At 38.8% G+C, this 72,089-nt stretch overlaps 3 long non-coding RNA genes across 7 annotated transcripts; all 3 read left to right on the top strand.

Annotated features, from left to right (window-relative positions):
* Window positions 1–24,363: 24,363 nt before the first annotated feature.
* Window positions 24,364–26,996, top strand: LOC139963032 (uncharacterized). Its single transcript, XR_011791481.1, has 3 exons — window positions 24,364–25,455; window positions 25,871–25,937; window positions 26,327–26,996. It is a non-coding gene; the product is annotated as an uncharacterized lncRNA (long non-coding RNA).
* Window positions 26,997–29,813: 2,817 nt separating this feature from the next.
* On the top strand, window positions 29,814–46,141 carry LOC139963034 (uncharacterized). Of its 5 annotated transcripts, none has more exons than XR_011791486.1 (6): window positions 29,814–30,021; window positions 37,076–37,394; window positions 38,122–38,351; window positions 42,008–42,408; window positions 43,311–43,396; window positions 44,453–44,584. It is a non-coding gene; the product is annotated as an uncharacterized lncRNA (long non-coding RNA). The 5 variants fall into 5 exon arrangements; XR_011791485.1 differs by having other exon boundaries at window positions 43,308–43,396; XR_011791484.1 differs by adding an exon at window positions 46,026–46,141 and having other exon boundaries at window positions 42,008–44,736.
* Window positions 32,578–36,333, top strand: LOC139963033 (uncharacterized). The gene is made up of 2 exons (XR_011791482.1): window positions 32,578–34,647; window positions 35,046–36,333. It is a non-coding gene; the product is annotated as an uncharacterized lncRNA (long non-coding RNA).
* Window positions 46,142–72,089: the final 25,948 nt, after the last annotated feature.

The raw sequence follows: 72,089 nt of genomic DNA, 5'->3' as shown, positions 1-72,089 counted from the left end.
TTTATGGTCACTGTTATATTTAAGAAGGTATCAGAAGATATGTTTATGTGAAAAGAGATAAATTCACATAGGACAACTCGTATATGTGTAATTAATTACTTAGTCAATTAAATTATTTGCTATATTTATTTTACAAAGGGATTACTTTCAATAGTACCCATAATGGAGTCCTAACAGTGGTCCAGTGTGATGATATAACATTAAATTGCCAATGTCGCTCTAAGTGTTGTTTTTATGCTAGGTCGTCCTAAGTGTTGTGAAAAGAGATAAATTCACATAGGATAACTTGTATATGTGTAATTAATTACTTAGTTGATTAAATTATTTGCTATATTTATTTTAAAAAGGGATTACTTTCAATAGTACCCATAATGGAGTCCTAGCAGTGGTCCAGTGTGATGATATAACATTAAATTGCCAATGTCGCTCTAAGTGTTGTTTTTATGCTATGTCGCCCTAAGTGTTGTGAAAAGAGATAAATTCACATAGGACAACTCGTATATGTGTAATTAATTACTTAGTTAATTAAATTATTTGCTATATTTATTTTACAAAGGGATAACTTTCAATAGTACCCATACTGGAGTCCTAACAGTGGTCCAGTGTGATGATATAACATTAAATTGCCAATGTCGCTCTAAGTGTTGTTTTTATGCTATGTCGTCCTAAGTGTTGTGAAAAGAGATAAATTCACATAGGATAACTCGTATATGTGTAATTTATTACTTAGTTAATTAAATTATTTGCTATATTTATTTTAAAAAGGGATTACTTTCAATAGTACCCATAATGGAGTCCTAGCAGTGGTCCAGTGTGATGATATAACATTAAATTGCCAATGTCGCTCTAAGTGTTGTTTTTATGCTATGTCGCCCTAAGTGTTGTGAAAAGAGATAAATTCACATAGGACAACTCGTATATGTGTAATTAATTACTTAGTTAATTAAATTATTTGCTGTATTTATTTTACAAAGGGATAAATTTCAATAGTACCCATACTGGAGTCCTAACAGTGGTCCAGTGTGATGATATAACATTAAATTGCTAATGTTGCTCTAAGTGTTGTTTATATGCTATGTCGCCTTAAGTGTTGTGAAAAGGGATAAATTCACAAAGGACAACTCGTATATGTGTAATTAATTACTTAGTCAATTAAATTATTTGCTATATTTATTTTACAAAGGGATAAATTTCAATAGTACCCATAATGGAGTCCTAACAGTGGTCCAGTGTGATGATATAACATTAAATTGCTAATGTTGCTCTAAGTGTTGTTTATATGCTATGTCGCCTTAAGTGTTGTGAAAAGGGATAAATTCACAAAGGACAACTCGTATATGTGTAATTAATTACTTAGTCAATTAAATTATTTGCTATATTTATTTTACAAAGTGATTACTTTCAATAGTACCCATACTGGAGTCCTAACAGTGGTCCAGTGTGATGATATAACATTAAATTGCCAACGTCGCTCTAAGTGTTGTTTTTATGCTATGTTGCCCTAAGTGTTGTGAAAAGAGATAAATTCACATAGGACAACTCGTATATGTGTAATTAATTACTTAGTTAATTAAATTATTTGCTATATTTATTTTAAAAAGGGATTACTTTCAATAGTACCCATAATGGAGTCCTAGCAGTGGTCCAGTGTGATGATATAACATTAAATTGCCAATGTCGCTCTAAGTGTTGTTTTTATGCTATGTCGCCCTAAGTGTTGTGAAAAGAGATAAATTCACATAGGACAACTCGTATATGTGTAATTAATTACTTAGTTAATTAAATTATTTGCTATATTTATTTTACAAAGGGATAACTTTCAATAGTACCCATACTGGAGTCCTAACAGTGGTCCAGTGTGATGATATAACATTAAATTGCCAATGTCGCTCTACGTGTTGTTTTTATGCTATGTTGCCCTAAGTGTTGTGAAAAGAGATAAATTCACATAGGACAACTCGTATATGTGTAATTAATTACTTAGTTAATTAAATTATTTGCTATATTTATTTTACAAAGGGATAACTTTCAATAGTACCCATACTGGAGTCCTAACAGTGGTCCATAGGGATATAACATTAAATTGCCAATGTCGCTCTAAGTGTTGTTTTTATGCTATGTCGCCCTAAGTGTTGTGAAAAGAGATAAATTCACATAGGACAACTCGTATATGTGTAATTAAATACTTAGTTAATTAAATTATTTGCTATATTTATTTTACAAAGGGATAAATTTCAATAGTACCCATACTGGAGTCCTAACAGTGGTCCAGTGTGATGATATAACATTAAATTGCCAATGTCGCTCTAAGTGTTGTTGTTGTTTTTATGCTATGTCGCCCTAAGTGTTGTGAAAAGAGATAAATTCACATAAGACAACTCGTATATGTGTAATTAATTACTTAGTTAATTAAATTATTTGCTATATTTATTTTTCAAAGGGATTACTTTCAATAGTACCCATACTGAAGTTCTAACAGTGGTCCAGGTTGATGAAATATACATTATATTGCCAATGTCGCCCTATGTGCTGATTTTACGATATGTTGACCAAGTGTTGTGAAAAGAGCTAAATTCACATATGCCAACATGTATATGTGTTAATTAATTAATTAGTTGAATTACTTGCTATATTGTTTTACAAAGGAATTTCTATCAATAGTACCCACACTGGAGTCCTTACAGTGGTCCAGTGAGACAAAATAGCATTGTATTACATGTATATGTGTAATTAATTCATTAATCAATTTAATTCCTTGCTATTTATATACATCAAAGGGATTATTATAAAAAGTACTCATACTGGAGTCCTAACAATCATCCAATGTGATGAAATTACACTAAGTGTTATTTGATGCAATGTCGCCCAAAGTGCTGTTTCACAGTTAAATTCACTGAGATGCACTTAGGGCGACATCTATTTGTCGCCCTAAGTGTGTTTGTGTACAATTAATTGATTATTTAATTAAAATCCTTGGTATTTGTATTTTGCAAAAGGATTATTATTAAAAGCACTCAAACTGGAGTCTTTACAATGGTCCAGTGTGAAACAATAACATTAAATTGCCAATGTTGCCCTAAGTGTTCATTTTATGCTATGTCGCCCAACAGTCTACTTTAGAGTTCTACATATATATATAGGTTCTACATATATATATATGTCTACATAAATATATATATATATATATATATCTTTATCTATATATATATATATATATATCTATATATATATATATATATATATACATATATATATAGATAGTGAGCAGAATTTTCAATAAATAATACATTTATTTCAATTTAAGAAACCTGGATCTCAAACTTATGGGAACTTGCTTTTACCTGGCACCCTGTGTGTTGTTACAGCTGGCATAGAAGTCAACAGTCATTTGAAACTGCAAAAACATAACAGAGAAAAGGGGTCAATTAAACCAATTGTTTTCCTTCAAGATCAAATATGGCTACATAGTTTCATTGCTTTTCCCTGTTTCAGGAGAACCATGGAAAGCAACAAGGTTTCAAATTGCAGGAGAGGGGCAGTTCATCACAACTGTATACAACCCGATAGATGCACTGTGTGTGTGGTTTTGTGCGTTTTATGTATTCAACCTTGAATACACTGCTAACGCATCAGCTACTGCCGAATTTATTCAAAGGTAATGTTGTAGTGTTGCTCAGTAAATACCATAATAAGCTGTTGAACAAGGCTTTTAAATTTCATGGGGGGGGGAGGGGGGCTGGGGCTAAAAATTGTTCACAACAGGAATCTATCCATATCCATACTGATTTGTTAAAGTTGAAATAGCATAGAGAGAAGTTTTTACTGGGAATATTTCTATAAAGATTTGTGCCCTGTGTGTTATCCACAAATTGTTTTGTATTGGCCAGAAATTACACAGGTGAGGATGTAGATGGGCACCATTTCTTAATGAGAGTGCAACACTCCTCCAGGATGTTACATTAGTATTGTAGTGTGGACTGGAGTAGTCATTTCATTCCCACTGAGGTACAAATTGGCAAAGGAACCTGTGCTTTCAGGGCAATGCGCATAAGTGGGTGTGTGTGTGACAGTTAAGTTTGTATGCACAATAAGTCTTCAAGGGAATGATCGATTCTTACCCTACCAAGATTGATTTTGGTGATCATATCATGACTAGTGATGAGTTCCCTGGGTCAAGCTTTAAAATCTTGTTGCAATGACTTTGCAACGTATAAGTTTAAATTTCTTCAAAATTGGTTTGGTGATATAAGTAGATAGCCTACACATGCTGATGTGTGTTACAATTGATATCATGCACATTTATGAGGAGGCATGGCATAGCATTATTTCTGAAAAGAAAGTTTTGAGTGCATGGAATTTGCTTTTGTTACTGTAATACTTTATTCAAAATCTTCCTGTGAATGTAATCAATGAACAGCAGCAAAGAACAAATAAATGTTTTCATTCCTGCTGACAAAGATATTCAATAGGCTTTTGAATACATCCATAAATAGGTTGCTTTGCACAAATGTGCTTAAATCTGGAATGGTCTGCAGATTTAGAACTTTATATTCCCCCATAGTTAGTGTGTTCCCAGACTTGATGCATTGAGCAAATCTGGGAGTATCACAGCATTGTCTTCAAAATATACTACTATATATTTGTAATATACTATGTATGTATGTAAAAATAATGGTTTATCTTTTCTTGATTAGATTAATTGCTGGAATTAATCCACATGAAGGGAAAGTCAGTCCACCCAATAGTGTTTAAAGATCAATAAGTCGTCGAAAGACTTTGAAAGTGAATTGAGCGTTTAAAACTTAGAGGCAGTGATCAGTATGAACAGTGGCGGAGCGTCCATACAGTCAGGGGGCGGATGCCCCCCTGACGGACTCAAATGGACTGCTGGCGCCCTTTTCAGCTCTTTACCACTTTTTACTTATTCGTGATCGACTTTTTTTATTGCTCTCTCATCTACTTATTGACATTTGTCACATTTTGTTGGTGTAATTTGGCGATGACACCTATTTATTCTTCGTTTATCTGCAAATTAGCAAGGCCCGGAAAGGGTCATTTCCGGCGATCTAGGGCGATCTTTACTCCAAAAATTTCTGTACACTATGCGCCAACAAGTGGTGGCGCTCCGCTTAGATAGTGTCCAGAGCCGTATATAGCTCTGATAGTGTCGATGGTGCCCCTACAGACCATTCTCGCCCCTCCTGACCAATACCCCCTACCTCCGCCACTGAGTATGAAGTGTGTTGAGGTCACAGGTAACACTTTTGTTGTCTTTGGTCATTATAGATGTAAGTGAGTGATCACAAAATGTGTTGAGAGACTTGAGGAAAAATTATTCATTAAAGGTCCATGAATTTTTGGTTCTGATGCTGATGCAAATGGCTCATCTTTGTAACAGTTCTGTTGATATTTCTTGAACTTCATATGTTATGATGCTTGATATAGTTAGAAATGAATCCACCTGGCAGAAAAGGCAAATCAGCTATAGGAAAGTCCATCCACCTATTGGTGTTAGAGATAGGTAATAAGTTGAAGAATTCAAATGTAATATGGCACATATAAAATGCTTTTCAAAAGAGGGAGACATAGAACTGTATTCTCCTAACTTCTCTACAGTGGTCATGAGACTAACAGGCAGTGGTCAATTTAAATGTGCTCTTTAGTTTGTGGTCACAGGTAACACTCCATCTGGGGTCATTAAACTGTAGATGTTAGTCAGTCATCACAGTATTTTGTGACTTTGAGTTGTTGAGAGGTTAAGGAAGGAGTTATCATTAAGCATTTATTGCATTTTGGTTCTGATTTAACAGTTTGTTTATGTTTTTCATTAACTTTTGCAAGTATGATGGTTGATACAGTTGATATTTGGTCATGATAATCTGTAGGCATTTTAGTTTAGCATTGTTCTTTGCATGATTGAACTCGAATGCTCAACTTTCAGTGTGTACATATCAGTGGTCGTGAAACTTAGAGGCAGTGATCAATATGAAGTGTGTTGAGGTCGCAGGTAACACTATGTGGTCATTATAGATGTAAGTGAGTGACCACAAAATGTGTTGAGAGTGTTTATGAATTTTTTGGTTCTGATGCTGATGCAAAATGGCTCATCTTTGTTACAGTTTTGTTGACATTTCATGAACTTCACGTTATGATGCTTGATATAGTTACAAATTAATCCACCTGGCAGAAAAGGCAAATCAGCTATAGGAAAGTCAAACATTTGCTGTCTTTTTTGTTGAGATAGTTTAGGAAAAATGTTATCAGGCTTGATATAGTTTAAGCAATTATGGTGTAAGTTGACATCTTCAGAGACATTGTAAGAAGCTCTAGCTGTTTCACCCTTTTTTTTTCTTCTTTTTTCCTGTGTTGGAGCTGTCAGTGGGATAGTTTGTTGAGATAGTTTAGGAAAAATGTTATCAGGCTTGATATAGTTTAAGCAGTTTAAGAGTGATATAGTTTAAGAGTCAGTGGGATAGTTTGTTGAGATAGTTTAGGAAAAATGTTATCAGGCTTGATATAGTTTAAGCAATTATGGTGTAAGTTGACATCTTCAGAGACATTGTAAGAAGCTCTAGCTGTTTCACCTTTTTTTTTTCTTCTTTTTTCCTGTGTTGGAGCTGTCAGTGGTGGTGCACATAATAGAACTTTTACCTTGAGTAACTACTACTTTTGATGAGTAGGTTACTTAATTGAACACAGATAACAGTATGTTAAAGCATTTTTGTTTGCTCCTTCATTTATTTGTTATGATCTTTTGTACTAATAGAGACGTATTTGTAACTGCAAGATTATATTCATTTGCCTGAACAGGATGATTAATATGTAATGAGAAAGTATGGTATTGTCAGATGTTTAGTAGTTACAGTCCAGCAAAATATAACTTGTATCCTTTATTTATTAAAAAAGGTAGCATGACTATCATTAATAAAAGAAAGTTGAAGTAAAACAGTTTCATTCGTGTAGGTGTATTCTACTGTGTGTTGCGGTTATACCTATACTGTTAATTTACATTACGGCGTAATTTTCAAAACGTTAAATAACAGTACGGTATTAACGTTTAATTACACTACGTTCGAAAAATTGTTATTTTACAGAATAGCAACCGCGTCCTGGCTGCCAGTACTTTTAACGTAAAATTACGGATTTTTCTTAACAGTGTATATATATATGAATTATGTATTATGTGTACTTTGACATTAAGTGTACTTGATGTACACAAGACCAACCCATTCACATTAATCTTATATCATGAAACATCAACATAGGTAACATGGAACAACCTACTAAAACAACATGTAAATATAAACTCCAGAAATGAATATACAGGGTAAGGTGAAAACTTAAGTACACCTAATATCTTGTGCAATTTTAGGGAACGATATGTGTATTAAATGTACCCAAAAGATATAAGTACACTCACTGTTGGATGTTCATATTGGGCATTAAGTGTACCATAGCAAAATAAGTAAACATATTGTATGTTCATAATGGGGGTTAAGTGTACCTCAGAGATATACATACACATAACGTTTGGTGTTCATATTGGGCATTAAGTATACCATAGCAATATAAGTGCACATAATATTGTATGTTACTATGTTCATATTGGGCATTAAGTATACCATAGCAATATAAGTGCACATAATATTGTATGTTAAGTGTTCATAATGGGGGTTAAGTGGACCTATAAGTACACATAGTGTACTATTTACGTACAGATAATTATCCATGTGAATGGCCGACTTAAAGTTGCCATGGACTGCACAGCCCATCCCCAGACTTAGGTGTCCCACACAAAAGTAAAAATGGGAAATAATAGCGATTCCTATCCCATCATGTACTTTGCTCTTGTTAACCAGATTTCACTGCTGACAACTCCCATGATTTAAAAATTTTCCTCTGCCTATTTTTGCATAATGCCATAACCATCTTTGAAAAGATAACCATCTTTGAAATATCCATGTTTGAAAAGATACTGACAAAAGTTAGTGTGTCACATGGATTGCTGTACAAAACCGGGCCACAAGTATTTTTTCCTCTGAGAACGCTAGCTCAAATATTGTGCAACATTTGCCGTATTAGGAATCTAGGCTCTGCCCACATTTATTATGTGCCTCAACTCCAACAGAAGAGAGTGTGCATACACTGCATATTTGTATTGCTCTTATTAAAGCCCAAGTAGTGGTTTGAAAAGGACTTCTAAAGGCAAACCGTGCAAGTAAATTTATATTTCCTATTCCAAATATACTGTAGTGGTAGAGTTGGAATAAAACCTGACACATGTGACATTACATTTCTCAATAAAGAAGCTGAAACAGCACATGAGAGGTGCATAGAAAGTTGACCTTTTCAGTTATATATTCAATGTGAGTGAACCATATCAGTTGCTTAGGAAGTTTGTCAACAACAACGTTTGTCAGCAAGATATTTGTCTTATCTGGCCCACAGAAGGGTTCCAAAGGAGTCCCCTTCCCACTTTAGTGCTATCAGTCACTTAAAGCAGGTAGCTGATTCCAAGGTCAGCAATTTGCCCTGGTTAAAATGGGGGGGGGGGCATAGCCTGATGATCGCCAATGCCAAACTGGGTAACCGATGCCAAAACCGGGTAACCAACATCAAAACCAGGTAACTGATGCTAAAACTGGGTAATCGATGCCAAAACCGGTAACTGCCACCAATGCTGGGTAACCAGCGCTAAAACTGGGTGTCCACAAAACCCAGGTAATCGTCTAGTATATAAAATATATTATAGGGTCTGTGTTTTCATATTATTGGTTTGGTAAAAAACACAAATAGCTTGGTTTATAAAGTACATAACTTAATATTCCAGTTATATGTTTATTTTCAATACAACAGTTATACATTGACAAATGATAATTTATATATCATAAAAGTACTTACAGTAAAAAATACATATCATAATTAAAACATGGTGATATACAGTACTACACTTTGAAGAGGTGAGACGTGTGATGTGTTTATCATGACACGTCACGTTTAACAATGAACGCATAGTGTTTCAACCCTAACTGATTAAACCTCATTGGTTATTTTGACAGTGACTCATCATCCCACCTAAATAAACAGTGTTTAAATATGTGACCCTTTAAGCATACATATGGCATGTCATGTGTTAATACATGGCCATTAAGCCTCAAACAATAATTATTGAATATGATGTGCAAATTACCTTGCTTGGAAAAATAAAGTCGCAATTTAAGGACGTTAACATTAGCAATTCTGAGGAAGCAATAAACCTTGCGCAAGATCGTGCTAAGTGGCGGCGGTTAATCACTGAGCAAGTCGGATACACAAGACTCAACTTACTTCTACTACTGCTACTATATGCAAATTAGGTTATACTTATATATATATATATATATCATAGCCAAAAATGCATTTTATCAATTAAGAACCTACCTATGCACCAATATTTCTATCAAGATTATGTAAAATGCAGTGTAAAAATATGTAATTCACACATACTAACAGTTGAAACAAATTTACACTTTATATTAATTATTTTAAATTCATGTTTAATAATAATAATAAATGAGACTTATATAGCGCCAAATCAGTAAACAAAAGCTACTGCTCAAAGCGCTTTACAAAGAAAGTAAATTAATTTACAAAAGAACAAGTGAAAAAATGGGTCTTAAGTAGACTTTTGAAAGTAGAAAGTTTATAGCATGTTCGAATGTGATCTGGTAACTTGTTCCAGAGATAAGACCCAGACTATTGGAAGCTTCTGTAACCATAGTTCTTCAATCTTGGTTGTCGAACAGTTAAATACAGTTTGTTGGAGGAAGGAAGTGTGCGAGTTGGAGTATATGGCAAGAGAAGTTGTGACAGGTACACAGGCCGTTCAAGATGATGAGCACAGAAGGTGAGAAGAAGTATTTTATACTGGATTCTGTAGCTGATAGGGAGTCAATGAAGTTCCTTCAGAAGTGGAGTGGTGCGGCACTTTCTTCCTTTCCTTTTCACAATACGGGCAGCGGTGTTTTGGATCTTTTGGGGTTTCTTGATGGTCGAATCAGGAAGGCCAAATAAAAGTGAATTTAGAAAATCAAGCTTTGATGTCACAAACGCATGGACCAGTATCTCGCAAGTCTTATTATCGAGGTAATTCCTCATCAAACTGATTTTCCTAAGTTGCCAATTTGCAGAACGACAGAGATTAGTAATGTGATTATCAAGTGACATGGTCTGGTCAAAATATGCACCAAGGTTTCTAACAGTTGAGGAGATATTAATAGAGTCTTTACCAACAGTAAGTGGTGGAAAATTAGGTGTAACTTCAGAGAAACGTGATCGAAAAACAATAAACTCTGTTTTATCACAGTTTAGTTTCAACTGATTAGTTGTACGCCAAGTGTTTACAGCACTTATACAGGTTTCCATTTTATGAAAAGCATTTGGCATATCATCCTTATCGAAAGCAAGAAGTAATTGAGTATCATCCGCATAATGATGGAAATGAACACCATGGTGCCGAATAATATCACTCAACTCCGCAAGATATAAAGAAGAAAGAACAGGTCCAAGTACAGAGCCCTGTGGTACACCAGTAACTAATGGACGAGGAGACGAGAGAACATCTTCAATTTTCACCTGTTGATAACGCTCAGTAATATAAGAATTGAACCAGGATAGAACAGTACCACCTAATCGATACTTTGACTGCAGTCTTTCTAACAAAATGGAATGATTAACTGTATCAAAAGCTGATGATAAGTCTAAAAGAACTAGAAGGACAAAGCAGTCTTCATCAAGCTTGGATGTAATAAAATTATGAACTGCATTGAGGGCAGTTTCCGTACTGTGACCAGACTTATAAGCTGACTGGTATGGTTCGAGAAGATTCTCCTGTGTAAGATAATCCATTAAGCGAGATAAAACTGTCTTTTCCAAAACCTTTGAAACGAAACTCAAGTTCGAAATAGGGCGATAATTTTTTAAACAGTTTCTATCTTTTTAAGTACAGGAGTCACATGAGCAACCTTAAAGGAATCAGGTACAGTTCCTGTTGACATAGAAGTATTGACAATATTCGTGATGAGAAGAATGAGTTCTGTTGAACAACCTTTAGCTAACCATGTTGGCAGAGGATCAAGCATACACGATTTTGATGGAGAGTTTTTGATAATTTTAAGTATTTCATCTTCAGTAGCTTCAGAGAAACTGTCAAATGAAGATGCAGGCGATGGCTCAGTTAAAAAATTTGCAGAAAGATGGACGATTTAACATAGTACAAAGTTCCGAGATCTTCTTGGAAAAATAAAGGGAGAATCTCTCAGATAACTCTGTATGGCAGGAATAGTTCGGCAGGATGGCACACTTCTGTTTATTTGAAAGAAAATCAACAGTCTTGAAAAGATCTTTAGGAGATGATGTATCCGCAATAATCGTGGCGTGATAATTTCTCCTTGCAGTATAGATTTTGTTCCGCACAACTGTACAATGTTCCTTAAAAAGTTCTCTATGAACAGATAAACCTGTTTTGCGCCACTGACGCTCGTGCTGTCTCCTAACTTTCTTAGCTTGGACAATATCCAGACTAAACCAAGGTTCAGTTTTCTTTGTCAGGTTTGACGACCTTCCTAATAACAGGGGCATGTTTATCAATAATAATACTCAATGAGTCAAAAGTAGACACAAGTTCAGGGAGTAAACCCTTTTGATCAACACTGCAAATTGGGCTATCATTAATATCAGATCTAAACTGAACCAAGTCAATATCTTGTGTCCTACAATAACATTTGACTGGTTTATTGACAACAGTGGTCTTTGCAGTTAATGTGACCGGTAATAATCATATGATCAGATACATGTGGATCCAATACAGAAATGTCATTAATAACTTGCTCTGTGACACGAGAAATAACTAAGTCAAGAATGTGACCATGTTTGTGTGTTGGTGTAGTAACATGTTGGCACAAGTTTCCTGAGTAAAGAAGGGATGTAAACTTTTTAACATCAAGAGATTCAGAATTATCCATATAAAGTCCATGTAAAGTCACCAACTATGAGTAATTTTCCAGGAGTAGTGTTAAGAAACTGCACATAATCAGTAAACTCTTCCAGAAAGAACTTGACCGTGAATTTATTGGTAGTAGAACGAGGTGGACGGTAGAGAACCACAACTCTCAGATTCGCTAATGCGCTAAAAACTTCGAGACTCTCAAAAGAATGATATGTAACTGAAGAAATCAAATTAAAAGACAACGATTTCTTGGAGAGAAAGCCGACACCACCTCCACGTGATCCACGTGGCAAATGGATAAAGTCAAAGTTAGGTGGTGTAAGGGCACGAATTAACACATCATCACCAGTTGGAGCCAACCAGGTCTCAGTAATGGTAAAAAGGTCCAGCTGGTATTCATGAACAATGTCCAAAATTGCAGATGTCTTTTGGCATACTGACCGAGCATTTAGGACGGAGAAATTAAAATGTTTCAATATAAACACCATCTGGTGTTCAAAAGCACAATGTTTAAGTTGGGCACATTTATACAGACACATATGACACAGTAAACACACATACATAAGGCACATTTAGTGCTGCTCCATCCATATTGCAGCACTTAGAGAACAAAAATACAATACAAGAAATAATAATACACAAATATATACAAAACTACACTGCAAAGCAACGGCCTAAATACTAATGTTTAACATTAATGCAAATGATGTGTTCAAAGGCTGTCACAGCCAGGTGTTTACTTTGGTGTTCAAATCTAAACACTTTCAATTTACAGTGTACTTGTTGACTACCAAACTTTCTGAATAACTTTGCAAAAAGCAAGTGGCACATCATCAGTGTTGTAATGCTTGAAAAGTAGTAGATACTCGAGTACTACTAGAGTACTGATTTGCAAGTTTGTTAGTATTTGTACTCGGATGTTAAAGTACTCCATATCAGATGACAAAGTACCCATACTTGTGCAATGGTTCTCAGTATCAAAATTACTCGGAATATGCCAAATATCCTGGATTTGTACTTATTTCACTTACTTTCTTTCCATTCATTGCATATTTTGGTTTGTCTACAAATTATACTACCCCACTTCACCCATATGACAGTGTACATATAATGTAATCACATAGGGAATGTCTATAGAGCTGCTTTAGTGTTCTAGTATTAGCCTGTGTAGATATTATCAATTATCCAGGGAATGCAGAGTCGCAATGTTGCAGTTTAATTATTCAACAGTATTGGAAAATAATCCACAAGTACTTGAAAGAACTCAGATAAAAAAAGTGTACCCAACTGTATCATACTCGGACAATAGAGCTCATATTCGGATCTTAAAATACTTGGACTCTGATAATGATACTTAGTACTCATAGCCAGTGTTGGCACTATGATTATATTTTAATGGGTGGAATCCCCCCTTCCAAAAATTTTGGGGTATTTTCAAATGGAGGGGGGGGTTAGGGGGATCGGCAAGAAAGTGAACGAATCCCGCCATAGCGATGCTTAGCGCTAACACTGCTCAGAGCCCTAAGAAGTATTCCAGTTGTTGGTACTCTGATACGAGTACTCAACTACAACATCGCAGTGACTTTACTAGAAGTAGCAAGATTACTATTTGGCAAAGTGTTTTGGCTAACAATCTTTGCATTTTGTCAATAAAAAAGATTTAACTGCAATAACTGAGGCGAGTCATTCCATCTAATGACTCAAATTCAAGTCTACACATGGCTTACTGCACTATGTCGCTTTCCTAAGCTACAGTTTTCTTTCAGTAACACAGGTGGCCAATGAATGTGGTGCATGTCCATAGGCGTAGGAGGCGGGGGAGCTGCAGCCCCCCCAACCAAGTTTTTGGGTGAAAATTGGGGCAATATGCTGAGAATTTTTTGGGCACCTACTGGAAGAATAATAATTTGCAATGTGTTTTTCAAATATTTTGGTGAAAATTCGGGCAATATGCTGAGAATTTTTTCGGGCACCTACTGAAAGAATAGTAATTGCATTTTTTTTTCAATTTTTGTGGTGAAAATTTGGGCAATATGCTGAGAATTTTGCGGGCACCTACCAGTGGCGGAGCGTCCATACAGTCAGAGGGGCAGATGCCCCCCTGACGGACTCGATTGGACTGCTGGCGCCATTTTCAGCTTTTTACCACTTTTGACTTATTCGCGATTATTGACTTTTTTATTGCGCTCTCAAACACCTATTGACATTTGTCACATTTTGTTGGTGCAATTTTCTGACAAATGGGGATGACACCTATTCATTCTTTGTTAATCTGCAAATTAGCAAGGTCCAGAAAGGGTAATTTCCGGCGATCTAGGGAGTATCTTTACTCAAAAAAATCCTGTACGCTCCGCGCCAACCTGTGGTGGCGCTCCGCTAAGATATTGTCAAAAGCGCCCCTACAGACCATTCTCTCCCCCCCCCCGACCAATACCCCTAGCTCCGCCACTGGCACCTACTGAAAGAAGAAGAATTTGCAATGTGTTTTTCAATGGTTAAACTTATATTATTATTATCATTATTGTTGTAATGACTTCCTCAATAATTCTAACCAATATGGAAGGGTAGTAACAGGGAAAATTATTTTATGTTATTGGCAGGTGATGTAATAACTGATTGATGCCTATTAGATATGCACATTGACATGTGGAACGCGTGAAAAATTTTGGTTATATTTTTCAGGCAAGTCGTTACAGCCCCCCCAAATCAAATGAGGCTCCTACGCCTATGTGCATGTCTACCCTTAGGGGGAGAAGTGGAGAGAATTTTGGTTTTCTTTCTTATGCTTGCATAACGATGTCTTGTACATGCGATGATTTACTTGACGGCCTCCACCATGAGAAGATCTGCCCTGAATAGGCATCTTTCTTCTTGATAATGCAGTTGGCTGCACACCAATTGTTTTCAAGCGGACTAGATTGCTTTACTTGCATTTTGATTTTAGGCCTGAAAACTTCCCAAAGCAATTCAATGCAGAAAGTAAGGCGGCATCAGTATGAAGCTTCCTACCAGATTTAATGAATGATTCAATAGCAGGAGCATAGCATTCTGGGTTGTCATTTAACTTCTCCAATAACAAGTCAAAGTAGTCTGTGAAGTCATTTTAACTCTGGTTTGTAGGGGTTACTCTGGGAGTCAGCAGTATAATGTGCAGTCCTTGCAAGATATGCATTTTGAAATACTCTTTGATGGTCCAAGCTGCGTAATACAGCAGTAGTGCTTCTATATTCATCTGACGACATCTGAATACTCACAAGTACTTTCCATCATATCAGATGCACTGCTGTTAGTAGTTGTAGTATGCAACTTTTTTTGCTGGCCCAAGCTGCCTAATACAGCCTTAGTGCTTCCATATATTCATCTGACGACACAGCTGAATACTCACTAGTACTTTCCATCATATTGGTGCAACAACTTAAACCAGTCATGGCTCAGTTTTTGCCCTATTGCAATATAACACAATGCATTCCTCTCTTCAGGATCATTCACAGGAATATAGTTTAGTGATGTGAAACTTCTTGAGGACAGCTGCTTGATATTTACACGGTGCTCCGTTTAGACCAAAATAACGTGTACACAAGCCGACTACAGTATTTACAGTATAAACAATGCCATCTTCACTGGAACTGGGTACACTGTACTTTGTTTCAGATATGGAAACAATCTGCTCTTGGTCGATGGAACTTGCAGGTGGCAAGAATTTACTCTTCTTGTAATGATACAATGATACATTGCAATGTGCAACAAGCGTAGCTCATAGAAGTCCATCATTCTTGTTGACACAAAATCAAAAAGCTGGACATCATTAAATGCCTTGCTGCATTGCAGGATACGATCGTTTGAAACAAACATTGCGGCTACACAATAATTGTTTGTGTTATTCCTCTCACCGGAATATCTTTTCTATAGCATAGGGCCCATTGTTCTTTGCAGCTATACAGTTGCTTTAATGGAAGCTTGTATACTTAATTACTGTGTTATTTGTGAGCATGGACGTGTACACATCAAGTTGTTAAGCATCATCAGCATATAGCAGATTTTAACACTGGTTACTAATACCATGTTTTGCATCCCATAGCCACCTCCAGGTAGCCTGCAAAACATGGAAGATTCAAAGAAGCAACGTCGAACACTGCTTGAAGCGCTGTGCGTTCAGCAACACTATCATCAGTCATTATAAGCTTGGGTCCAGTACTTCCTCGCCCATAAAAACCATCCTCTGGAATCAATTGAAGGTATAAGGACAGAGCGGCCTTAATTGTGTTGATGCTTTCATTGGTGACAATAAGACATCCCATAGGAACGCCTCCACCGCATGAATGAGTCATTGGAAGAGATATACGACAGAATTGTCGTTAAACTGTGCTAAGAACTTGTTTCATCAACAGTGTGCAAATACCTACTATTAGCTGGTTTTCTGAAGTGCAGTCCATTTTGACACAGTCACAGGCTATCTGCCGAGGTGGTTGAGTTGAAGAATCAGATTTTCTAGGTGTTGGAGGACACCAGCCTGCTGAGTATCACCATAGGCTTTCTTGAAGCATTTATAGTATAGTCTATAAAATATAGAAATAAAATTAAGTTTGATAGGTAAAATCTAATCAGTAACATCAACAACAATCTGACAGACAGACAGACAGACAGACAGACACTTTTGTCATTGCAATTGTCATTACATGGGATCACATCTGCTCCACAAGTGATCCAAGAGGGTCTCCTCTAATGACACGTATAAATCAGTAACAGAAATTATTCCAATTGGCACAGTTATTTGCTGTCGTTACAAGATTGCAATATGATGTAGTGGTTAATATAATCATGGAGGTACCTCCATGATATAATACCAACTTGTTCTGGAATTATATACACTGGAGAGTAGGTACCACAAGATTTAGGACACGCATCCATTCAATATAACCAAACGCAATAGGTATCAATATTCTGCATATTACAAGGATAAGCCCAATCAAAGTTTGCCTCTAGATTCAGCTATGCTAAATACAAGGTTTTCAAAGTTTGACCTCAGATGACCTTGACCTCCACCAAAACCAATAGGGCTCATAAATTTACTATGAAGGTCATACACACCAAGTTTAGGCTTAATCAAAATTTGCCTCATCAATTATAATGTTTGGTTTTTGCATTTGACCTCAGATGACCTTTGACCTCCACAAAAACAGCATGGATGATCTACTTTCTATGACATTCCTACATATCACCCGATTCTTGTTGTGGTCACGATAACTATCATGGTTTTTGCTAATGTTGATCCACAATAGACGTTGGTGCCCCCACCCCAGATTAAAAGTGCTTCCGCCGCCCTTGGTTCAAATTCATTAAAACTGAAAATAAATCAATAAGTTTGTCATCATTCCTATGATGTTATTTTACTTCATATTTAATACATAGTTCTCACAATGCCTTTTCTAAGCAAATTCTGTACTGTTCATTACACATACATAGAGCATGTTATCCAGGTTGGACATTCTTGTGTACAAGACTTTGTCATGAGGTTGAATCCAAAGCATGATTTTGGAGTGTGGGTTCGAATCCCACCAAAGTCCCCAGATGAATGTCTTTTCTAGTGTATCATGTAACATTTTTGTAATGGAACATGCATTCTGGAATAATTGATGAAGACTTTACATAACAGTGAATTACAATACCTTCTCACAACTACACAGAGTTAACTTTATGCAATGATGATACTGATCAATATTTGCAAGCAATGTACCAGTGAGGAAAAAAGAAGACCCAATATGAGAAATACACAAGTGCTTTCTCATCCAACTTTACCAAAGAGTTCCATAAATCTACAATAGGTGCTGAAAAGATATGATTGAAAAGACGAAGGGTCTTGGGTAAGATTAGCTCTTTAAGCTAACCGAGATTCACCGCTTACCATGGGTCAATAAATGAGTGTAACTCAGAAATTATCCAATTCTACAGTAGTTTTATGATTGTTTAAAATGTATCAAATTTTCCATTCACTGCACTCTACAATACAGTATGTCCAGTCCCAGTTTTCAATGCATTGTCAAACTTCTTGTGTGCCAGAACATACAGTAGGTAGTAGGAATGATGCAATGTGTACTTGGTGTACACTCTGGACATTTAATTGAACCAGAAGGCTTGGTGAGTCCTTGCCTGAAAGATGTCAGTCAGCCTGAATGAGTTTCATTTTTTTATGTAGACAGTTGCTAGAAAGTGTTGTGCATTCTTTTCTGCAATTACCTATTTGTCAAAGTTGAAACCACTTGAGAAAGATGAAGATAGCACTACTTAGATCAAACATAAGGATGATCTTTTCTCAGTTTTTTTAACACAGTATTACACCAACATTTGCTATTGTTACCATACTGTAGAGAATGATCTTATTGCATGACATCTTTTTCAGATTGAAGGAAATACCATGGAATTATATGAATTGGTTTTAGAAGTTAAATTGCTGTAAGGTAGGTGGTCATTTGACATGTGTTGTCAAGTCCACAAATTAAGAATGTTGTGAAGATGCATTTTCTCTTAAAATAATGACATCTGCCCCAGCTAAAAATGAAAGCAGCCATAAACTCACTTTCATTTCCTATAGTAGAGGACTGCAACTTTTGTAAATCGGAAGTGCGCCCTCATTTTCAGAAGATTAATTACGCTCAATCATAACTTCATCAATGTCATGACTCATGCTGGGTCAAGAGACATTGGTTTCAATAAAACAATGGATATTTTTGTTCTTATAAAAGATAAGCCTAATCTTTCACACAATGAAAGATTATAGCTACTTACGACTACGATACAATTGGATTACAAAATTCAACGATATTATATATTTTACGACAAAATTACGCTTGAACGGAAAACCTTTATTGTTTTTCCCTACTTTTATTCCATATCAAATCGAATATGTGTTCTCCCTGCTTCCGGGCGAATTATATTGTTTTTATGGATTAGGATTTTGATATTGGGATTTGTGTTTGGATTTTTCATTGGAGCCTGTCTGTAGGGTTTGTACGAGACAGCAACCTAGCGCAAAAAGGACTAAAGTGTTTGAGATGAGTGACATATATTTATATTTCACTATATAACTTACTGCCTAATAACCCTAGCGTCTAAACTATCCACTTCAGTTGCAATCTTGAGTTATCATGTTTAGAGGCAGGGGCAGGATTTGAGTTGTGAAAGTGAGGGGGGGGGCAAACCTGCCAGCAAGACTATCTAAGCAGAGCACCACCATCGATTGGCGCGGAGCGTTCAAGAAATTTTTGGGCTTTACAAACCCTCCAGATGGCCGGAAACGGCACTTCCCGAGTGCTCTAAGCTGCATGTACCCATCCTTGAAATATGGATCTCATGTCTGCAATTTGTATCTAGATAGCTAATTATTGTTTAAAAATTTGAAGAGGATTGATAGTAGAACATATGGTCAGATGGTGATGTACACCTTTTTTATACGTCACTATCTAAGCGGAGCGCCATCATTGGTTGACAAGGATCACGTCGAAATTTTCGATGAAAGGTACCCTTAGATCTGTAAAATTAACACCCATATAGGCTTTAAATTGCATCCAAACAATTAATGAACGTGTTTAAATTTAGGGAAGACGGATAGAAGAACTTATATGGTGATGTACAACTGAAGCTTATACGTCATTATTTAGGCAGTGCACCACCATCAGTTGGTGCGGCGCATCAAAATTTAAGCAAAAAGGAAATCCTAGATCAGCAAAAATGACACCTCTGGTAACAATAAATCGCATCTAGACAGTTCTTTCCCCCTAAAATTATTAGTATATTGTGCATTTGGACCGATCAAGAATATGTTCAGCACCCACTTCGAAATTCTCCTCGCGGTCCCCACTTCTTGGAGCACTTGGCAAACATTGGGGCTGAACATACCTTTACCCCCCCCCCACTTTTTTCATGGGGGTTAAGCCCCTCAAGTCCACCGGTTCCATCGCCACTGAAGTCGAGGAGGGGTGATTTCGAGCAGTAAAGAAATTACATTGGCATTGCCATTGCATATTGTTGAATGACACGGGGGGGGGGGGTGTCATGTGTCAGTGTATTGAATTTACTTATTGATATACCCAATATGCAAATCTGGCTTTCGTAAATAGTTTCTCTGGATTTAGTTATTCAACGCGTTCAGTAGAGCAGCAATGTTGAAAATCAATTCCTGAAGCTAGCACTGTAAGCACATGCCGCGGATTCATCACATGCAGAATTGAATCGCTAGTGTGTTAGCTCCAGGATTCGTAACCTGTGCTGCGAACCATGTGCTAGCTCCAGCTATTCTGCATGCTACATGTTACGATCTTAAACACAAATTCGACTTAGATTCGAAACAAATAGGCCTATTTGATAGAGCTGTTATGGGGGAATAATTTCGATTAGGGTTGTGCACATTTGTCTGCAAAAATGACAAAAAAGTGAACTAAGATTTGGGGAAAAGTGGGGGGCAAATGCCCCCTCTTGCCCCCCCCCCCCGTAATCCCGCCCATGTTTAGAGGGTTTAAGGATTGCCATTTGAGGGAGCTCAAATGACCAGTGACCTCTACCCAAAATTGTACATGCTTGTTACTGATTGTGAGAATGCTACTCACCATATATGGCACTCATTCTGGAATACCACTTATGGCCTCAACTGACCTTAAATGCCATTTGACCACAGCTTAACAAAAGCAACATCTAAAAACATTGATTCTACCCAAATCTGTAGAAAGTGAGTGGTCACTGTGAAAATCTAAACATTTCATAGTTACCTACCTACACCCATACATACATACATACATACATACATACATACATGCACCCACAAAAACACACATACATACACAAACAAACCCATACCATCATGATCGCAAAGTATATACTGTATAAGCCATTCAGGAGTAAGTCAATTAAGTTTACTTTCCAAAAGTGGGTTCTGATCTTTAAACTTATCCTAAATATTAGTAATGGAAGGTAAAGTCAAGTAATTGTAAGATCTTATTAGCAACCCTTTTATATTACGGTCACCATGGTCGCATTGGCGACGACCATTCTTGGCTGGCGATGAGAATTTCTGGAAAAATTAATGCTAGTCGCCAGCCCTATAATACTGTGGCGATCAGTTTTTGCAACTGAAAATTTCACCAATGCTTTACAAAAATAACGAAGGTACCCGCCCAATGCGGTACTACCCGGTTCCTAATTTATTACCCTAATCCTACGCAAAGTGTGATATTTTTTTTGCAAACCAATGGTTAGGCAGATTTCCCATTGACTTAGTGTGGTGTTAGGGTACCATGTGGTCGATGTGGTAGAAGTTAACAGCAATAATGAAAGTATTCCATGGATATCTTTTAACTGCGTCACAATTTCAGCTAATAAACAGACGGCTAGGCTAGATTACCCCATTGACGTAGTGTGATGTTAGGCAACCATGTGGTCGAGCGTAACAGTATAATTATGAAATCTAACAGTAATTATGATATCTTATAACTGAGTCACAATTTCAGCGAATAAACAGATGGTTAGGCTTAGCTAACATAAAGTAAGATTTTTTTCACCGTACACATTTTGCTAGAAAATAAAATACATTAGCCTATGTCATTATTTTAAAATCAAAATGTACTACTAGCCACTTTCATCAGTACTAACTACTAGCTTTAAAGCTCAACGTTAGTGTAGTCTCAGTACTGACAGTAGTGCTACTCGATGTTGAGCCTAGGCCTAGTGTTTTTTGTACTAATATTTAGCATATCAAAGTGGCTATCACATTTTCATTCTGCCCCTGTCGAAAAAAGGCCCTTGCCGCGACCAGTTGCAGCGACTTCGCAGCAACTAGTTGCAGCGCAGTCGCTGCGACTTCACTTTTCACATGCAAATGAGGCTTGTGGCGACTTCGCCGGAAAGGGGGTTGCGGTGACTTCGCCGGAAAGGGGCCTGCGGCGACTTCGCAGGAAAGGGGCTTGCAGCGACTTCGCAGGAAAGGGGCTTGCGGCGACTTCGCCGGAGAGAGGCTTGCGGCGACCTCGCCGCGACTTCACTTTTCACATGCAAATGAGGCTTGCGGCGACTTCGCCGGAAAGGGGGTTGCGGCGACTTCGCCGGAAAGGGTCCCGGGCGACTTCGCAGGAAAAAGGCTTGCAGCGACTTCGCAGGAAAGGGGCTTGCGGCGACTTCGCAGGAAAGGGGCTTGCAGCGACTTCGCCGGAGAGAGGCTTGCAGCGACCTCGCCGCGACTTCACTTTTCACATGCAAATGAGGCTTGTGGCGACTTTGCCGGAGAGGGGGTTGCGGTGACTTCGCCGGAAAGGGGCCTGCGGCGACTTCGCTGGAGAGGGGCTTGTGGTGACTTCGCAAGAGAGGGGGTTGCGGCTACTTCGCAGGAAAGGAGCTTGCTGCGACTTCGCAAGGAAAGGGGCTTGCGGCGACTTTCCTGGAGAGGTGCTTGCAACAATAATAAGACAGAAGAACTTTGTAGGTCCAAACTACTTTATTTTTAGTTCTATACTCTTAATTGTAAAACTTCTTATATTATTACTGTGTACTCTAATTTACCTCTGCCCCCCCCTCCCATTATCCCCTACATGCCAGCATCACTTCAGTTTCTTCATCAGTCTCCTGGCTCTGCTGCACTTGCTGTTGATTGCCTATGTGACATCAGCATAGATCTTCAGTACACTGCCACCATACACTGGAGAAGAAAGGCAAATTTCCCTCAGGTTAATGACAAATACCAATAAGTATCCTCTTCAATTTATCATTATTCAATACTCATGGAATTGCTGAGTTTTTTCATTGTGGATATGAAATTTGAGAGTAATTATTAGTCTTTTCTCTATGCTTAGCCATTACTCTCCAGATCCTTCCTTATACAAGCAAGGAAACTGAAGTGCCAGTTTCACAGGAAATATTTGCATTATGTATATTTACAGCTGATTTGGGAGGAAGCTGTACAGAATTTATGTCAAATGTTTTTTTTTCAACTACCTAACCTCCTTTAAAATATGTGGGAATTCTGCCAACTTACATCTAATAGCTTCCATCTGCAGGGGAAACAGCTTTACCACAGATGAATTGTTCCCCTTTGACATATCTTGTGGCTCAAAGAAACCATCCATCATTTTCTTTACAAGAAAAGCCTTAGATTTGAGACTTGGAGAGAAGGGTAGTATGCCAAGCAGCTGGTATGGCAACATTGCAGTTGACAAGTCTCTCCAAATGTGGTGACGCATCCTCCCTATCACTCAAAATGACCTAAAAGAAAGAAAAAAAATAACAACAAACTGATTAGAAGCAATCTGGATCTCTGCAAATTAAACATATTATTCATGGCATTTTTGGAATACCACTTCTGGACACTTAAACACGCCTCAACCCTAACACTCATCAACCCAATTTCTGTTAAGAAATATAGCAAGAGAATTCTGAGCAGAATCTGTTGATCTGTTCTCACTGATATCTATGTCAAGACGTTTTTAGCTTGATCAAAACTCAAGTGCCAGCCTTCCCTTAAAAATGGAGTGATCCTGAGGGTGGGTATTCCATGCATACAGCTCAATCTAGTTTCAGATATCAACAATTGGGACTTTCACATTTGGTGCTGTTGACTCATTTATATGCAAGATTAATAAACAAATACGCCAAACTTGTGTTTGGCTTATAACTGGCTATTCAAGGAAGATCGGCGAAGATTGAATGACTATTCAAGGAAGATGTTGAGAGAAAATTTGCGGATATCAGGAAACCACTGAAGAACTTTCTCTTTCTGTAAGATATTTTCATTTACATTTTAAGAAAACTCAAGTGCTCAGTTTGCAAACTTCAATTTAACTAAAAAAAACGTATTGGATCTAGTATCGTGAATCATACTATCTTTATTTAATCACTCTTTAGGGTCCACCACAACAGAAACACAGGCAATATCTTCACATCTTAGAGGAACACACAGTTTCAATATTTGGCATAGCATATTTATCCCATTTCACATCTGTCATATAAAGACAATACAGACTCAATTGGTTTGTGCTATATCTGTGGTTGAACCATGGTTCCAATTAAAAAGTTCACTGGCTGGTTTGTTTGGAACTGGAACTTACTGTAGATTGATAGTGAATTTAATCAACTAGTTACAGTAGCTTAGTTATACCCCTTTAGACATGGGCAAATTACATTCCAAGCAGGCATGCTATAGGCTTCAACATTTAAAGTTAACTTCAGGATTCTTCGCACTGAAATACTGTAAAAGAGTCCCTGAAGTGATAATAGTCATGCATGTCGCCTAGGCCTAGCCTACTAGTGTTCTGCTAAAATACTGTATGCTTAACTATACTGCCTAGGCTTAGCAAGGCTATAGTCGATTTATATCCTTTAGCTTACTGGAACTTACCACCATAGGCAAACGATGCATCATATGTTTCTGAAGCTTTATAAAATGCCCGGAATTTTCCCCCAAAGGCCATTGAGATTTGTCCCTCGTCATCCATTGGCTACTGTACACCAAATTGACTGTTTATCAACCAGAAAAGGCAGATATGCTTGCAATCACCTCCAAGCGAAGATGGCAGCCCAAGATCCCTAGCAATTGTATCCACTTCGTCTTTTGAAAATTGCATTTTTTTCGACGTTAAGAGTTGTGCAAAAGCAAGAAGGCTGGATTAGGTTTGTTTCGTTACACCAATACTAACAGTAACCCACGCACTAAGTTTAAGTTAGGCTACTCAGTCAGGTAACGTGAAAACCTAGCAAAGTAAAAACGTTAACAAAGTCACAGAAAATCTCGATTTCTGTTCAAAAATATAAATATATTCCACAGAACAATGGTCCAAAATATTGAGTATTTCGTAAAGAATTTTAATAAAGAATTCATGTACGAAACCTAAAAGTCGAGAGAGCTAGAGAATCAGAATGTCGATACAGCCGGTATTGTATTTGAAAGATGAATTGTTACGCAATCGAAAGCCTTCGCAGTTTCTGATTGGCCAATCATCTTAATAGACAACATCTGACTCAATTTGTACATTTTTACGTTGTTGGTTATGATGTAAATTCAATCGTGTAGATGAAAAATGAATGAAATGGAGTATAATTTTTTAAAGGAATCACGCATCCAGACATTAAAACCAACTCGATTCAGTATCCCTTTGTCAAACTGTACGAGATGTTGTAAGTATATCACCTTTTATCAGATCCTTTCTAGCAACTTGTTACTGCGTACTTAAACCTGGTTGAAACCAGCCAACCTATATGATTGTATGGACAAAAAAAAACAGTAACCTGTTGTGTAGACTTGTTTACTTCAAATTCACACAACAGTCGTCGTAGAAGTTCCCGTGCTGGTAGTAGTATCATGAGCAGTTGCACGAGACGTGAAAAATAATTTTACACTCACTATACTACAGTAGTAGTACAGTCACTATTCGGTCTATATTTATTTTACTATCATTCCCGGCAGGCTGCAGCATTCGATTGATATACATGATGGAGTAAGTGGTTAATCATTTTTTATTTGGAGATGTCAAGCCAAGTAATAACGATCCCATCGAACTACTTGAATACTAATTCTAGTAACGCTCAATCTAGGCTAGTGTGGTAGTACTACTACTAGTTAGTAGGGGGGGCTTATGAGTAAGGCTACTATATGCCTTTATGCACAGTCAGTGTAGGAGAGTATCGATACAGAAATAGCCTATAGGCTAGGAGGGTCAAGTCTATGTTATGCTACAGTTAGGGCGAGGCCTAGTAGTGGTACTACAATGCTTGTAAGTAGTAGCCTAGGTCTAAGAGTATTTTACTAACTCTGATAATTAAAGATTAAAGTAGTATCCATTGGCTGCATATACTGATTACTTATGTCTGTGCCTACACCTACAGTGTCATTGTACCCTTTCTTCCCTGTAGATCTACTCTCAAAAATCAACGACTCGGAATGAACTTACAGCAAACTATTTCCAGCAAACAAATATTGGTGAGTACAATTCCTATACAAAGCCTAGTCAGCAATCGAAATTAGCCTGTTGGTGGGTCAATGGCCACAGCAAGTCGGATGATAATCACGCCAGTCAACAGCCCCCCCCCCTGCAGACATGATGTGCTAGATTAAACAGCATGAATTCACAACCTTAGCCCTGGCTTTATGTCTCAGTCAATAAACTCTGCGTTTTAATCATAACATGTGGTGTCTGCTATTAGGCCTAATGCACCTATCAACTGTATGATGCACCTCACACCCCCAGGATAGTTGCGTCATGTCAAAATTAAGCTGAACATTGACACTTCATTGCGCATATAATATGACACCCCATTGCATTATTTAAATTTGACAGGGATTAACTTCATTTCATATATTATTTTCAGAGCCCAGTGTTACTCCTGATTTCAGAGTGAACTCATGAGGCCTACTTGGTACAACCAACCACGTAGAAGAGAAATACCAGCTTCATCCAATGTTCAGTCAGTAGCTTTTACTCCAGCCTTACAGTATCTGAATTTTATATGGCTGGCAAAACTGAAGGTGGCTCATCATCCTTTGTAGAGAGCTTGAAGCCAGATTATCAGTGCACTGATGAAAGTCCCACAACAATTATCCACCCATCATCTATACCTTTAGCAATGGAAGTAAGTGAACATTACAAACTGACGGGCAACTCTTGACCAAGATGGTCACATTTCTGATAAGTGGGAGGATACGTTGGGTGAGCCCGATGATACCTGTGATGCTTCACCTTTGGAAGATGATGAAGAGTCAGAGACAGAGTCCAGGAGTGGTTCATACAACTATAGAGGACATTGGATGACAGTAGAAACAAGTCTTCTTCTGATACTCACATTTGCAACTATGCATTCCATCACTGATGTCCAGCTGTCTGATATGCTAGCACTAATTAGTCTCCATTGTATGGAAACTCACTCTGCCCTTGGTAGTCTTTATAAGTTTAAGAACTATTTTGAAAAGGCAGATTCACCAGTGCAAAAGTATTATTACTGTGGGTCCTGTTTTAGCTCTGTTGAAGATGGCCAGACCAACGTACTGTAATATATACAGGATGACAATTGACTTTGAGAAGAACAAATTCATCAATGTAACACTAGAGCCTCAAATTCAAAACTTGTTTCAGCATCTTGGTTTTGTAGATAAAATTCAGCATAGATTTAAGGTAAGTATGGATTGTTTCTCAATGACTTTCCAAATTTTAAGAACCTGATTAACATTTTAAACCTATTAACTCAAACCTATAAATTGATTAACAGAAACTACAGTGAAGTTTGGTAGAATTATGAATAAGAATCTTCCTGAGTTTTGTTCTCAGAGTTTTGAGATTACTTTTAAGATTCTAAAGATTTAATAATTTGCATTGCTTAGTGTTATTTGTGGGTTTCCTGTACGAATTAAAAGAAATGAAAAGATCAGTAATTTTTTAATTGCTGATCTATAAGCCTTGATGTTACAGTAACCTATTTGAATTAAAGTACAGAAATCATAATCTCTAATGTGCCAGCTCTCCTCATGTTGTAACCATTACAGTTTGTTCAGTGGTACCACATATTTTCTATTCCTACAGGAAAAGTTAAAACATTTAAAAGATGATGGCTCTTTAATTGAAACCAATAAAAAGAAATCCTAAAAAATGTATGATATCTGTTTGGTTTGTGTAGAGTTTGAGTCTGTAAGATTGTATGTAAGTTTCTCCTTGTTGTAAAGATAAGTTAACTGCAGAACCGTTGCACTATGAGCTTCATTATGCTGCACTATGAAAGCTGTCTCACTGTGTGGTAAATACAGCTAATTACAGAAGGGAAACCTGCCCATGAATCATGATCATGCAGTAATAACTTGAGTTCCCACAACTAGTTGCAGGAATGGTACCTTTCTGTAAAGTGATTATTTCTTGACACAAAGTATCTGCGACTGGTTGCAACAAGAAGGCCTGCATATGTCCTGCAAAGTAACTTTCCTTGCCGCGAAGTAGCTGCGACTGGTTGCAACAAGGCCTTTCCTGCAAAGTAACTTTCCTTGCCGCGAAGTAGCTGCGACTGGTTGCAACAAGAGGGCCTTTCCTGCGAAGTAATTTTCCTTGCCGCGAAGTAGCTGCGACTGGTTGCAACAAGAAGGCCTTTCCTGCGAAGTAACTTTCCTTGCCGCGAAGTAGCTGCGACTGGTTGCAACAAGAAGGCCTTTCCTGCGAAGTAACTTTCCTTGCCGCGAAGTAGCTGCGACTGGTTGCAACAAGAAGGCCTTTCCTGCGAAGTAACTTTCCTTGCCGCGAAGTAGCTGCAACCAGTTACAACAAGATGCGCCTCCTGCGAAGTCATATTCCTTTGCTGCGATGTTGCTGCGACTAGTCGCAGGAGCAAAACCCTGCGGCGAAGTAATATTTCTGCTGTCGCGAAGTTACGGCAAAGTCACAGTAAAAGTGAAGTACTGCGAAGTCTTGTAGCGAAGGAATTCCTTCGCAGCGAAGTCGCAGCGACTGCGCAGCGAAGTAACCCTTTTGGTAGGGGTGGGCAACCAGAATTTGGGAAAAATAAAGATCTAGTCGCCACAGGATTTTCCCCTGGCGACCTCATTCACTGGGGAATGAAAAAGGGTTGCTTATTAGTGCATTTTGATGAGTGGTTGATCACTAGTTTTCAATAAAACAACAAACTAGTCTTCCATTTTGAATGTGAACAACCAGTCAACCACAATACAGTAGCTTCTGTATGAATGCCCATTGACCACTTTCATTTGAAAGTGAAAACAGTGTGTTGTCACTGATCCATGAGACAAAGATACTGTATGTTTATGTTTGTATATGTTGAATTGTAGATAGAGTTGCTAGCTTGTCCAGTGATGCATTTTGGACTCAAATTAATAAAAAATAAAAACATATTCATGTGATTCTGCAGCGAAGGAACCACTTGTGTGTGCCATACAATAACTTCACTTTTGGTGCACATGATAGCTTCAATTGATAGAATCCTGATTTCAAACAAAACAGAAATTTCACTACAACCCTGGGATATATACATGTAACATATTACTGGAATGGTCTACATTTTTTGGTGCATGTTTGTGTATCTGTATATTGCTATTTTGATCTCATTCAACCAAATAGTCTGTTGAAGGATAAATAATCTGTTGGCATGTGCTTTACCTGTACATTGCTATTTGTTCGATATTGGTGGACTTTAACACAGTTGTATAAAGACAAAGCATTTACAGTAACTGAAAACTTTGTGCACACCAAATTTCATTGTTAAAGGTCAAGTGACACGTAACAGATTTTCCTTCAAACTTGCACAAATTGAGAAACTACATATCAAAACCCTATACTCCAAATTTGGAGTTCCACGATTGTTTCTTTGCTGTTTTAATTAAGTTAATAACCAAGCTAATCCCGTAAGAGAATGGCGTCACGGGGGGAACCGCCAATGTTACCAAAACTAGATGAGCCTAATATGCTAACCGAGATCAAAGCAGTAAACAATACGTCACGGACAGTAAACAAAATATCATATGAGAATGGGTGCACAACAGTACAAGAAAGTTTCGTGTTCGTCAAACACTGTATACAGCGATAGCTTAGTACCAGTGCACTCAGCCAGCCTAGCTGCCTAAGTAAAGATTGGCTTGGACCTTCAACCGAATCTTATGTGTGCAGTACGCACTTCACTAGTTAAAGTTTCGTTTCCTATTGCCTATCCACGCAACTTGGACTTGAAACACCAACAGCTTGCCGTCTACAAGACAATGCCGTTCCTTCTCTATTTGGAGAAAGTATCTTCAAATCTCGAGGAGATATAGAAACAAGCAGGCTACAGTATAAGTTGCGAAGCTGGATCAGAAAAGAGTAAGTGTATTTTCTGGCCTAGGCCTACTACAAGGACTAACTTAGTATTATTACTAACTTCCAGTACTGTATGGTAACTGTATGCTAATTCTTATTATTTCGTTCAGTTAGTTAGGCTCTAAAATAGGTATGGCGACGATAAAGTTAGGCGTAGGCTAGGGCAAACTAAACTTTAATCAGTGGTACATCATGAAAAATCCAGAATAACAAGCATCAGATGTTTACCCCTGTCGAAAAAAGGCCCTTGCCGCGACCAGTTGCAGCGACTTCGCAGCAACTAGTTGCAGCGCAGTCGCTGCGACTTCACTTTTCACATGCAAATGAGGCTTGTGGCGACTTCGCCGGAAAGGGGGTTGCGGTGACTTCGCCGGAAAGGGGCCTGCGGCGACTTCGCAGGAAAGGGGCTTGCAGCGACTTCGCAGGAAAGGGGCTTGCGGCGACTTCGCCGGAGAGAGGCTTGCAGCGACCTCGCCGCGACTTCACTTTTCACATGCAAATGAGGCTTGCGGCGACTTCGCAGGAAAGGGGCTTGCGGCGACTTCGCAGGAAAGGGGCTTGCGGTGACTTCGCAGGAAAGGGGCTTGCGGCGACTTCGCCGGAGAGAGGCTTGCAGCGACCTCGCCGCGACTTCACTTTTCACATGCAAATGAGGCTTGTGGCGACTTCGCCGGAGACAGGGTTGCGGTGACTTCGCCGGAAAGGGGCCTGCGGCGACTTCGCAGGAGAGGGACTTGTGGCCACTTCGCAGGAGAGGGGGTTGCCGCTACTTCGCAGGAAAGGAGCTTGCTGCGACTTCGCAAGGAAAGGGCTTGCGGCGACTTTCCTGGAGAGGTGCTTGCAACAATAATAAGACAGAAGAACTTTGTAGGTCTAAACTACTTTATTTTTAGTTCTATACTCTTAATTGTAAAGCTTCTTATATTATTACTGTCTACTCTAATTTACCTCTGCCCCCCCTCCCATTATCCCCAACATGTCAGCATCACTTCAGTTTCTTCATCAGTCTCCTGGCTCTGCTGCACTTGCTGTTGATTGCCTTTGTGACATCAGCATACAGTAGATCTTCAGTACACTGCCACCATACACTGGAGAAGAAAGGCAAATTTCCCTCAGGTTAATGACAAATACCAATAAGTATCCTTTGCAATTTATCATTATTCAATACTCATGGAATTGCTGAATTTTTTCATTGTGGATATGACATTTGAGAGTAATTATAAGTCTATTCTCTATGCTTATAGCCATTACTCTCCAGATCCTTCCTTATACTATGCAAGCAAGGAAACTGAAGTGCCAGTTTCACAGGAAATATTTGCATTATGTATATTTACAGCTGATTTTGGAGGAAGCTGTACAGAATTTATGTCAAATGTTTTTTTTTTTGCAACTACCTAACCTCCTTTAAAATATGTGGGAACTCTGCTAACTTACATCTAATAGCTTCCATCTGCAGGATGAGTTGTTCCCCTTTGACATATCTTGTGGCTCAAAGAAACCATCCATCATTTTCTTTACAAGGAGAGCCTTAGATTTGAGACTTGGAGAGAAGGGTACTGTACTATGCCAAGCAGCTGGTATGGCAACATTGCAGTTGACAAGTCCCTCCAAATGTGGTGACGCATCCTCCCTATCACTCAAAATGACCTAAAAGAAAGAAAAAAAAATAACAACAAACTGATTAGAAGCAATCTGGATCTCTGCAAATTAAACATATTATTCATGGCATTTTTGGAATACCACTTCTGGACACTTAAACACGCCTCAACCCTAACACTCATCAACCCAAGTTCTGTTAAGAAATATACTGTAGCAAGCGAATTCTGAGCAGAATCTGTTGATCTGTACTCACTGATATCTATGTCAAGACGTTTTTAGCTTGATCAAAACTCAAGTGCCAGCCTTCCCTTAAAAATGGAGTTATCCCGAGGGTGGGTACTCCATGCATACAGGTCAATCTAGTTTTAGATATCAACAATTGGGACTTTCACATTTGGTGCTGTTGACTCATTTATATGCAAGATAATAAATAAATACGCCAAACTTGTGTTTGGCTTATAACTGGCTATTCAATGAAGATCGGCGAAGATTGAATGGCTATTCAAAGCAGATGTTGAGAGAAAATTTGCGGATATCAGGAAACCACTGAAGAACTTTCTCTTTCTGTGAGATATTTAAAATATCATATTTTCATTTACATTTTAAGAAAACTCAAGTGCTCAGTTTGCAAACTTCAATTTAACTAAAAAAAAAACGTATTGGATCTAGTATCGTGAATCATACTAGGCCTATCTTTATTTAATCACCACCACAACAGAAACACAGGCAATATCTTCACATCTTAGAGGAACACAGTTTCAATATTTAGCATAGCATATTTATCCCATTTCACATCTGTCATATAAAGACAGTACAGACTCAATTGTTTTGTGCTATATCTGTGGTTGAACCATGGTTCCAATTAAAAAGTTCACTGGCTGGTTTGTTTGGAACTGGAACTTAGATTGATAGTGAATTTAATCAACTAGTTACAGTAGCTTAGTTATACCCCTTGAGACATGGGCAAATTACATTCCAAGCAGGCATGCTATAGGCTTTAACATTTAAAGTTAACTTCAGGATTCTTTGCACTGAAATACTGTAAATGAGTCCCTGAAGTGATAATATTGATGCATGCCGCCTAGGCCTACTCTGTGTTCGGCTAAAATCACTACTTTATACTGCCTAGGCTTAGCAAGGCTATAGTCGATTTATATCCTTTAGCTGACTGGAACTTACCACCATAAGCAAACGATGCATCATATGTTTCTGAAGCTGTATAAAATGCCCGGAATTTTCCCCCAAAGGCCATTGAGATTTGTCCCTCGTCATCCATTGGCTACTGTACACCAAATTGACTGTCTATCAACCAGAAAAGGCAGATATGCTAGCAATCACCTCCAAGCGAAGATGGCAGCCCAAAATCCCTAGCAATTGTATCCACTTCGTCTTTTGAAAATTGCATTTTATTCGACGTTAACAGTTATGCAAAAGCAAGAAAGCTGGATTAGGTTTGCTTCGTTACTAACACCAATACTAACAGTAACCTACGCACTAAGTTTAAGTTAGGCTACTCAGTCAGGTAACGTGAAAACCTACTGTAGCAAAGTAAAAACGTTAACAAAGTCACAGAAAATCTTGGTTTCTGTTCAAAAATATAAATATATTCCACAGAACAATGGTCCAAAGTATTGAGTATTTCGTAAAGAATTTTAATAAAGAATTCATGTAAGAAACCTAAAAGTCGAGAGAGCTAGAGAATCTGAATGTCGATACAGTCGGTATTGTATTTGAAAGATGGATTGTTACGCAATCGAAAGCGTTCGCAGTTTCTGATTGGCCAATCATCTTAATAGACAACATCTGACTCAATTTGTACATTTTTACGTTGTTGGTTATGATGTAAATTCAATCGTGTAGATGAAAAATGAATGAAATGGAATGAAAAGGAATCACGCATCCAGACATTAAAACCAACTCGATTCAGTATCCCTTTGTCAAACTGTACGAGATGTTGTAAGTATATCACCTTTTATCAGATCCTTTCTAGCAACTTGTTACTGCGTACTTAAACCTGGTTGAAACCAGCCAACCTATATGATTGTATGGACAACAAAAAACAGTAACCTGTTGTGTAGACTTGTTTACTTCAAATTTACACAACAGTCGTCGTTCTGTTTTAGAAGTTCCCGTGCTGGTAGTAGTATCATGAGCAGTTGCACGAGACGTGAAAATAATTTTACACTCACTACAGTAGTAGTACAGTCACTATTCGGTCTATATTTATTTAAATACTATCATTCCCGGCAGGCTGCAGCATTCGATTGATATACATGATGGAGTAAGTGGTTAATCATTTTTTATTTGGAGATGCCAAGCCAAGTAATAACGATCCCATCGAACTACTTGAAAACTAATTCTAGTAACGCTCAATCTAGGCTAGTGTGGTAGTAGGATGGTGACTTCGAAGTTCGCCCACTTAAGACTTAAAACACCCCAAAACTAAATCTTCTGGTATAAATCACCAGAAAATATACTTCATATGGTGGGAGAATTGTGTTTTAGTACGATACACGGCCAAACTTTCTTTCCTGCAAACTGTTTTCACGTTGTTTTCCAAGAAAATTCTTCGTGATTGTGGAACTGGTATTTCTTGCTAGAGTATTGCGAATTTCGGCCACGCAACCTACAGTGTGGCGCTGGTAAAAATTGGTGGCGCTGTTGCTTTTTCAGTAATTATAACAGACTTCATAGATCTTTCGTCATTTTATTGACAAATATGTAAGTAATTTCTTGCACACGGGTCATTTTGGAGAGAAAATAACTGTAGCTTCGTAATTTTTCGTGAAATTGGCTGTTGCTATAGGTTGTCATGGTGAAATCGTGTGTTTCTTAAGGGTGGCCGATTTTCGCAGTATGGCGAACTTCGCAATACTGACTATACTACTAGTTAGTAGGGGGGGGGGGGGGCTTATGAGTAAGGCTACTATATGCCTTCATGCACAGTCAGTGTAGGCTACAGAAATAGCCTATAGGCTAGGAGGGTCAAGTCTATGTTATGCTACAGTTAGGGCGAGGCCTAGTAGTGGTACTACAATGCTTGTAAGTAGTAGCCTAGGTCTTAGAGTATTTTACTAACTCTAATAATTAAAGATTAAAGTAGTATCCATTGGCTGCATATGCTGATTACTTATTTCTGTGCCTACACCTACAGTGTCATTGTACCCTTTTTTTCCCTGTAGATCTACTCTCAAAAATCAACGACTCGGAATGAACTTACAGCAAACTATTTCCAGCAAACAAATATTGGTGAGTACAATTCCTATAGAAAGCCTAGTCAGCAATTGAAATTAGCCTGTTGGTGGGTCAATGGCCACAGCAAGTCGGAATGATAATCACGCCAGTCAACAGCCCCCCCCCCCCCCCTCCTGCAGACATGACGTGCTAGATTAAACAGCATGAATTCACAATCTTAGCCCTGGCTTTATGTCTCAGTCAATAAACTCTGCGTTTTAATCATAACATGTGGTGTCTGCTATTAGGCCTAATGCACCTATCAACTGTATGATGCACCTCAGACCCCCAGGATAGTTGCGTCATGTCAAAATTAAGCTGAACATTGACACTTCATTGCGCATATAATATGACACCTCATTGCATTATTTAAATTTGACAGGGATTAACTTCATTTCATATATTATTTTCAGAGCCCAGTGTTACTCCTGATTTCAGAGTGAACTCATGAGGCCAACTTAGGCCTACTTGGTACAACCAACCACGTAGAAGAGAAATACCAGCTTCATCCAATGTTCAGTCAGTAACTTTTACTCCAGCCTTATCTGAATTTTATATGGCTGGCCATACTGAGGGTGGCTCATCGTCCTTTGTAGAGAGCTTGCAGCCAGATTATCAGTGCACTGATGAAAGTCCCACAACACTTATCCACCCATCATCTATACCTTTAGCAATGGAAGTAAGTGAACTGATGAACATTACAAACTGGCAGGCAACTCTTGACCAAGATGGTCACATTTCTGATAAGTGGCAGGATACGTTGGGTGAGCCCGATGATACCTGTGATGCTTCACCTTTGGAAGATGATGAAGAGTCAGAGTCAGAGTCCAGGAGTGGTTCATCATACATCTATAGAGGACATTGGATGACAGTAGAAACAAGTCTTCTCCTGATACTCACATTTGCAACTACGCATTCCATCACTGATGTCCAGCTGTCTGATATGCTAGCACTAATTAGTCTCCATTGTATGGAAACTCACTCTGCCCTTGGTAGTCTTGATAAGTTTAAGAACTATTTTGAAAAGGCAGATTCACCAGTGCAAGAGTATTATTACTGTGGGTCCTGTTTTAGCTCTGTTGAAGATGGCCAAACGTACTGTAATATATGCAGGATGACAATTGACTTTGAGAAGAACAAATTCCTCAATGTAACACTAGAGCCTCTTTCAAAACTTGTTTCAGCATCCTGGTTTTGTAGATAAAATTCAGCATAGATTTAAGGGAAGTATGGATTGTTTCTCAATGACTTTCCAAATTTTAAGAACCTGATTAACATTTTAAACCTATTAACTGAAACCTATTAATTGATTAACAGAAACTACAGTGAAGTTTGGTAGAATTAAGAATAAGAATCTTTCTGAGTTTTGTTCTCAGAGTTTTGAGATTACTTTTAAGATTCTGAAAATTTAATAATTTGCATTGCTTAGTGTTATTTGTGGGTTTCCTGTACGAATTAGAAGAAATGAAAAGATCAGTAATTTTTTAATTGCTGATCTATAAGCCTTGATGTATTGTTACAGTAACCTATTTAAATTAAAGAACAGAAATCATAATCTCTAATGTGCCTCTCCTCATGTTGTAACCATTACAGTTTGTTCAGTGGTACCACATATTTTCTATTCCTACAGGAAAATTTAAAACATTTAAAAGATGATGGCTCTTTAATTGAAACCAATAAAAAGAAATCCTAAAAAATGTATGATATCTGTTTGGTTTGTGTAGAGTTTGAGTCTGTAAGATTGTATGTAAGTTTCTCCTTGTTGTAAAGATAAGTTAACTGCAGAACCGCTGCACTATGTGCTTCATTATGCTGCACTATGAAAGCTTTCTCACTGTGTGGTAAATACAGCTAATTGCAGAAGGGAAACCTGCCCATGAATCATGATCATGCAGTAATAACTTGAGTTCCCACAACTAGTTGCAGGAATGGTACCTTTCTGTAAAGTGATTATTTCTTGACGCAAAGTATCTGCGACTGGTTGCAACAAGAAGGCCTGTCCTGCAAAGTAACTTTCCTTGCCGCGAAGTAGCTGCGACTGGTTGCAACAAGAAGGCCTTTCCTGCAAAGTAACTTTCCTTGCCGCGAAGTAGCTGCGACTGGTTGCAACAAGAAGGCCTTTCCTGCGAAGTAACTTTCCTTGCCGCGAAGTAGCTGCGACTGGTTGCAACAAGAAGGCCTTTCCTGCGAAGTAACTTTCCTTGCCGCGAAGTAGCTGCGACCAGTTACAACAAGATGGGCCTCCTGCGAAGTCATATTCCTTTGCTGCGATGTTGCTGCGACTAGTCGCAAGGAGCAAAACCCTGCGGCGAAGTAATATTTCTGCTGTCGCGAAGTTACGGCAAAGTCACAGTAAAAGTGAAGTACTGCGAAGTCTTGTAGCGAAGGAATTCCTTCGCAGCGAAGTCGCAGCGACTGCGCAGCGAAGTAACCCTTTTGGTAGGGGTACATGTCATTTTGCCCAATAATGTGCTCCCACATATCTTCATACTCAGAGTCATAGCTCATATGTTGCACAGTAAATGACATCCTTATATTTTGCCATTTTTGGTGGTAGGGCTGCAATTTTTGTTACAAGAGAAAATGCTTGTGACAGGTGCTTTCAAATAAATCAAACTGCTTTCTTAAATGAACTTTCATAACTTCCTTGTTATTTTCTTTCCCAATTTTCACTACTTAGATTAATCTAGAAGCTGTTCCCCAACCAACTGCAGTGAAAATACAAAGGCAGGATTCTGCAGAATGTACATCTCCGTCTAAAGGTAGCATGATCTTATGCATGTGCTTGTAATTACCCCAAAACAGTTGGGAAATGGGTGAGGGGAGGGTGGTGACAGGCATTAAAGATTTAAGTAGTCAGTTTTGAACGGGATACAAGGAATCTCCACCAGTAAAACATCGAGGCATGTATGGGGGGCAAGCTACCAGACAAAAAGGAGGCAGCAGTATTACGCCCGAAAGGTCCCCATAAATAGAGTGATGGATGGGGGAGGGGTGGGGGGAGGAAATGTGGTGGAGAAGTATAAGCTAGGGTAATACAAGGAAGAATGGAAAACTTTCATACATCTATAGAGTATTCTATAGCAGAAGTGAGTACAGGGGGCAAAATTTTAGAAACAGTATTCATTGAAAGCAAAATAGCAATTAAAACTGCACATCGGGGCAGGCTGACTAGGGGATAACATACATTGTATTTTATGCATCATATCCGCCTGCCTGACGAGAGTGGTTGAGGAGGCTATACCTGATGGCTTTAGGCTACATCTATAGTTACTGAGAAAAGGGAGATTGTAGTTACACTATATGAAACCAAGCTGAAGTCATTTGCAATGCTCATGGTGTGAGTGGCCCATATTTTTGCAGCCACATAAAGTAGGAGGATATGCTCTCCTTGAGAAAAGACAAGTGAACCATCTAGGCAGCTGACCCCTGTCCAAGAGCAACCTACTGTATGTGTGTGGTATAATAAGCGTTTATTCTAATTTTCAGTGAATGTAACACATGTAGAAATCCAGTGTTCACTGGTCCCCCTACCACCATTGAAGTTGCTGACTGGACCAACAGAGACAAGAACACCATCAAAGCAACCAGGGCCATCTCACAGTGGCGATGATGGTCCGTCTGCTGCTGTGGCATCCTCATCGGGATACACCGAAAAACCGCCAGGTAGTCCGGACTACACTCCATGAATCAGAACATGACAAGGATGACGCTTCAAGGTAATTTTCAAGATTGATAGTAGATTAGTCTGGCAAATCAATTGGTGCTATCACTTTCTGGAAAGAGGATCATTATTAATTTTGACACCAACACTGTGGGACAGTCTGGAATGTGTGGTGAGGCCATCAGTCTTTACTTCAATTAGCGTATACATACTGTATCTGGTAGAGCTGTCACAGCGGTATGTGAACAAGAAATAAAGGCAAAAACAAATAGTTGGATTTAACAGAGTATATTATATCTTCACTTGGCTGGATATCTCCTACTGAATACAAATGGTGAAAGTTGCATCTTATACACTCTTTTACCATGGATTACAAGGGGATGGGACAGGATGTAATACTCTGTCCACATGTTTACTTTAATACATAAACAGTGGTTAAGCTACTGAGACAATGACCACACATCCTGCTGAAGATTACATAATCCATCTTATTAGGTGCACAAACAGGTGTAGGGTTTTTGTTGTAATCAGTAAAAAATATATTGGAATTGTTCAGGTACAAGTTGTCAGGTAAAACCTGACCCATGTATCCACAGGTGCATCAGCTGTCGCTTTAGTTGGGCATCCAAAGACTTGACTGACAACTGTGCATTGTGCCATGACTATTGACCAAAATGGAGTGATTTGAATGCCTCTATCTAAATGGTATGTTTTTATGAACTATTATTATATTATTCTTCATAAACTTGAAAATGCTTCCCAAACTTGAAAATGTAAAATTTTATCCAAGATTGTAGTTAATACCATGAACCAGAAAAATGTATGCTGGAATTCCAAAATGTTCACCATTCAGCCACAAAACAAACAGGACTGAACCCTGTTTCATTAAACTTTGCAGAAATGATAGTTTGACTTGGCATACAAAGTCCACATTCTCACAGTCTTGGTAATTTAAACCCTTCATACTGTTCAGATGGAAAAGCTGCTCGAATCCTCCTTACCGCACAGGATGCAAGAACAACACGAACCTCCTTCCCTAAAAACTGCCAGCACATCCGTACAAGTTGTCTGTATGCTGTGTGCCTGTATTTCCTGTAAAATAATCATATGAAAACCAGCTATGAAAGATGAAGACACACAAAAGCTTGTTAGCCATCTGGGGACGTCAATTTTAAAATAAATCTCCATATGATATCCAGAATTTTGATTGGCCCCTAAATCTGCCTCCCCTAAAGTTTTAGGCCTAGCTATACAATTTACACAAACTGATCATTGAATCTCGGTAACTAAAATTTGTAAATGGATCATGCCCAAGCATGGTGGACATTTTTTTGTGTGGCATTTGGTTCCGTGGCTCAGTGTAAATGACTACTATGTCAGTCAGCATGATAAGGGTTAACCTCAAGGACATTGCAACAGTTTTTGTTTTTGCACAAAATGTCCTAATCAGAAGCAGGTTTTGAACATGGTGCACACATTTTCTTGATCAAATCTATATCTTAATGTAATTCCCTTCACAACAAAATCAAACTATGAATACAAGCACACCCTCTGTATTGTTACATCATTCAACAGCAGGTCAGAGCAATGAATAAGGGTATACAACATATATAATGTATTCTCTACTTACTCATGGATGCTATTTTCCTGTGCATGGCCACCATACTGTTGACGGTTCACGTAGTAGGATGTCTGTAGCACTCATGGGTTCAGGCACACAGCTTCAAAACCTGGGTGTAAGGTGATGCATGCAGCATCTTCTTCATCTATCACATTCCTTACTTTTTCTATTTCCCTGCAGCATCTACACTCCCTTGCTGTAGGCATCACAGCACACTGGCCACAATGACACCTGCAAACAATGAAAACCAGTTCAAATGATAAAGAGCCAATTTTCAATGACTTCATACCGGCCTCAATTATTGGGGCATACTAATATGTCAAAATAGAAAAAAAAAAACCTCTGAAGGGCTGTCTACAATTGAAGCTTATTATAAGTGAAGAAGGGGGTAGCCTCATCTTAGAGTTCTCGCATCTGTTGGGACAATGCTGCAAAGGAAAATAAACAGGCCGATGTTGCCTCGTTTCCAACTCTTTTTCCCACTTCTGAATCCATTCCCTAGATTGAGAAAATCGTGTTATGAAATAAGCGAAATAAGCGTAAGGGGAAATGACGAAAAGCTGGTGTGAGGTGCCACCTTCTCCCTCCCCCCCCCCCACCCTTTCCCTGATTTGTGGTAACTTCACTAATTTGCCACAACAACTGCTAGGAAATTAATAATAGACCACCTCTGAAGTTGTTGTGCACTCTTCCAATTGGCTCCTTCAATCTACTAACTAAATGAAATATGTCTGTGTGACATGTTGCTGGGGCATGTGCTGCCACAACTTTTAAGGAAAATAGTAACTTCCTTAACTTAACTCGACCGCACTCTCATGTTAATTTTGCTGCCCCATTAACAAATTGGCTAGCTAAGAGTATGAGCAAAGTTAGGAAACATTTATCGGTTCTAGGCCTAACTAGTGACACAACTATCCTATATACAGTATAGTACGCTAGGCGCAAGGTTACCATTGTGTTCCGTCAAGACGATCAATTTCGACATCGCTGTCCGATCCCGCTTCCTCTTCGCTGGTCTTCGGTTCGAACATGTAGGGAAAAACTTCCCTACGATCGTCCACCATGTCCTCCATTTCCCTTACTTCTTCGCCGTTGCTATCTAAATACTGTGTGTCAATGCCACCAGCAGCCATTTCGCGATATGTATAAGCTATGCTGTGTATGCTGTGCTGTGTATATAAGCGTACTACAGTGCGTGTATAGAAACTGTATGTGGTAGCAATAAGCAGTTCCATGCGACAATATCATGCACTTTCGACTTGGTAAACAAATGATGTCATTTGTTTTCGACTTTCCCTGAACGAGTCAATCTAGCCGATTTTTGCTGAGTTTATGTTGCTTGATAGGAAGAAAATGCAAGGAATTTATGGAAAAAGAAGTCAATGGATGTTTTGTTCTATGTCTTATGTATCAATTTGTGATTTTTCATCTTAATCCAAATCTTAACTTTCTTGTAACAGACTGCTGAAACAGGTAATATTTTCGAGAAGTTTGAGATTTCTACATACCCAATGCACTGCGCAGGACATGTACAGTTTGCACTCTTCTGCGCTCCCCCCCCCCCCTCCCGGTGACGTCACTGAATCTATTATGTAATAGTACTTTTTACCGATTTCTACCCCTTTGGAGACGGACAAAAATCGCGGTGTTGGGTTTTTCTTAATGTAAGAATTGTTAAGTTTAATATTATGTAAAGGCAAGCCTACGTGTCACTTGACCTTTAAACTAAAAACTGCATCTTTTCTTTTGAAAGTATGTAATTATTGTAGTAAATCTTTACTGGAGTGATTTCTATGCATGGTTGTTGGTAAATGAGAGGGTTACAAATACAGGTTTAGTGAGTATTCATCATCAATTCCAAAAGAAGACTTTTTATACATATGTATGTGTTTTGGGTCAAAATACAAGGGATAGCTGATTGCATGTTCCTTGTCATTCTCTCTCCAATTTCGAAATTGAAGACCCCCTACCCTCCCCCCCCCCTTCCCTTGATTAAGGAAACTTCACCTTCACCTAAGTTCTTCATGTTTTTCATCTTCAAAAGTTTTCCTGCAAATATGCCTCCGAAAGAAGACTTTTTTTTTTACTAGGAGAAGCAAAACAAATACCTATCTGTGACAAGGATAACAGTCAATTTCTCCGTGGTCAACGAGCCAAATGTTTCTACTGAAAATATGTGACGAAGCAGTACCATCAAGCAGTCAAACTCCATCTATGGATCATCTGGCTGATGAGGTCAGCATAGAGAAACTTCCAGCACCAAGAAGGAGGAAGAGGTCAGTGCATGGCAAAATATTAATAGACAAAATGTACAAACAGCATACATTGAATCCTCTGTACCCTCCTGCTTCGGTTGCCATTTTTGTTCCCGACCCTCCATTAAAGTATTGGTCATCTGCTTCGACTGCGACATTCGACCAGTGATGTGCCCTGGATGAGCATTGGGACAGCTAGCACTGAATACAAGTTTCACAACTTGGTGCAGTATAAGGTATGCTACTCTATTTTCCTTACTTCAGAATCTGTACCTGGGTTATACATGCGTTTTTAAATAGGAGCTGTGGGTAAGGAGCTATGATAGGATTGGTGGGATATGAATGTCTCATGATATCAAGTATAAGTTATTATATGTATTTTTGTACTAGCTGCAATATTGCTAGGATATCAATTCATGCTATATTTTAAATATTAATATCATAATGCACTTATTGCATGTGTGTCAATCAAGCACAGGTTCACAGGTAAATGGAGATGGTGAATATTTTGCTAGCAAAACAAAGGGCCATGGGAGCTTGTTTGTCTCTGTGTTTACAAAGTTAACGTTTCTTTGACATGTCCTTCTTTGTGTATTGTGCATGTCATATCTTATCCATCAGCTACGATACCATACGTCTTCTGTTGATGCAGTATGCTTAGTCATCACCATCAGTAGATGTATAATATGTGCTGATGTATATCAGTTTTGATGTTTATTCCCTGTCAAAAGCAAAGGAAGCATATGTGACGGTAATGCTACTGCATATGTTTTTGTCTGTGATGCATTGGCTTGTAGACATGATAGATCAAGAAGTACTTTGTTTATGAACTTCACATGTACATTGAATGTTTGAGTATTAAAAAAACATGTTATTTTCTATGGAGGTCTAAGGCCAGCAGAGGTCAGTAAAGTAAAGGTAAAATAGTTGACAGAGGCCAAGATCTGAAAAACATTAAAGTTTGGATGCAAATTTATACTTGAATTTTGGACTAAAATTTATTGTGCATGACAAATCTTTTAGGAGGGGGTTAATTTCTTTAAGTAGTTGGCTCACAAAAATGATCACCAATCTGTTTGCATATGATTTTAATTTGATTATAAAGGATAGTGTTTGTTCTACTTTTAACTTTAAGAAGGGGCTGAAGGCTACCCACCATGAAGACTGCTAACTTTTTCTAACTTTTTCATGAGGTCAATGGATGTACAGTACTTGACCATAGAGGTACTGTCAATTGTAAAACATGTTTCTTTTTTTCATTAGATTGCGTTGCAAATTAATGTTGTGCAAGTAAATTTCTGAGCATGATGTATCAGATGGGAAAGTTCTCATATTTGAGATATGCTTGCTGATACCCTAGAATAGGTATAACATCCCACTTAATGTAGTTGGTGGATAGTTAGAGACATATTACTTGTTATGCAAATAAACAACAAATTTCAAAAATTTTAGTAAATTGGGTAATCTTAATTTCAATTTGTGATTTCTTTGGATGTCACATGAAAAGTTCTGCAATGTAGTGTTAATGTTACCAACTCACAATTCAATCAGTTTGAAAATGGTTCCTCAGAAAATCTAAATTCCCTTTGATTTAATATGATTTACAAACTGTATTTATTACTGACTATAAACTGATTAATTTTTTTTTATCAATTTAGATGGACAGGCTATTGCACAGCGGTTAGGAAACAAATTAAAAAAATCTTCCTGATCAATAAAGGCTCTCATCAAACCCTACAATCCAATTTTCAGTCAAATAATATGTATCATGTTTTGGATGATGCACATTCAACGGTAGTTATTATTGTATGTTTGACAGTTGACTGACTGATCAATTGTTTTTCTGAGTCATTGCACCTTTAAATGTACAGTCAAATAGACAGTCAAAAACAGTATTATTTGGTTCCTAACAACAGCAGGACTGACATCACTGACCATTACTGTTTTAAACTAGATGGAAACATGTATCATACATAGAATCATAGATCATCCACATATAGAGCGAACAGGGATCATAGATTGTAATCCTGCTGGAGACTGCAAGCCTCTTTGCAAGCTTAAAAGATGAACAATATATATGTACATTTAGTCATTTATTTGTAGAAAATATGTGCACAATTATAATGACTGCATCACTGGAGCAGTCACACCATGTAGCCCATTCAGTTTATCTACTGTATTTTAGTATTTGAACAATGAATGAATGCATTGTTAGTATTTACTTAAAGACAGTTATTGAATTGATCAACAAGGTAACAAACTTTACTTCATAATTTCCAGGACCAGGAAAACTTGAAGAGGAGGGCAGTTTGTGCCCTCAACACGCTAGAGGGAGCAAAGGAAGAGGAACAAATCACCACAAAGGACGTGAAGTACACCATTCAGATTGATGATGTTCAGGCCTCATTACTTCATAACCTCATATCAAACTTAGAGCTGCCCGGGTACTGACGGAAGAAGGCCTGTTAGTTCTTTACAGAGGAAACAAGTCTTCAATAGATTCTTTATCACCTATACTAAAAAGTCAATTTGATATAGCAAGTAGAGCAAGTATTGATATTCCTGTGAGTCAGTTAATCTTAATGATGATGGTGATGGTGGTGGAGGGGTGGTGTAGATGGTGGAGGTGGTGGTAATGGTGGTGGCGGTGGTGGTGGTGGTGATGGTGGTGGTGGTGGTGGTGGAGGTGGTGGAGGTGGTGGTGGTGGTGGTGGTGGTGATGGTGATCTATTAATCTTCATGTTGAGAAATTGTACACATAACAGAGACTTCAAAACATTTCATTTATTTACCACTGCTTTAAAATGCTTTTTTGTCTTATTTTTTATTTCATTTACTATTATGTGTACAATGCAAGGTCCATCAGTAACATCAGTAACAACAATAACCAAACTGTTTCCTAATAAAGATGCCACTGACAAAACAAAAACAAAAATCAGCAAAAGCTATCAGATAGGATCTTCATTAATCCATCTTATAAAAATATTCTTACTGCTTGCAATATGTAATCTCCATTGTCAAATTATGTTTTAAAGATATTTATGGTCAGCGCAAGAAATCTTTAATTATTCTTTTTTGCCAAGTTTATATTCAACAGAAAACTAAATGAAGGAAATTATTGTTGCATTGGTTAGATCAGAACAGATGTAATGGTATGGAACCTATATAAGGTACTCTGATTAGCTGCAGGATTCCCATTTAGCTTCTCTTGAGAAAGTTCAAAGATTTTTGCATGTGTCAAATCTGTTAATGGGAAGTATTTACCAGTCTTGAATTCATGTATGATGAATATTTGAAGAAATTTTAAATGGGATCCTAAATGAACACTTCCAGAATTATAAAATCGTAAATATCAGACGTTCTTTTCTTGCCAAGCCCAATGATAATGGAGATTATACTTCCAAAGTTCTCACCTTCATGAGATTGATTCTTTGGAGTAACTTAACTGTGAGACTATTCCTATGGATTTTGAAACTTCCACAAAAAGAAGCACTTAGAAGAAGCATCCCTTAAAGCAGTTTTGATTTTGTAGCCACTAGAGATTCTGCAATCAGACAAATACCCCCCAGACAAATACCTCGGACGATTACCCCAGGGTCAATAACCCCATGACAATTACCCACTGGACAATTACCCCGGACAAATACCACCCCATACAAATACCCCCCCCCCAGGACAACTACACCCGGACAGATACCACCCAGACATATACCGAGGACAAAATCCCTCGGAAAAAGGAAAAATACCCACCCGGACAACTACCTCCTCGGGCAAATACCCCCCTAGACAATTACCCCCCTGATAAATACCCCTGAATGTTAGTGTTGACTTTGTTTTCTACCTCTTTCTACAGGATCACTGGTGGGCTTTTTGAGAGTTAGTGTTGGACTATATATTTAATCAAGTGAACATTCAAGTGAACATTCAAGTGAACATTCAAGTGAACATTCAAGTGAACTTTCAAGTGAACTTTCAAGTGAATGATATGGTGAACATTGTTAAGTGAGTGAACATACTAGTGTATATACAAATAGTGAGTGAATCATATTAGACTGAAATTCTGAACAATTTTTTCCTACAAATACCTACTTTAACATGGTAGCAGAGCGAGGTTGCTGAAATAAACACAATGGCGAATTATAAGACCCCACCAGTCCTTAGTGAAGCAAAACCATATTCAAGATGGATCGAAGAAGTTAAAGCATGGCAAGAGGTTACCGACCTTAAGAAAGAGAAGCATGGCTTAGCCGTAGCTCTATCATTACTGGAAGAAGGAGCGAAATCTGTTAGAGATAAAGTGTTTCACGAAGTTGATCTGGAGGATTTGAAGAAGGAAACTGGTGTTTCCACTCTTATCAAATTCATGGACAATGTTTTTAAGAAGGATGAGCTATCAGCTGCATATGAGGCTTATACCTCATATGACCATTACAGGAGACAGACAGCGACAACAATGGAGGAATTTGTGACAGAATTTGAGAAGTTATACAATAAAACAAAAAAATACAAGATGGAGCTATCAAAACCAGTCCTCTCATTCAAACTTCTTGAGAGTGCTCAATTAGAGCACAAAGACCGACAATTGGTGCTTACTGCAGTTGACTATAAAGAACCTGATAAGATGTTTGAGCAAATGCAGAACTCCTTGAAGAAATTCTTTGGGCAACAATCAATGCCTCCACACTTCTGGTTACAGACAGTCAGGTGCTCCAAATTATGAGAGACCAAACACTTCTGGAAGAGGTCAAGGCAGTAGAGGAGGTGGACGAAATATGAGGGGCACTGCAAAACACCTAAACCCTAATGGCCCTGATGGTTATCCATTAAAGTGCAGTAGCTGTGAGTCAATCAGACATCTGCTGAAAGATTGTCCTGATTCTTATGAAAATATGCAGAAGAGAGTGTTTAAGGCAGATGTTAAGGAAGAAGAGGCTGTTTTGTTTACGGGTAATAAACAAATAGAGACAGAAGTTCTAATGAATGAGGCTGTGGGTGCTGCCATCCTTGATAGTGCATGTAATTCTACCGTGGCTGGTCAGTCTTGGATGACATGTTATCTGGATATGCTTGATGAAGAGAAACAGGCCAGAGTGATGAGAAGTAAGAGTGACACGGTTTTCAAATTTGGTGGTGGGAAGCGCTTGAAGTCCATAGGAAAAGTCACAATTCCCTGTGAAATTGCAGGAGTTAAATGCCAAATAACCACAGATGTTGTAGACAGTGATATTCCCCTCGATCCTCCTTGGTAAACCAGCAATGAAGAAAGCTAAAGTGAAACTTGATTTGGAGAATGATTGCGCCACAATCTTTGGAGAAACAGTTGAACTACAGTGTACCTCATCTGGGCATTACTGCATCCCCATAGTTGAAACTACCATGCCCATTGGTGATACAGTTGAAGCTTTACTGTCAGTAAATGAGAGGAGTACAGAAGAAAACAGAAAAAGAATTGAAAAGCTGCACAAGCAGTTTGCTCACCCGACTGCACAGAAGCTAAAATACCTGTTGGAAGATGCTGACGTGTCTGACAAGACAACTTTGGATTTAGTTGATGATGTTGTCTCTAAGTGTGAAGTCTGCAAGCAATACAAGAAGACACCTCCAAGGCCTGTAGTTGGTGTACCTTTGGCCAAAGAGTTTAATGAAGTGTCGGCATTAGATCTCAAAGAGTGGAAGAGTGGCATATATACTTTCTACATATTATAGATGTCGCAACGCTTTTTAGTAGTGTTGCTACGATAATCATTTTCAATATCGGTATTGGCCGATATTTGCAATATCGGCAGCATACCGGTATCGGGAAAATTTTGCCTCATAGCTGATAACAGCAAACTGATATTGAACTTTTCTTTTTAACAGCAGAGCTACTTCTTTATAATTGCAATGATTTGTTAATCTGCCCAAGACGATCCATTTCTTTAGCGTCAGTTAAACTCAGATTCATTTTTGATTAATATCCATGGAAACCTGACCCTCCGTAACCTCTAAAAACACGTCTATGGTGCGCGAATATAACCAATGACCTTCATTCATGAACCTTGGCCTACACACAGCATTAGTGCAGCATATATACACTGTACTAACCATTCATTTTCTCAAAGGCCTCCGTGAAAACCTTGAGCATGATGTTTAACTGCACAGTTCAGCAGTGTTGGAAAACCTTGTTCAATTTCCCGCGAACACACTGCCGATTTCCCGCCAGTGTTCGCCCAGCGAACACGCCGAGCACGCGTAGCGTGCGAGCATAAAGGCGTGGTGCACAGGGGCCCGCCTTAGGGCCTTGGTGGGGTCATGGGGTAGAACCCCTCGTGGGTATCCTGGGGACGAAAGCCCCGAAAAAATTGCGTGTCTGGCAATGAAAAAATTCGCAGTTGAGGATGCAAAATACTGACAACTTTTTTATTTAAATTGTCACGAAATAGATGAAAATTTTAAAATGACAAGTTAAGCTGACAAGTTAAAATGACAAGTTAAAATGACAAGAGTAGCTATATTATGTTATAAAATGAAAAGTTAAAATGACAAGTTAAAATGACAAGATAAAATGACAAGAGTAGCTATATTATGTTATAAAATGAAAAGAGATTTAATCTGTCTTTCAATCTTTAAAAAGTGCAACTTACAAAACTTCCGATATTATGAAACAAACAACGTTCAGCAAAGCCCTGTTTCTAAACTGCCTTACAATGAATAGCGTGCACTATGCGTACATTTTTACAACTGCAGTGTTTAACCCTGTACCCAACTACCACGGTACATATGTGCTGCGAATTTTCCCAGGTACCTTCCCAAACAACTGTGAGCTCATCCCCTGTGTAACACCTGTTTGTTAACATTTTTTGGCACGCTGCCAGGGAACTTTTTAGTTACGTGAGATCCGTAACCGCCGAGGTGGTTAGGCTATTTGCTATACACTTAACTATGGTAGGATATTATTTTTTCCGTATTTTTGGAAATTCTAGAAAATACTTTCTTTTCCCCCGCTTAACAACAGATGTGGTCTTACGGTTTATTCATAAATGGATGCACTAGAGCCTTGTTTACATGACATTAGTTGCAATTAGTACAATATGCCAGTTTTGCGTGAATTTTTCGAAAGTGTTTTGCTCGATCTTTCGTAATATTTGAAAAATGTACCACCTTACTATCCGTACACAATTGGTCATTTCTCTACTGATTTTCAGGGTTTTTTTCCTCTATACGGTCAAGTGAATAAGTTGTACATATAATAAGTTGTATAAACTCAATAAATTGTAACTTTTACATTGTGATCGACAGTTCGTAACCTAATTAAGGTGCAATTTTGCAAGCATACGTTAACACTGTAGCTACTTGTAAGTCTTTACGATGTTAAGGCTCACATTTACTGCGTCCATTTTATTATCGTGTGCAGAGCTGCAGTGAAAAAGAATGCTCCTGGATTTCAATTACCATTCTCTTTTTCAAAATCAGGAAAAAAGTCATTCTTTTCAACTTAGGACAAAAGGAAAACAAACCACCATATTTTGTTGTTTACTTGAAGATTTATTTGTGAATGTATGCATGACTAAAAGTACGATTTTGCCTTTATTTTGCTTTTAAAAAATATCGGTATCGGACTGATATTGAGATGATAATATCGGATATCGGCCAAAACCGATATTGATGATATCGGCGCAACACTACTTTTTAGTGTTGCTGGTGTTATTCGTCACAAGACCCCAAAGGTGATTATTGAGAAGGTGATGAAACCATGGATTGGAAGTGGTATGGGTGCACCCAGAAAGTTTCTCTCAGATAATGGTGGAGAATTTGCCAATGAAGAATTCAGAGACATGGCTGAAAACCTAAATATCGAGATTTGGAATACTGCAGGATACAGTCCTTGGTAAAATGGCCTTTGTGAGAGAAATCATGCTGTTGTTGAGAAGATCTTGGAGGAATACCCCAACATGGATATAGAACTTGCTCTTGTGTGGGCTGAAAATGCAAAAAACTCATTGCAGATGGTGTACGGATATAGTCCCTATCAGCTGGTGTTCGGTAGAAATCCCAATCTACCGTTTGTACTCAGTGGCGGAGCTAGAGGTATTGGTCAGGAGGGGCGAGAATGGTCTGTAGGAGCGCTTTCGACACTTTCTAAGCAGAGCGCCACCACAGGTTGGCGCGTAGCGTACAGAATTTTTTTGAGTTAACATACTCCCTAGATCGCCGGAAATGACCCTTTCCGGGCCTGGCTAATTTGCAGATAAACGAAGAATAAATACTGTAGGTGTCACGGCTAAATTACACCAACAAAATGTGAAAAATGTCAATATGTAGATGAGAGCGCAACAAAAAAGTAATAATCGCGAATAAGTAAGAAGTGGTTAAGAGCTGAAAAGGGCGTCAGCAGTCCATTTGGGTCCGTCAGGGGGGACATTTGCCCCCCTGACTGTATGGACGCTCCGCCACTGTCTTTACTGACTGACAAAGCTCCAGCTTTACATGGCACTACAGTGAGTGAAATCTTTGCAAAGCGTTTAAATGTGCTTCATACAAGCCGTAAAGCATTTATTCAAGCTGAAGCCTCAGAGAACATCAGACGGGCACTCCGACATAAGATAAGAAGCTCTGGTGAAGTGTACCAACCTGGTGACAAGGTGTTTACAAGCAAGATGGTAGTACCAAATGGAGAGGACCAGGTAAAGTCTTGGGACAAGATGGTAAGGTGGTATTCGTTCGCCATGGTAGTGTATATGTAAAGGTGCATCCCTGCAGATTAACAAGAGTTGGTGAAGAGTTCAACAAATCATCTGAAAGTGATCTCAGGCATGAGTTACCTAATGAAGGGAATGATGATGGTTCCCAACATGAATCAAAGAGTGAAGTTGAAGACATGCCTGTTCATCCAACAGTGGAGGAAGATGATAATGTTGACATTCCTCGAACTGTTACAGGAGATGATAATGAGGAAAGAGAAGCTACCAGAGGAACAGAATACACTCTGTTCAAACACTACCAAAGGTGAAACAGAATATCACATACTTATCAACAGGTAAAGACACATGTATGGATTGAATGTGAGGTTGTAAGGAGATCAGGAAAGGCCACTGGAAAATACCGTAACTGGTTTTATGTGAAGAATAAAGATGGTTCAGATATTCAAGAACTTGATTTTGAAAATGATGTGGAAGACTGGAAGGTAATAGAAGACAGTACAAATGAAGCAAACATTTCTAGCTCCAGGGAAGAGGCTAATGTAGTTTTCATACCAGTTCACAGGCATGAAGAGGCAGAAGTTAAATTGGCTAAAAATGAGGAGCTATCAAATTGGACGCAATTTCAGGTGTAAAAAGAAATAGAGGACTGTGGACAGCCAGCAATCTCAACTAGATGGGTGATAACAGAGAAGTCAGTTGATGGTAAGAAGATTGCTAAAGCCAGACTTGTGGCACGTGGTTTTGAGGAGCAAAAATGTGTACAAGCTGACTCTCCAACAGTTTCAAAAGAGACTTTAAAGGTTTTCCTTGCACTTGCATCCACACACTCCTGGAGATGTCATTCCATTGATATCAAAGCTGCTTTTCTACAAGTTAATGAGATCAACCGTGAGATGTTTTTAAGACCACCTAAAGAGGCGAATGCTCATGGCAAAGTGTGGAAATTAAGGAAGTGTGTTTATGGTTTAAATGATGCTTCTAGAAACTGGTATTTCAGCGTTCGAGATGAACTTAACAAACTTGGATGTTCCCGTTCAGAAGTAGACTTGGCATTATTTTAGTGGCATCATGGCGACAAACTTAGTGGTATGCTCATAATGCATGTGGATGATTTTCTATGGGCTGGAACAGAAGACTTTAAGAGAATTGTGGTAGATAAGATAAAGTCTGCTTTCAAGATAGGCAAAGAAGCAGAGGGAGCTTTTTGATACATTGGACTAGAGATTGCCCATGATGAAGATGGCATTGTGCTGACACAAAATTCCTACATAGAATCCATAACAGAGATCCCAGTTCCAGCAGCTAGAGTGGCACAAAAGGAATTTCTCAAACACAAAGTGAAGTCACACAATTAAGAGGTGCCATTGGTCAGGTGCAGTGGGCATCTAAATCAAACCAGACCTGATATAAGTTATGATGCTGTAGTGAGGTGAAGTTTTGAATATTCAAGATATAGTTTAAATATAGTTTAAAGAGACTTTCAGTTGTGACATGAGAATGTGATTTTGATGTTCTTGTTGATGTTAGTATTTGATCCTATTCATTTTGCGGTTATTCATTCTTAAATTGTATTTGTGTTATTGTAATTGATATTTCTATAGATCAATGGATATTTTCTAATAGGATGCTGTGTCAGATTGAGTGTTTATAGAAAGTATTAATATCACATAACACTATGGTATCTGTTCTTTAGCCTTTTCTCATGTATATTTATTTTACCTATTATAGAAGCTGTTTTTCCTTCCCTTAAATACAAAGAAGACGTTAACGTTAATACGTGAGTGTCGCCTTTATTGTTGTCACTGATCTTTACCGACGGGCTTACCCATTACCTCCCTCTCCCGTTTGGCCGCATCCCCACAATGCCCTGGAACTTAATACTACAACAAAGGAACCTAAGGTCAAAGACTTATTACAGGCTAACAAGGTGATCAAAAAGATAAAGATGAAGCAAGGTCACATCCTATTCCCTAATCTTGGTGACCAAGAACAACTGAGGTTAGTTGTGCACAGTGATGCATCATATGCAAACTTACAAGATGGAGTGTCCAGTGCTGGTGGTCATATAGTGTTACTAATGGGAAAAGACAACATTTCTTGTCCGTTAGCATGGCGATTTGGAAAGATCTGGAAAGATTAGAAGAGTTGTAAGAAGCACTTTAGCAGCAGAGGCACTATCAATGGCTGATATGGCCTGGATTCAGCAGTTTGCCTTGGTTATCTTTTGTCAGAGGTGACTTTCAACAAACCCAAGAAAAACATGATACCCATTGATGTGTGCACGGACAATAAATCTTTGTTTGAGAACATTCACTCTAACAAAGTTGTGAGTGAAAAGCGTCTGAGGGTAGAGATAGGGAGTATCAAAAAGATGTTGCACAAAGGAGAACTTTCTAGAGTTAGTTGGATTGAGAGCAGTGATCAGATTTCCACTTGTATGACAAAGCATGGTGCGTCTTGCAAGAGTCTCATGGACATTTTACAGATGGGAAACTTACAGTGTCATTGTGATTTACATTAGTGTCTCACCAGTTGATCCTTTTGTTTTCGAAAAGAAGAAAGGGGAGTTTTGTTAGTGTTGACTTTGTTTTCTACCTCTTTCTACAGGATCACTGGTGGGGATTTTGAGAGTTAGTGTTGGACTATATATTTAATCAAGCGAACATTCAAGTGAACATTCAAGTGAACTTTCAAGTAAACGATATGGTGAACATTGTTTAGTGAGTGAACATACTAGTGTATAAACAAATAGTGAGTGAATCATATTAGCGTGAAACTCTGAACAGTTTTTTCCTACAAATACCTACTTTAACACTGAACGAATATACCCCTCGACATAGGCCTATATTCGGTTAACTATAGGGGACGGATGCAGCAACGGATACGCAGGTCTTTTTGTCGAGTTGAGTTTCCCGCAGGCCTCAACATATACCCTGGCCCCTCCGGCAACTGCCACTAGGGTCGTTGTGTGCCTTGGCCCTTTTAACCTCCTCACAACTTTTTAAAAAGATTCAAGCTTTTCATATATAAGCCCCCAAAACTCCTGGATAGGGTTTGCAGGGATGTAAGTGCAGCCCAAAAAAAAAACCCGGAAAAGTATTCGGAGACCCCGGGTGTATGCAGTCCTAACACATCCTACTCCTAGCTCTGACTACTTACACACTATCGTTATGTTAGGCTAGCTCAATAGTATTAGTGGTAACACATCCTACTCCTAGTTCTGACTACTTACACACTATCGTTATGTTAGGCTAGCTCAAAAGTATTAGCGCTAACACATCCTACTCCTAGTTCTGACTACTTACACACTATCGTTATGTTAGGCATAGCTCAAAGTTACAAATACGTCACATTCAAATGCGATCACGAATATTGACTATCATATGCGTATCCCGTAGATTTCCGCCGCTCACAAATATCACAAGCGTTAATTCCGAAACTTATGTCGAGCACCAGCAGTTAAGAAGATGTGAATTAGGCAAGGTTTTTCAATGACAGAAATGAGCTATGGCGATTTGAAGTTCGCACGTACGCAACGATGTTCACATGGCACAATGTTGTACAGTGCAATGCGATGTGTATTTTGGTTGATCGATGAGTGAAAATCGAAGTTAGCTTTCTGCAACAGGCCAGGCATTTTTGCCGCGTTGTGTCTTTGATATTCGTACAATTTTGTGGAAACTTTAATGAAATTTTACAAAAAATGGATTTCCGTAAAAATACGGAAGACTTACATCCCTGGGTTTGACAACGGACCAAGGCCCGGGTCAAGATAGGTGGGGATAGAGGTTGAAGAAGCACGAGGGGGGGTGGGGTTGGGCATTGGTCACTGATGGTAGTAACAATTAAGTTACTATTAGTTATAGTGACATTATTCTGTATTATTAATCTCTGAACAATTCCGGCTTATTGCGACTTACGATTTTCAAATTTCTTCTGAGTAATTTTACTTGATGATTTGTTATGTAAAGTGCTTAATATGGCACAGCCACCTCAAAGTGCTTTGAATCCCTGGTCATCAGGCTGGCTGCAGAGAATCCAGCGCACACTCCTAAGTTACTTCACAGCTACCCATTTATACACCTGGATTGAGAGGGGCAGTCGATGCAAAGGAGTCTTGCCCAAGGACACAACATCATGGTGATAGCTGGAATGGAACCCACAATCATGAGATCATATAATTAAAAACCAATGCATTAGCCACTCGGCCACCACGCTCCTCGTTTGCTTATTCTAAGCTATTTTTTCCTTTGGAGTGCACGCCATTTTAAGATGAGAGGAGCAGAGAGGAGGGGCGGGGCAAGCAGAACTACCGTCCACTCCTCTAGTTTGGTGTGCATGATCATAATCCATACCACCCATGCATTAATTGTTACATGGACTGCTGGGCTATTAGTCAAAACTGGTGTAACCCATTATACCAGCAGAATTGCCTGTTAGGTTTCATAATAGTATGTACGATTGAATGAAAAATAAGAAAAGAAAGTGGCTTGAGACCACGACGTCACTACCACTTGAAAAAGACCTATTCTCTGGTCATTCTTTTTGCAAAAAGAATGAAGATAATTCGACAATGCTCTCCTGCAGTGGCAACGCGTACAAGTTGCTACCCACTCTCTCAGCATTCCTGAAAGTGGCTAAAGGCTGAGAATTGACTCAGTTGACTCACGTCTGTCTGATGGGGCCGGACATTAAATGGCAGCCCTGAGAACAGAATCAGATTGTAATAGTTACAACCTTACCTCTCTTGTACTCTGAGCACTGTGCGAAACTACAAGGAAGATCACTTGAGACAAGTCGACAAGGGGCCCCAGTATATAAACACAAAATTAGTATACACGCAAATCTGGTATATATGCAAATTCGATATACACAAATTATAGGCGCGACAACGCTCCATGGAACTGCTGCTCCAGTTCCATGGACGCACCAGTAAAAAAATTGAGGCATGTTCAATAAATCTTCCTAGGTAATATGTTATGTTATTAACAATGTTATATTTTTATCTTAGTTGCTAAAGAATACTGATACTGTATCAGCTTATAGGCAGGGACGTACCTAGGACTGGTAGGACAAGGATTGGGGTTGTAGGGTAAAAACAAATTGACTATGGTTAGTCTTTAAAGCCCATAATTTCCGACTGCTGTACAAACTTGATTGCACAAGAACGCCACGTATTTTCAGCCGTATTTTCACATCCGATCTTACGGTCATATGACGTCATGTTGAAATTACAAACAGAAGGTAAGGTAAACAAACAAAGTTAGAGACATCAGTTGTCATAAATGAAAACCGTTGAAGTAAAAATGATTACATAAAGACTTGCAACTTGTAATACATGCATGACATCATATAGATTCTTACTTTCCTATTTCAATCTTTAACTCTAAATTAAACTAAATGTTCACAGAAGCCCGGAGTGCCACTGTTCGACAATTATTCACTGTTATTGGTCCGAAAAGAGACTGGGAGTACATGTGTTCTTCTTTTGATATCACTGGATGTGAAGTGATTCTCAAATGAGATCTAGGTCTACATACCTTCTACATCAAATACGGGTTCTTCGCATTCTGTGCAAAATGCCTTTTTCCCTTATACCCCTCCCCACAACCGTCACCATTTTCTCATTAAGCACTCTGCTTTGTAAATCAGACACGCACGCATGATTTTGCCATGGGGGTCGAATTCAGATCAGTATCCTGTGGGAGGAGTCTTAGGGGAGGGGTGGCCCCTTAATTCAATATTTGATGGTGCCAAGTGGGAAATGATGGTTGTCAGAACCATTCGAGCCCCCTCCCCTGGGATATGGGCCTGTATATCTCATTTTCGAAATGCCCTTGGATGCAAATCGGAGCAATCAGTTACACATCCATGGACTAAAATAGTTTTTGATCGCTCGTTCTTTTCACAGTCGCTTTTTGCGATCCCAAAATTTCTGATGGTATTATTTCCTCTGTCCCCCGCTTGCTACGCCAGTGGTCTGTCCACTTTACCCTGATCGGTAGAGAGAGTTGATTTGTTAAGGTTCTACTCCTCAGTTTCTAACCAATTGGTTTAAGTTGCACCGGCCACAGCCTTTTTCAGTTGTGGCTCACTCACTTGTTTTCCCTACTCCATTGCTTGAGCACCAAGCACAAGAGCAGTAGGTTCCATTTTTAAAGTATTCGGTCTGACCCGGCCAGGAGTCGAACCCCTAATTTACCGACTGCAAGTGGGATGCTCTAACCAATTGACCATGCAGTCTGTCTGAGAGAGAGAGAGAGAGAGAGGGAAGGGGGGGAGTACAACTAAGGAAAAATGTAAAGAGGTTGTCAGAACAACTTGCTTTTGATTCTTACAAACATTTTATTCATATAAGTCAACGTGGAAGAAAAACAACACCGAGTTTTGAACTACTAAATGTTTGAACGTCTATTAGCCCATGCTCTGAAACGTTTTGGATTAAGTACTGCATAAATATTCTAACGAATTGTTGACTTTGAAACTGAAAATTAAATGTAAAAATAATCAGCCAGAATTAAGAACTCAAAATTATCGAAAGCGGCAAAAATATACTTGTCAAGTTACATAAAAAGAAATGACAACATCTAAGGTTCTTTGCCAAGAAATTACAACAAAATATTCAACTTTTGATAAAGGTGTCTAACCAGGTCTCTTTCCAATATTACTGGTAACACAGATATTTGTATTTAAAGGAATTCACTCTAAGCCCCGCCTACTTATTAATATGAATGAGATTCAACAAAAGGAATAGGGTTCATCAATTCACTTTGTGGAATCTACCTGCTAAGTCTGAGTTTGATCCCACTTACCAATTCTGAGTTTGCCTCATTAAAAGTTCACTTTTATTAAAATAGTGTTCAAGGGGCTTGAAACTACCTAATATGGAGGAAGGTAACCACAAGTATAATTTTAAGTGGTAATAGTATTCAGTGTGTGTGGGTTTTTTTTCTGTCTCCCTTTTTCTAATTTCCACCTGTAACAGTCCACTGAAAACATAAACTACATGCTCTGGGAAAACGAATTGAACTTGCTGAGCTGTGCAAGTGGTATGCTAAATGAGTGGTACTACTGTAAATAGGTGAAAGGATGTCTACAAGGGTGTTCTCACTGTGTTCCGTCAGAAGTTGGTGATCATATCTCCCCCCCCCCCTTGTATTGTCATAACATACTGCATGTGGCACTTGATTGTCTATTCATCATTTGATTAGATATCCACATGTTGCTATGTAAATAACCCTTCCCACCCACCCACACCTTTACTTGAGAGAAGGTGATCGTGTACAGCTCAGCTTCACAGGTTATCTATCATGTGAATGTGGTTCATGCCCCTCCCCCTTCCCCCCCCCCCTCTTCCCACACACAACCAGAATAAAATCTACTTCCACAGTAAGTTTTAAGAAAGGTTTACATTTGTGTGGCCTCCATTTTGTGTGATATTATCGTCCGGGGAAAGGGAACCCTAACGCACTGTACTCAACCTTGTATGTTAAAATACACTTAAAAAAAAAAAAAAACAGAATGCAAAACGCATTGTGGTTTCGATGATGCAACATGAGCAGTTTTCTTCATGAATCTGACGTAATGTATAGTGGTGGTGTACTTGTTTATAAGTGTTTCACGATTTGACCCCTACCAAAAACAATAGGCTTCTTGTTCTTAATGTGATACTTCTACACACTAAGTATGAAGTTGATCTGACCTGCCCTTCTTGATATATCGTGTTTACAAGTTTTCGCAATGTAACCCATCGTGACCCAAATGACCCTTGACTTTTATCAAAAATAGGCTTTTGTACTTATTGTGGTACTTCTACACAACAGATATAAAATTGGTCTGACACTCCCTTCTTGAGATATCGTGTTTCCAAGGTTTTCACAATTTGACCCCTGGTGAACCCAAATTACCATTGACCCCAACCAAAAACAATAGGCTTCTTGTACTTAATGTGGTACTTTTACAAACTAAATATGAAAGTGGTCTGTCATTGCATTCTTGATAAATTGTGTTTACAAGTGGGGCATCAAAAACGCACACACACACCAATATACGCCATCATGAATGCAAAGGTTACGATTATCATCAAAACCAAAAATGGTGAAACTTACTGTCATATCTTGGGGGATCTGTGACATTATTGATTGCCGCATTTGTTTTAAGAATGACACCAATTTTAACTTGCAAGGTTGTAACATCACAAGTACTTAAGCAAGTAATCAAGAGACTTTTGGTTTGGATATGTGTTCGGCATTAACATCACCCACCGATCTTTCAATGTGCAGCTCTCAAACTTTTAGGCAGACACAAAAATGAGATAAGGCAAGAGTAATATAAGTAGCGTTGTATTTAAGAATAGCTCAAGTTGGCAATGTCACAAGAAGCGGGATTACTTGGGGTGGAACTGTTTGGTCTAACTGAACAGTCTTTCCCGGTTGGGGAACTTAGCTATCCCGCTTGAGACCCACTTATACAAAATGAACACCAACTGAAAACACATCCTGATTATATTTTGCTATATATATAGTGAGTTAAACTTTTAGTCACTTCCCAGCAACACTTTTATACTCAGATGGGTACTTGAATGCTACTGTGATCCTGTGCTGAAGATTAGCCAGAATATTATAGAGTTTGGAATACTGTAAATCTTGATTCCTTGTGACTAACTCAAAATGTAGCTGTACAGTCAAAATGACACTTTTTTTTTGTTGGGAATATTGGTCTAGTAATAGCATTCAAGTATGTACAGTGTAATGGGTGAACTATTTAGTAGACCCCCACAAAATTTTGATTGTCGTAATAAAGGGCGCAAGGACAGTTTCTGTTACAACTCGTTGCTGTCCGATCAATCATAACGATCAGCGTTCGTGTTTCTCTTCCCCTCCTTTATAGGTGAGTAGATGCATAAATTAGACTTATATTACCTGCTAAACTGATTCACATGTGTATTATATATTATTCTAAATGGGTAACAGTAGTTTGGTAGCAGGATGTCAGATTTCATTTTTAGTATGTCGTGTGTATTGAGATGTCATTTCTTGTGTTTTATGAGGCATCAAGCATTTTTTTCACCCCAGGACTGCAGTTCAGGATCTACCTAGAAGGTAGGGACAATCTCAATTTACCCACACTGAGACGACATTTGCGGGCTTTTCAGGAGAGGGGAGCTACAGACCTCTATCAAGAGTTATGCAATGTTTCTCAGGGCGCACGTGAGTCTCCCCAGAGTTTTCTTCTGCGAGCATTGGCATTGAAACAGAAGGTCCTCTTTGCTTCTAAAGAATCAGATGCCATGTTTAAGTATGACAAGCCCCTTGTAAATGCCATGTTCGCCCATGCTGTTTCTACTGGACTCCTCGATGCCGATATAAGACATGACATGAAGCCCTACCTGACAGATGGTAATCTCACAGATGAGGAACTCATGGAGAAACTTAATTTGGTGACATGCACAGAGAAAGAGAGGGTGAAAAAGATGCAGCAGAGACGTCCTTTGGCTGCTATGGATGTAAAGGAAAGTTCAAATCCAGAGAAAATCCAACCTGATGGACAAAAAGATAAAGGAAAGCGTTTGTATGATGAAGTGCAAGCACTAAAGGCACAAGTGGCGGAGATACACAGGGTGTTAACAACAGCAGAACCTGGTCATCAGTCACTACCGAAGAGACGCAGAGGATGCCCTCAGTGTCAGCAGACAAACAAAGGAAATAGTTGTCAACACTGCTACAAATGCGGCAATCTAGGTCATTTTGCACGGTTTTGTCGACAGCCGGGAAGCGATCAGGGGTCCCTCCTGAGGGACGAAGAGCATCCCACAAAGGTCTAATGTCCCAGGATATGCCTAAAGATTCAAAGTACAGAAGTGATGTTGTCTGCCCAGTTGCAAATAGAAGAGTGGTAAAATTGGTTGGTGAGTCTTTTGCAGTGGAGTGTCAGATAGAAGGTGTTCAGACGAAGGTTCTGTGGGACACAGGGGCACAGGTTTCTATTTTACCCGAGAGATGGTTAAGGGATCACCTAGTAGACAAGTCACCCCGACCTGTTGGCGAGTTATTAGACGGCTTGACGTTGGACTTAAAAGAGGCAAATGATCTTGATGTCCCATACAGTGGTTGGGTGGAGGTCAGTTTAAAGTTAGGAACAAAAGATTCTGGACTCCAGCCACTTACAGTACCAATGCTTGTTTGTCCTGGTGAACGGAGATGCCTATCCTGGGTACAAATGTCATCCGTCATGTCATTGAGGATACAGAGGAAGAGAAGACTTTGGTTAACTCTCTGCAAAAACTGCTGCCTGGTAGAAGAGAAGGGGCCATTCGGTCTCTTATTGAAGCAGTCTTAGAAAGTGACCAAGTTTCAGCCCGATGTAGGACAGGTAGGAAGGACATCTGTGTTAAGAAAGGTCAGATGGAATTAGTCTCATGTAGAGTCCATTTTGGTTCAGAACAGAATACTTTGTCTGCTTTCTTCCATCCTAATCCAGAACAAGGGTGGCCTGATGGGCTGGAAATTCCAGAGACGGTGGTCCCCGTTAACAAGGGATCTTCCTGCAGAGTTCAGATTCCAGTAATCAACACCAGTAACAGAGATTTGTGGCTCAGAAAACGCACCATGCTGGGTTGTGTGGAACCAATCAAATCCTGTCTCCACTTACCCTGTGATGACGAAGATGAAGAGATTACCTTAAGGGTACAAGCAATTGTTAATGCTTGTGAAGGAGGTTCTGAGGTGGGCAAAGACATACATGAAAGTGCTATTCCTGAAGCCAGAGAAAGTGCCAGTGAACAGAAGGAACAATGGTGCCCTCCGGTGGATCTCTCAGGTTTAACTGTGAAACAGAGGGAAGTTGTCACACAAATGCTGAAAGAAGAAAATGCTGCATTCTCAAGAGATGATTTTGACCAAGGTTGTGTTCCTGATCTTCAAATGAGAATCCATGTAAGTGATCCAAGACCAGTGCAGAAAAACTATGCCAGCATTCCTTGCCCACTGTACATAGAAGTTAAAGACTACCTTCAAGATCTCATCAACCGAGGCTGGGTCACAAGGTCCAAATCCAACTATTCTTCATCAGTGGTATGCGTACGGAAACGAGATGGTACACTGAGACTCTGTATCGACTATCCAGAGTTAAACAGGAAAACTATCGATGACCACCAACCGATCCCAAAAATTCAGGATATTTTAGATGGCTTGGCAGGTAATTCATGGTTTTCTACCTTGGACCAAGGGAAGGCTTACCACCAGGGGTTTATGGCGGAAGAAAGCCAACATCTGACAGCCTTCATTACACCATGGGGCCTACATGAGTGGAGAAGAATCCCTTTTGGTCTAAAGAATGCACCAGCCGAGTTCCAGAGGGCCATGGAGAATTGTTTAGATGGGTACAACAATCAAATCTGTGTTGTATACTTGGATGACATTCTTGTTTTTGCCCCAACTTTTGACCAGCATGTCAAAAATCTCCGGAAAGTCCTCAAACGGTTATAGCTACATGGTGTTAAACTCAAGCCATCAAAATGTAAACTGTTCCAAAGGCAGGTCAGGTACCTGGGTAGAGTAGTATCGGAAGAGGGCTATAAGATGGACCCTGCAGAGATACAACCTGTCCTAGCTCTGAAGGAGAGAACGCCTACGACTATTGGTGAGCTTAGACAAATACTTGGTTTTTTGGGCTACTACCGGAGTTATGTTGCAAATTTTTCCATTAGAGCCAGACCACTGTATGACCTCCTTGGAAAATCAACAAAGACTAATGACAATACAGCATCAAATGGGAAAAAGAAGAAGAAGACTAGTAAAAACAGCCCAAATTCGAGGGAACAGATAAATTGGACACAAGAACACCAAAGTATTGTCGATGCTCTAATTGATCAGATTACCCAACAACCGGTGATGGCATATCCAGACTTTAAATTGCCATTTATCCTCCACACGGATGCATCGAACCAAGGCCTGGCATCAGTTTTGTACCAACGACAAGAAGGAAAGTTGCGAGCCATTGCTTTTGCATCCAGGACGTTGTCACCGGCAGAAAAGAACTATCATTCTAACAAATTAGAGTTTTGGGCTCTAAAGTGGTCAATTACAGACCGTTTCCGTGATTATCTGCAGTATGCTGTTAACTTCACCGTCTTCACCGATAACAATCCACTCACCTATGTGTTGACAACTGCCCGTCTTAATGCCACTGGCCAACGGTGGGTTTCTGAACTTGCAAGTTTCGGTTCCACATTAAGTACAGACCTGGCAAGAGGAATAATGATGCCGACACATTATCACGAATGCCTATTAATGTTGGTAACATGGAAGGATTGGTCAATGATTGTGTCATGGAAATACCTGATGGTGTCATAGCAGCAGCAAAGGAGTATCTAAAAGCGATTGACAAAGGCAATATGCTGTGCAGGCAAATGCATATTAGCTTCATTGATGCTGTACCTTGCAGTTTGGATGCGATTGAGACTGTTACGGCTGCAGCACGACCAACCCTTGGCTCTATAGATGTTGACACCCTAAAAGCTGCTCAAGAGAATGATGATACTATTGGAAAGGTGCTTGAGTACAAACGTCAGGGGCACCTTCCAAAACAAACAGAGAGGAGACAAGAATAGAAGGGGGTGCAAATCTTACTTGGAAAATGGAAGGAGATTGAAATAGATGACAGCGGACTATTACAGAGGAGAACCATAAACAGAAAGCAGCTCCTCCTTCCAGAGAAGTATAGGAAGTTGGTGTTGAAGGCATTACACAATGACATGGGTGAAGACAGAGGTTTTTCTGGCCATATATGGCTAAGCAGGTTGAACACTATGTTACAAAGGAATGCGAATGCCTGAAAAGAAAGAAGCCTGCAAGACACACAGTTGCACCCATGGTCCCTATACAAACAACTGAGCCATTTGAAGTTGTTTCCATAGATTTCTTGCACTTGGAGAGATGTAAAGGATATGAGTATATATTGGTAGTAATTGATCACTACACTCGGTTCTGTCAAGCCTACCCCACGAGAAACAAGTCTGCAGCTGCTGCAGCTGACAAACTGTTCAATGACTACTTCATGAAGTTCGGATTTCCAAGGAAACTCCATCACGATCAGGGACGTGAATTTGAAAACAAACTATTTTCAAAACTTCAGGAGCATGCTGGTATCAAACACTCCAGAACAATGTCCTATCACCCACAGGGAAACGGACAAGTTGTAAGGATGAACAGAACCCTGTTAAGTATGTGCGTTCTCAATTAGAAAAACACAGGAAGAATTGGACTGATTCCCTCCAACAGTGTGTGCATGCCTACAACTGCACCAGATGTGAGACCACTCGGTATGCACCCTACTTCATGATGTTCGGGAGATTTCCAAAACTCCCTGTAGACCTACTGTTTCACCTAGCTGAGAAGTCCGAAGGAAGTGGAGATCCTGCAGACTATGCAGAAAGGTGGAAGAGGAGAATGCAGGAAGCTTATGCTCTTGCATCGAGAAATGCAATGAGGGCGTCAAAGAAAGCAAAAGACAGCTATGACAAAAGAGTTCATTGCACCTTTCTATCACCAGGAGACCGAGTGCTTGTTAAGAATATGGCCCCCCATGAAGGCCCGGCTAAATTACGGCCTTATTGGGAGGAACACATCTACGTTGTGGTCAAACAACTCCTACCCGATGTCCCTGTGTACAAACTGACTCCAGAGAGGGGAAAAGGAAGGAAGAGGACGCTTCACAGGAACCTCTTGTTGCCATGTGATTCCTTGCCATTGGAGGAGCCACAGCCAGTGAGTGGTAAGACCAAGAAGGTGAAACCCAAGAAGTCCCAAAACCTGACTGAATCCGAGGGAGAATCTAGTGACAGTGACTGGGATGTCCCTATATACAGTGTGTAGCCAGTCAAATGCCAGCTGATAATATTCCTGGAGGAGAGATGTCACTGTCTGATGATAATGGTGGTAATGTCCAACAACTGGATCTGGACACTCCGACAGAGGAAGGGGGTAACTTGGAAAGAGTAATCCCACCTGAGAACGATCCAGAGGTGCAGCCTGAACAGGATGTGAGGACGTCTAGAATTAGAGTACCTAGGACTGTTTTTACCTATAACCAACTCGGTGTACCAACATATCGGCAGCATCACCCACAAGTTAACACTGTATCTGGTACCCCACCTATTGCTCCATATGTCTGGTATCCTATGGCACCCATGCAGCACCAGTGGTTTCAACAGCCGGGCTATCCACCTCCATCAGCCATGAGGTATCCTAAGCCTGTCGCAATGTTTTAGGGAATATTGGTTTTAAGTGACTGTAGTATATGTTTTAAAAAAAAAATATTAAAAAATTAAAAACAATTATGTTGAGTTTGGACCATATTCATGGTTAGACACATTTAGAGACTGGAAAGGCTGTTGATGCTTGTTTTACATGTAGTAGATGCTACCAATATGCATGCTGTCTTTATTGAAATCTTCATATGTGACATGGGCATTCACATTTTATTCATGTACTTAGTGATTATTGATCTTATACACTGTAGGGAAGTATTTCTCATTTGGGATTACGCGTTACCAAAGAGTTTATAACTTCAATCCTTCCCAGGCTCTACACAAGGGTTATGTGGTAGTATTATTGCTCTACACAAGTGGGTTGTGTTGTAGTCAATTTAGGTCAATGCCTAGTGGAAGTCATACATGCAGTTAGTATAAATGTACAGAATAATTTGATAAGGTATTGGTCCAGGATGTTTGAGGTATTGGAGTTCATAGGGTGTAACCCTAGAAACAGTCTAGTGTACAGTTGTTTTATTTACTTTTAGCCTTTATTGTATATAACATGTTAAAGTTAGTGTTCATCAGAAGGAATTGGTTTGATGATATTGTAATTAGTTTAATGCCGTAGGGCAGAGTGTATTTTGCCATGACAATATGTATTTCATGTCAGGATGACATCTTATAAAGAAGGGGAGAGAGTGTAATGGGTGAACTATTTAGTAGACCCCCACAAATTTTGATTGTGGTAATAGAGGGCGCAAGGACAGTTTCTGTTACAACTCGTTGCTGTCCGATCAATCATAACGATCAGCGTTCGTGTTTCTCTTCCCCTCCTTTATAGGTGAGTAGATGCATAAATTAGACTTATATTACCTGCTAAACTGATTCACATGTGTATTATATATTATTCTAAATGGGTAACAGTAGTTTGGTAGCAGGATGTCAGATTTCACTGAGTTATCGGGCTAAAATGTGATAAAATAATAACATTAGCCTAAGGTTATCTATGTATGTTAGGATGGCACACAAGGTAGTCGTCATAGCCATCGTTTAGTGCCAAAAGCGACACATTCGTCAACGTAATTCATTCATTTTTAGTATGTCGTGTGTATTGAGATGTCATTTCTTGTGTTTTATGAGGCATCAAGCATTTTTTACGGTGCCATTATGAGCCATTTATGACATGGATGAGTCCACTTAGTGTGAATTTGGTAGATGCATTCCTAAGCTTTTGAGTGTCACGCAACTAGAAAAGGCTGGGCGTGTACACGGTGTTTGTATAGACCTGGGCATGGGAATTACTCCAGGGACCGACTCAAAAGCTGTGGAGCTTTGTGTATGTACAGTACATTACTCGGGATCAGGGACCATCTCAACATTTGTCTATATTCAGTACATATTTTCCTTTACCTTGAATTTGTTCAGGGATCAACTGAACACTGAGGGAGTTATACGTGAATGGATGATAATTCAGGGATCATCTTGACAATTATATCATCAGTTATTTATTCATTTTCATAAATAGTTGCATATTATTGATAATAAGTTAAACTTAATTGTTTTGAGAGTTACGAGCATGTGGCTTGTAAAGCAGTTCAATAGTTTCAATACAACTCGTTGCTGTCCGATCAATCATGACGATCAGCGTTCTTGTTTCTCTTCCCCTCCTTTGTAGCCGGATGAGCCGCCTGGCCCCTCATTACCCCAGCCCCACCCAACACCTCTGGGCATGTAACAACAGAAATATGCAAAACATGGATTGAGCTAACAGGCGATATTACGTATGTTATAATAATACCTCGGTTCGTGCATCAATGGAATATCTAAATGTATACATATTCATTCATTATCCACCCACTATTTGAGAATGGCAAAAGAAGAAATTTCAAGTATATACACACGTTATTTTATTAATGCTACAAGCATGTGAACAGACAAATCCTTAAAAAGAGTAGACATTTTTCATGAATAAGTAGTGTTCCGATAAGATGGAAAATGTATAACATATTTTGAATTTGCTGAATTCAATTGCAGCATTAGCTAAATGATTCAGGCTGGCATTTGCTCACATTTCCTCAGACTCAAATTCACTTTACTATGACCGCCACTAACTTGGCTTGTTTTCAAATAGCTTCAACAACTATATAATGAAATTGTGTAAAGTAAGAGAATGGTATCCTTTTTCGGCCCTGCAACAAATCACACTGCGACCGCTATTCATTAGGTCACATGTGCATCAAGTCACGCAAATAATGCACACCATGATCGTATTTGTAGATCAATATTAATTGTGATGTACGGTTGAACTGCATTATCAATCTCTGGTAGCATATTTCCTACCTTCTGTTTCCTACATGTGTCCACCAATTAAAAGTCATTAAAGGCATTGAAGACTTGCCCACAACTGCATGCGGCCATCTGAAAAAGTTAACTTTCCATTGCTTGCAAGGGACATTTTGTTCGTGTCGCTACAAAACGCAGACAGTACAGTAATGAAACGTGATACTTTGTTATCTTTAGCTGGACCTGAGATGTCCATCGCTGTATTGTTTGTACATACTGCTGTGGGTATTGACCACAGCTGTATGTACTGACTATACACTAGTGTCTAATTACCTATGGTAGCAAGCTGTGTGTGTGTATTTTCTGCGATCGATAGTGGTGTTTAACAGTTCTGTTACACCTCATTTTTACAGAACTCACAGAATCATCCTAGCTGTACTTAAAAAGAATTTTAACAAAACTAAACAAACCTTGATCTCTAATAACTTCGCACACCAAGGTTGCAGAGGAGTCAACTTTATGGACAATTTAGATCGGAATATGGCCACGAAAATTCAATTGATCAACTTGAAAGAAACTAATATAGGTCACTGATGGTCAACCTGAGGTCGAAGGTTACCCAAATGCAGGTCGACTATTGGATTACAATAGTGTAACTCCCAACCTTGATGGACATTTTGTTCTCAAGTTATTGCAAAAATTCTAGTTTGTGATAGTGTTCAAACCATTATGCATAACAGAAAATACCGATTACCGATTATTTTTATCATAATCGTACCGATTCCGATTCTGATTATTTGAAAATGAGAAAATGTCCAGTTTATACAAAATCGGTAATAAAGTTTGACACAAACAATTATTGTTGTGATTTTCCCGTTTCCTTTTGCTTCGTTGTAATACAAGGCTCTAAGGTCCTTTTGTATGTGCCAAATTACCTCTGGAGTTTCTCGGAAAGAAAAAAAACAGTTTTTTTTTTTTTAAATTTCCAAAATACGGAAATATGACATCCTACCTAGTCACCACTGTGCTAAGCGAATGGCCTAACCACCTCAACATGAATGTCACCTGTTAATGGCTTGAAATGGGCTAAGAATAGTTACTCAAAATATCCATCTCAAAAAGTATCTCAGACAAACCATCCATCTTCAATCTTTACCAAAGTGTAAATTTTAATTACATATTGCCTTCATTCCGACATTATATATAATGTACATAATTTCAGTATTATACCGTTTATGAACAAATAGAAATGTTACGAACTTGAAGTTAAACATACCTATTCGTTACCTATTTAACTCCATTCAGGTTCAATTAGAAAATGTAAGCTTAGGCCAATCAAACTGCAAAGCAAATTGTACCATCGTAACTTGTTTAAAATAACTCTAAAATGTAATACCAGATTGATGTTAAGAAATAATAACAACTAGAAACTACTCCAATATAAAATATAACATTCCCTCTTTAAGACATAGCACATACAGTACCTTCCAAACAAATGCCTATTTCCAGCAAATTGAAAGTTGCAAACTAAGCTACGCATTTTTTTTTTGGCAAACCAGTGGTTAGGCTACATTTCCCATTGACTTAGTGTGGTTGTTAGGCTAACATGTGGTCGAAGATTGCAGTTTCCATGGACATTTTTATATTTTATTTGCGACACAACTAGAGCGAATTAACAGATGGCAAGGTTAGATTTCCATGCAGTTGACTTAGTGTGAAGTAAGGCTACCATGTGGTCGGATATTTGTGGGGATTTTAGGTTATTTTCGCTGGTACTGAAATTGCTTCGTGGAGGCCGTAATTTGCCACGGGAACTTCCCTGTGATTGTGCGTGACCCTCCCGCACTGCTTCAAATTTGATGCGAGATGTGAGAACTATTTGCGCGATTCGCGCTGCAATTCCTAGCTAAAGCAAACGCATGTCACAATTAATTTTACACAGACACCTGATATAACCAGGGCGATTTTTTTTATATTTCTTTTTTTCTTTCTAGCACTCGTAATTGTGCTTTAGGAGGGCTTTTTTAGCACTTGCGAGGGCGAATCTCCCGTCGTCCCCGCTTATTTCCGACCCTGTCCAGCACATTCGTTAATTCGCGGAATTGGTATTGCTGCCATGCTTACTGTGCCGAGAAATATGAAGACACTAACCACGAAGGAAGCAAAATCGGCAACCCTGGCAGCCTAATTTGATGAAATTACATTGTGAAAGACGTATAGAGGGTGTCTGTATTTTAATATTTCGTAGTTAAAGAACAAACCTAATACTTAGTTGATATTTTCAACTTCCACATGCTTTTGAATAATGATATTTTCACCTTCCATATGTTTTTGAATAATCGGTATGACATAACTGGTATTCCACGTAATTTTTACCGATTCCCGATTATGTTTCGATTATGCAATAATCGTACCAATTAGGTTAATCGTTTGAACACTAGTTTGTGACTCCTAATTGACTGTTGTTGACCTTGGATAACATGACTGTAATGTTTGAAAAGGATCCCGTACCCCATTTACAACTAGTCCCAAAATATCAACCACGTCAGACCCTGTCAGTGGGAGTTTCACAAGTTATTACAAACTAAAAAAACATTTTGACCTATAATTTACCTTTTACGACCTTGGATCACATAACAGTTATTTTGGAAAACGTGCCCCTACTTCATTCACAACTTGACCCAATATCAGGCTTGGGGTAATCGTAATCAGTAATCGTAATCAGTAATCGTAATCGATTACAATCGATTACATTTTTTGAAGTAATCGTAATTGTAATCGATTACTTTTGTGAAAATTACAAAGTAATCTTAATCGTAATCGATTACAAGGGCAAAGTAATCGTAATCGTATTACATTTATGATTACAGTGAAATTTGAATGAGAAGGGCAAAATTAGTAGAAATGATTAAAACTAATTCTTACTATTGGCTTTTAATGTGACCAAAGAAGTGTTCCTGCTTCTAGAATTCTCTAGCACAATAAACATAAAGTACTGGGGATTTGATCGCCATATTCAAGGATTTTTTATCACCTGAATTATTCTGTTAAAAAAAAAATCACTGCAAATTAAGTATTTTGGTGGATCAGACTTTGCTTTACCAGAGTTGACCACTTTTTGATGAAAATAATTTACTTTTACTTTGGCCTTTCATGTCCCATGTACTGTGGAATGCCCCATTTCAAAGCTGTTTAGTTTTATTTTGGTGTTATAATGTAAAAGAGTTTTTAGTTTTGCTGCTATGCAGAAATTATTAGTTTCAAAATATAGTGTTGCATGAAAATCTTCATTTGTTTTACTTAAGTATTTGTCTGTTTACTCTTTGTCTGTTTAAATTGTATTTTTTACTGGACTTATGGGTTACACATCTTAAACGTGTTAAGGTATAAATGTGTAATGCCTGGTAGGAATTGTAGATAAACTTCCACAATTTTGTCTGTATATACTGTAAATGCCCTTCCTTTGCCCTATTTCATTGCCCTATTTCCCGGCAGAGAGTTATATTAAACAGATATGCAGAGGATTGTGCAAGTAACCACAATGTAATCATGATTGTAATCACTATTACATTACAATGTAATCGTAATCGTAATCGTAATCGATTACTTCAACTTTAGGCTGTAATCATAATCGTAATCGTAATCATACATTCTCAAGTAATCGTAATCGTAATCGATTACATTCAGATGTAATCGCCCCAAGCCTGCCCAATATAGCAGCCATGTCAGACTTTGTGACTAGAAGTTGTTGCAAAAATTAGCATAAGTTGGCACTTTTTTGCACATAAGCAACCTTGAAAGACATGGATGACCGATGGATTTTATCAAAAATGTTCCCCCTCGATGATGTGAATTCTGTCCTTAATTTGTACATGTGCTCCAATGTACACACACAATGTTATTGCAAATATGGTATCAAATTCAGAACTAACCTTTGGCCTCTCATAACTTGAGAACTGGGTGTCCGATTGAAGTGGGGAGTTGGCTTCCTCTATAGAGCACAAACAGCTCTATCTAATATCAAAATATTGACCAACTTGTTTTGTTTTGCCCCATATCTCCTAAATTGAGCATATTTTTCAAGATTTGACCTTTTGACCTAACGGTCAGATGTACTGTGACACACTGATTCCAAAAAGCAACATGACAAGTCTGTATGACCATCCTAACTGTACTTATTTATATAAAAAAATTGACCTCTGATAACTTCGCAAACGAAGGTCACACAGGGGTCAACCATAGACAATTTGATCGGAAGGTACCTTCGAGATCCGATTATGGCCACGAAAATTCAAATAACCAAAGAAACTAATAAAGGTCACTGAAGGTCAACCTGAGGTCAAAGGTCACCTAGATGCAGGTCGAATATTGGATGACAATAGCGTAACTCCCAAATTTGATGGACATTTTTTTCTCAAGTTATTGCAAAAATACTAGTTTTCGACCACTAATTGACCATTGTTGAACTTTGATCACATGACCTTTATGTTTGGAAATGATCCCTTACCCCATTCACAACTACTCCCAAAATATCAAACATGTCGGACCCTGTCAATGGGAGTTGTTGCTGTTTTCAATACTTTGGTTTCTGACCTCCAACTGACCTTGGTAACCTTCACAGGCACCAAAAACAATAGGGCACACCTTCTCACTATGGCGGATCTATATACCAAGTTTGAGTTAAGTGCAACTTTCCCTT

This window comes from Apostichopus japonicus, chromosome 21, assembly GCF_037975245.1.
Source record: "Apostichopus japonicus isolate 1M-3 chromosome 21, ASM3797524v1, whole genome shotgun sequence".
NCBI classification, from domain to species: domain Eukaryota; kingdom Metazoa; phylum Echinodermata; class Holothuroidea; order Aspidochirotida; family Stichopodidae; genus Apostichopus; species Apostichopus japonicus.
This window is presented reverse-complemented; position numbering and strand designations above follow the sequence as displayed.